We start from the raw sequence: 60,948 nt of genomic DNA on the forward strand, positions 1-60,948 counted from the left end.
TAGTCCTAGAAACAATGTCATCAGGAGCGGCATGCAGGTTTTTGCACCCGCGGGGGGGGGGGGGGGAGGGAGGCGATATGATTTTAGTTTCCCTGTGTACTTTTCGAAAAATGGCGGCCCTTCTCTCCGGTAACATAGGTGCCTTAAAAGCATGTGGAATCATCTTATTTCATAATCACATGAAAAAAGGCAATTGAAAACCACTTTTTAATGATATATTCATGAAAAGAATATCCATAAATATAATGTGACGAGCGCGAAGCGCGAACGATTTTATGTTTTCTTTACCTAACGAGCAAAAAGCATAGAATTTTAAGCACTTTGGGGTTTCAATTTCGTTTAAATTCTCATCAGAGTACGTAGGACCTACTACAATAATGTGAGCGGGAGCTATATTTTATTCACTAGTCGTTTTATAATATTCTTCAGGAATATTATTGATAACCTCTTAAAAATGATGATATTCCGAAGGCATTCGACTCATTCTCCTTATCAGCGGCGTGGCTAGGATTTATTTATCAGGGGGGGGGGGACACGGGGGGGGGGGGGGCTTGAAATTTTGTATGGGGCACCAAGACAAATTTCCTTTGGGGGTAGTATTAACATTATTTTCCGACTATCAAACTTGAATTTTTTTGCACTTTTTGTAAACATGAACAGAATTGTATTGTGTTTTATTTATTTATTTATTTAATCACGGTTAAAAAGCCTGCTTTCGACTTTCAGCAAGGCCGTGAACAACTGAATTCAAATAATACAACAATGAAAATGAGTTTACGAAAAATAATAACGAAAACATAATACAACAAAACGTGAAAATAATACAATTAGCAATAGCAAAATTGAAGTAAAGAAATGAAATAATATACAAAGTAATATCAAATTCAAAATGAGGGTAAGTTCATTAATACAATACGTATCTACGGGTGGGGGGGGGGTAATTGGTTTTAGAAGGTGATATAAGACGTGCAAAACGGGGCTGGTTTTTTTTTTTTAGATAATCAGATTTAGGCTTTGGTAATCGAATTTGTTGGTCTATGTTTCTTAGAAGATATTCTCGTGAATTTAGTGTGATTCGAATACAAAGTATACACTGCAAAAACTCCGGTGTTGATTTAACACCAGCCCGGAATCTATATGTCCACACCAGAAAAGTATTGAAACAACACCAGTTTGGATCAAACCGATGCTGTTTTGATACTAATTGGTGTTGTATAAACACCTTTCTGGTGTTAGACCAAAACGAAACTGTTGTTGTTTAACACTTCTCTGGTGTGGACATATATAAATTCCGGGCTGGTGTTAAATCAACACCGGAGTTATTTGCAGTAGATTATTGACAGATTAAAAAAAAAATTGACTGATTATCCCATCTTTTAATTGTTGAGTTGACAGTGGCTGTACTAATTCGACTGTTTACTTCTATTACAGATTTCAGTGCCCTGTTTTGTAGAATTTGGAGACGATTAAGTGGATGGAATTTGATGATGGAATTTGATCCATGCCAGTGGCATTATTACTTGCAATTTCATTGATGGTTTTTAACATCTCGACTTGAAATCGGCTTAAAACTAAAAGTGGTCGATACTTTGTTTAAGTATGGATCCATGTTGTCGTCAAAGGTAAACCTTTATTTGCGTTTAGCTGCCAGGTCAACAAAGTGATCATTTAAGCGTGTGCCAATTTCCTTAAATTAACTTCGTTTGATTTTTATAAGGAAGCGTACATCGTAAAGATTTCTGCATAGCAGAACAATTAACTTTGTTGTTCAAGATGATCTCTTAAATATAATGCTTTTTTGCATTTCGTATCATATCGTTAACAGTATTTCTAAGTTTTCTGTATGATATCCAGTCTGTCAGATTTCGAAAATTTAGCACGGTTTTTGTCTCACCTGCATAGCAGAGTGAGACTATAGGCGCCGCTTTTCCGACGGCGGCGCACAATGGGCCGGGGCGAAACAAAAGTGCGCCAAAAGTCATTTTGGGCAATTTCAGATTTTTGATTTTTGTCATGCCCAGCTGAAAGACAACACTTTGAAGAATACTTCAGCAAAATATTTCATTCGGGAATTTGCATAAAGAATGTTAATTTCATACCTCAAAACGTAAAATGTGACATTTTGCGAAATGCCGCGTATATGACAACTTAGTTGAAAAACAAGCCATTTCACATGAGGTTTTTCGTGTAGGAATCTGAAATGGCACCCACATAATCCTGATATATTCTTTTTTAAGTGAAAGGGTTCAAAGTAGATACAAGACACATTTCAGGATGTTTATAGGATAATAATTCCTCGAAATATGCTGGTAATCCATTTTATTCGATTTTTACATTAGAAACGTTTCGATTTCCGTGGATTTCCGTTTAAATTCGATCATCATCATTTTGCCAGATGTCTAAGCTTTAAGTCGATACCAAATTTAGCTGCCCGTTTTTATGTTAGAGCCGATTTTACTTGACACAACACCCCCAAAACCTGTTAAAAACGGTCATTTTTATACCGCGCAGTCATCGCAGCGCAGCGTCTGGGGTGTACATTGCCGTTCATTTTTGCACGGCGAGGACGATTCTCCTTCAATTCCATGAAAATGACATGAATTCCGGGCATAATGCAAACAAAATAAAGGTTGATAACGCATATAAGGGCTACCCACCCCCTCTTCCAGAGATAAAAATTACTTGTAGAATAATGTCAGCCAAAAGCCCTCCTCATAGTAAAACATTCGTGGTGTTATATACTCTGCGTTTTACCCAAGTCTACACCGCTTGATTAAGCATGGTTAATATTTTTCAGATTTTTAAGTATTTTTTTTTAGATCTAATGATCATTTTGATGCCATACAATTATTTTCAGGATCTCATACACACTTTTTAGGCATGTGAGAAGCATAAATCAACATTCACTTTGGTCAATCTTAAAGTAACACATAACACAAAGTTTATATACTGCACATTGTTTAGCGTAATTTGTCTTTTCACAGATAGGTTTTAAGTAGCCAATCAAAATTTGGTATCAAAGTGACGTCATATCGGCTTTAAATTATGTCCAGTCAATTCTACGCCCAAAATTACCCTTAATCAACATGTTAAAGTAAAAATACAATACGGAATATAATTTTGGCGCACTTTCAACTCATTCTGGCCCGCTGTGCGGCGGCGGCGGCGGCGTCAACACCAAATCTTAACCGAAGGTTAAGTTTTTGAAATGACAGCATAACTTTAAAAGTATATAGACCTAGTTCATGAAAATTTTCCATAAGGTTAATCAAGTATTACTAAACATCCTGCCTGAGTTTCATGTCACATGACCAAGGTCAGAGGTCATTTAGGGTCAATGAACTTAGACCATGTGGGGGAATCAACATCAAAATCTTAACCTAAGGTTAAGTTTTTGAAATGTCATCATAATCAAAAAAATATATGGACCTAGTTCATGAAACTTGAACATAAGGTTAATCAAGTATAACTAAGCATCCTGCATGAGTTTCACGTCACATGACCAAGGTCAAAGGTCATTTAGGGTCAATGAACTTTAGCCATAATGGGGGTATCTGTTGAATTACTATCATAACTTTGAATGTTCATGGATCTGACTCATAAAACTTAAACATAAGAGTATTCAAGTATCACTGAACATCCTGTGCGAGTTTCAGGTCACATGATTAAGGTTAAAGGTCATGTAAGGTCAATGAACTTTGGCCATTTTAGAGGTAATTATTAGATTGCTGTCATAACTTTCAAAGTTTAGTGTATAAAATGTGGATATAGGTGTAATCAAGTATCACTGACAAGTTTTAGGTCACATGATCAAGGTCAAATATCAATGAACGTAGTATTGTATCATATGAATGGTGTTTTTGTGAATAATTATTTTTAGTAGTTTTCAAAGTCAGCACTGCTGCTATATTGAATCGCGTGATGCAGGTGAGACCACCAGAGGCATTCCACTTTTTTTTAATTTTTTTATTCCTTTCCCTATCTTGGTCAATATGTCACTTTTTATCCATGGTGTTTCTTTATGTCGCACCCTTTTTTTCTAAGAGGTGCGCGCTTATCAATACTAAACAGAATTTGCTGAACCATATTTCTTATATTAGCGTCTGTGTCTGAAAGAACATCTTGCCAACACATATCGCTCAAAAAGCTCTTAAAAGCACTTTTATTTATTTTCCTTTAGATTTCCTTGAATAAACATATTTATGACACACATGTGGAGATTTGTGCTTTTTAATGAGCAGATCACCATACATGATTGCTTATTACATGTAAATGATCCAAATATTGCCAAAAGTTGTATTCGCTGACCGTTAAAACGTAAACATATGCAATGAATACGGCTCTTATATCCAAAAATAAAGTCCAAACATTGTTCCACATCTTTAATTTTTCTTTACTTTTGATAAAATATTGTGTGATCTAAATACTGTCCATGAATGAATTCTTTGACCCTCAGAACATAGGTTTGAAGGTTGGAAATATGTTTTAATTGATATTTTAGATCAGAAAATGCAGTCCTTTCTCTTTCCATTTCCTTTTGAGGCCTTTATCAATTTCAAGCTCTAAGCTTAAGATGGAGGTCTCCCACATTTCCAAATGTATTATGTCGATATATGTATATATATATTTTTTTCCTGCTATTTGTTTTAGTAATTGAAAAAAGAAATTTATCAGGTATAAATATATTTCAATTAGATTGTTAGAATGTATATATGCATATGTTATTCATTATGTCATTTGCTTATTGTTATGTTATGCTAAGAAAAATTATTACACTTGTATATACTTTTGTTATTGGAGTGTGAAAATAAATAAATCAAATCAAATCAAAATGCAGTCAAAACAATGCCAAATGGCGGCCATTTTTCTTAGACATTGTCTCACAGCTTCGATTTTTCTTTACTTTTGATATATATATTGTGTGATCTAAACGCTATCCATGATTGAATTCTTTGACCCTCAGAACATAGATTTATAGGTTGGAAATATGTTTTTATGGATATTAAATCAGAAAATAGTCTAAACACTGCCAAATTACGGTCATTTTTAATTTATGCAAATAACACATTGTTCAACAGCTAAATAAGTTGTTGCCAAAATATGACCTCGGGGAAAAAGTTTTGGGGAAAAAACATACCCTTAACACGTTTGGCTAGTCTTAAAAAAAGTTTTTGGGGAAAACATACCCTAAATACGTTTGACCCCGCGATTGACCATTGACCAGTCTTTCAAAACCACCCTTTTTCTTGAAAATCTGTGTTTTTGATACCCTTAACGAGTCCACGCGCGGATCGCGTCCAAAACTGAAAAAAAAAAACCTTTAGACGCGTTTTTTTTTTTGGTAAGGCGTGTGTACAGTTATACAGTGCGTCCCACAAAAAACGGAACCGAGATTTAGCGATGATTTATCACAACTTAATCATAAATGCAATAGACAAATGACCTACCATTGTAAAGCTTAGAATCTCCTCTTTCATCTGAAATTACTCAGAATATTCCTCATTTATGCATGAGTGAGCAAAAACAATTTGAAGAAAGGATACCAAAAACTAATTTGGCGAGGGGTATCTGAATTTCAAAAAGAAAATCACATACCTAAAAAGTTCAATATCTGCTCTTTCATTTGATACCTTAATCACAGAAAATGGTCAAGAATAAAAAAGTTCTGTTCCCTCGAAACGATGCTTGTATTTCCATAATTTCATTAAATAAACGTGTTTCCCACAAGTTTCCCATCGAAGCTATCGCACGGTTAACAAAAGACTTAATGCATGGCTGATCGTCAACAAAACGGAGTCTTGAGTGAGTCTGGACGATAGCCTGTAAAACCTCTTCATTTTATGAAATCGTTGAAATTCAAGCCTTATTTCAAATAACCAGAACTTTGTTATTTCTTGACCATTTTCTGTAATTGAGGTATCAAATTAAAGAGCAGATATTGAACTTTTAAAATATGTGGTTTTCTTTTTGAAACCCAGATACAGCCCGCCAAGTGACTTTTTGGTATCCCCTCTTCAAATTCTTTTTGCTCACTCATGCGTGAAGGAGAAATAATCTAAGTAAGCTTTACAATGGTAGGTCATTTGTTTATTGTATTTGTGATTAAGTTATGATAAATCATCGATAAATCTTGGTTTCTTTTTTGTGGGACGCACTGTATATTTGACTGCCCCCCCCCCCCCCCCCCGGGACTTCTGGAGAGAGATGCTCCGACCTTCCTCCGACCAAGGTACACCTATTGCTTTTCAGGTGTATCTTGGTCGGATTAACTCTGTCCAGACGGGCACGACTTCGACCTGTCCTCCAACTGGGCTTCCTCCGACCCTTCGTCCCACCAAAATAGCCTTTTTCTTGTTCGTGATAACATAAATCTTGGAATTCAAATCGATGCATAACTAGGATCTCATCATGACCGTCTGATCACGGCTAGTGTCTGCTGAAAATCACTTTTCACGTCACGGTACTTTGTTTAATGAGGCCTTGCGGTATTGAAGGACCTTATAATCATGTTTATATATATCAACACCACTGTAATCGCTTTAAATTATTATGTTTGTATTACTTATGCTTACATAGTAACACACATTTTCTTTAAAACTTCGTTTTATATGGCGGAATGTTTTGAATTGAAATTTAGCCTTTTCTCTTAACACTGTATGTTAGGTAAACTACTAGTTTTATACCGGTTTCTTGTGAGAGTGATTGCAAAAAGCGCTCATTTTTTGAGAAAGTCTGAAAACAAGGTAAATTGTCACTTATTGAATCTAGATAAATGGTAAAATGGTTAAGTGGTAGTTATTTTTTACCTGACTGCTAAGAAAGTATGAATGCTTGTAAGCAAGCAACCAGAGGACTGACGGCTTAGGATTATCATTATCAATCGCCAGGTCGCAGCACCTATTTACATCTTTAAACCCTATTTTAACGAAATTACCTTTCTTCTTTAATTTCCCAGAATCCTTTAGAATGACGCTTCAGGGAATTGGAACTGCCTTTAAAGTCGTCCTAGTCTTCTGTCTATGCCAAGTGGCGGCGCTCGTGGCAGTACTTTCACTAGCTACCGTCTCGACGAGATTAGTGCCCTTTAAGTCAACTGGTAAGTTGTAAAGGCCAAAGGGATGGTTGGTAAAGCTGTTGATACAAGGGGGGGGGGGGAAGGAGCACCATAGGGACGTGAATAGGTTCCGTGACATTTGCTCCGGCGACAATTGCTCCGCTCGAAATTCCACACACTAATCGAATGACCTACTTTAGCCCTGGGTTTAACACTATACCCTACCCTAGAGTTGACCCTAAACATAAAACCCCAATGCAACCCTAACCCTACACATCAGACGAAATTTAGCCCGGAGCAATTGTCGCAGGAGAAAATGTCGTGTCTACCGTAAGGGGTGACAGCGCCCCCTATTTTGCAAGTAGTGAAAGAGGAGAGAGGAGAAAGTGGGGGAAAGAGGGAGATAAGGAAGGAGGAAGGAAAGAATTATAGCAAGAAAGATGTCTGGGTCGTTTAGCTCTAAGATCTCAGGTCAAAATTGTTTGTAAACAGAGACGGTATCATGGGGGGAGGGGGGGGGGCAGAGGGCAACCGCCCCTATGATTTTTACGAGGAATATGGAAAACGAAGGAGAGTATAAAAAGAGAGGTCCGGGTCTATAATAGGGAGTTTTCGCTCCGTGACGCACAGGAAAACAGAACATGTGTTGAAAATGCCTGCCGAGAGACTGCTGGGAGGTCTTTGTCGAATATGGGTACAAATGGAAGAGCAATTTCGACCCAAGTTTCGGAGCTGAAGAATAATTGCAAATACTAGTATGTCGATTTTCCAGAGTATAGGACGAAACTGCTGTTATGATTCACCAATTTTCGACAAAAACTTCTTTGTTTGTGTGTGAGTGTGTGTATGTCATTAAAGGGGAACCCAACCCAAATAAAAACCCGTTTTTATGAGAAAAAGGAAAATCAGACTAGTTGAAAGGTGAAGGTTTGAACAATATTGGACAAACAACAATAAAATTGTGAATTTTTAAAAGTTGTAAATATTGGTAATCACTACTACACCCATGGAGACTTCAAATTGGCCGCATATGGGATGCCATAGTGATGTAAGGCAAGGACTACTCTTCCATGTACTCCAATACATATAATGGCTAAAATGTCCTTTTCCCAAAAAGTTGTATTTCAAATTATATTTTTCGTTCATGAGGACATAAAACAATATACTACCTGGGTTATATTTAGATTACTGTCCCAGGGGCATGGGTACTTTAGAGAAAACCACAAATCCCTGATAATTAAGTACGTGGCCTATAGGAAAGTTGTCCTTGCCCCTTGTCATAATCTACTTACCCAGTTACCGATTCGAAATCTACATAGTCTTATTGATCTCTATGTTAAAGCAGCTATAACTTTCTTATTGCTTGTCCGATTTCTTTCAAACTTTTACCATTCTGTTTAATTTATTTTCTCCTACCCAACACAACATTAAAAGGCCAAGGCTGGATTCCCCTTTAAGTGCATTTAATGGTAAAACATTAGTGGTCTTGAATCCGTCGTGCATCGCGGTATGAAGTATCCCTACTGCTCCCTTACGATTCCATCGGGGGTGGGGGGATTACCTCAGTTGTATGTCATCTTGCCCCAAATCAAACAACGTGCTTACAACGCACGATCTCCGTACGATTGCCATGTTATCGTTCCGGGGCCGGGGGCCGTACTTACACGAGCGGCTCACGTACTGTGTTCTTGCTCACTCTCAAGTTACAAGTGCGATGAACGCACTCTGCTAACCGCACTCAGCGAAATTAAGTACCTCGTCCAGTGTTGAAGTGCTACATCGTGTCTGTGAGCCTGTTCAGACCGGCAGAGATAGCGCGATCTAGCGCGCGCTAGACCGCGCTATCTCTCGTGGACCACCCCCAAGAGGTGCTCCAGTGGCACGCCGTTTTGGCTCGCCGTGGCTCGCTGTTGGGCGGACCCCCGGGGGGGCCAGTTCCATTCACGAGTGGATACCATGCGCGACCATGGGGTCTCGAAAAGCACCCTAAACACGTAATTTCCATATTCTGAAAATGCACCCCTTAACAAGTATTGGCGTGTGAAACCCTACCCTTAACAAGTATTGGAAACAAAACGATACCCTTGGCAAATATTCCCTGAAATGAACCCCTAAACAAGTACATGAATGTTTTATTGTTACGGGTCTTTCGGTCGTCGGCTTTACCTAATTTGGTTTAGTACGACCGCATCTTCTACATCTCGCGAAAATTGGACTCTAAACACGAAGTGTTGGGGCAAAAAGGACATCCTTTATAAAACATTTTAATTTTGTTTTATCATCCCCGCAAATTCGACCCTAAACACGTAATTGTCCTAGCGAAATAGATACCCTTTTTTCATTATTTTTGTGTTTTTGACACCCTTATCACGTTACGTACGTAACGTGCCCTATCGTGAAAAGGACATCCTTTTTACGTGTTTTTTTGGTCGCGCATGGTATCCACTCGTCAATGTAAGTGGCCCCCCCGGGGGCGGACCGAAACTAGATCGCGCTATCTCTGCCGGTCTGAACAGGCTCTAATCTATACAGAGGCGGTACTTACCACGTACGTACGGATCCCCAAATTCTAGCCACTTTGTATGCAAGTAAACAGCACGTATTGCAAGTACGGCCAGTTGGGACCAAGCTTTGTTTTATCCATTTAATATTGTGATAATTCCTTCACATCAAATAATGTATTTTGGTACTGAAATCAAATAATTTACGTGCGTCCTTTACAAGAATATGTTCATGGATATTGTATCATTATCATTATTATTATTGGCATTATTTATCTATTTATTTATTTATTTATTTGACCAATATAAAAAGAATAAATGCGATATATCAAACACGTGCCAACCCCATACATAATTGATAAATCATAATGATAATAATGATGATATGACATTCTCCACACAACATATTGTAGGTAAGAAATGGAGAGGAAAAAAGACCGGTTGCGCGGGGGGGGGGGGGGTTGAACAAAATGTAAAACAAAATGAGATAGACTGGGATTAAATATTTGAAGAGATTTAAAATGCCAAACTGTAAATATGTAACTAATATCATTTTTTTATTCATCATCATTAATTTTATTTTATTTCTGGCAAAAGGAACATAAATACGGAGAAAATCAAGACCCATCAAACGATGGCCAGTGATAGCCGAAAGAACACTGGCTCGTATTAACGGTTCTCCCATCTCCGGTCGATGGTTCCAAACATATTGGCCCGTATTCTGAAGTCGGGTTTAACTTAAACTCAGGTTTAAAGTTGTGGTTTAAGTATGGAGAGCCAATGTTTACATAAATCACTAACAGTAGATATATCATAGTTCAGCTCATTTGGCTCTCAAATCATTCATAATTGTCTAGGAAGTATAAAAAGATTATTGTCTTCACCAGCGATGAATTAGGAAAGAGCACAGTAAACATAAGAAACAAACAACTTAATACAAGATTGTGATACTTTTGGCTTCCCATACTTTAACCACAACTTAAACCTGAGTTAATGTTAAACCCGACTTCAGAATACGGGCCATTAACATTACTCTCTAAATACATAAGAGCTAATCTGGTCCCTAATACCACTCCTCTCAGAATGAGACAAAGAACCTGTCCTTTTGGAGTGAGATTTGTGTCTTTGAGAGTGCATTATAGCTCCTTCTGGAGTGAACTTTGAAAATACATTTTCACTCCAGAAGGAGCTATAGTCCATTCTAAAAACATGCAAATCCCACTCCAAAATGATTTTTTTTTGCATTTGAAGTGTATATTATGATAAATACCGATACCTCAGGTGTAACGTGTATATATATATATATGGTGTTACGTTAACACCTTAAGGTATGGTTCTGTCGGGACCCCAGCAGTGTCGACTTTAACCCCCCAGTTTTTACCTGTGTACCATTATTACTTTCATCCCTCTATCCTCAGACTTTTTCAGAGGTTCTGTCCACTCAAGATTCAATTCTACCCTTGCACCACAAACCGAAAGCGGCAATCAAACCAATCCCGGAAGTTCGAATACAGCAACGGTAAAGAGTGATGAAGGTGGGCGGTTTGTCTTAATATATATTTTTTTTAAAGCAAATGTTTTGGTACTGGGGTCATTGCATTGTAAAAAAATAACAACAACAACTGAAGATATAACACATTTTTTACAGACTCTGTAAATTGTTTTATAAAAAGATTTCAAGGTTCATGGCTCATGGGACAAGTGCCCATCATGTCGCGCCCCTTTAAGCCGACACTGGGCATGCGCTGGCCGAAATGACTAGGGCCTCGTAACACAAAGATTAGCAATTAATTAGTTAAAGAATTGGCCTATCAAGGCCATCGTTACATGCGCATTTTGCTCAGTAGACTCGCTAGGAACCAATCAGAATTGTTCTTTCAGATTAGCAACTAATCACTAACCTTTGTGGTGTCACGCGCGTAAAACATTCCCCATAGACTTGTGTGTTAAAATGGCACTTTTGAAAAATTAATACAAAATAAATGTGAAATTAGAGGGTGGAATGTTTACTACCATTGGATAGGATATATATCTGACATTCCATATCTGACCAAGAAAGGGTACCGTAGCCAGCTCATTTTAAAAATAAATCGCCATTTATGAAGATAACTATGAATGGATCAAATTCATTTTTTTATCAATCAATCAATCAATATTTCGCACTAAACCAGGCAAGAAATGTTGGCTGCGGGTGACAATTTCTGATCTCCTGCGAGGTTACTGCTATATAATTTTAACTACTAGTATCTCTATCATGGCTAAATTAAGTTCCACCTTTCACTGTACTTGTACATTGGTATCTTGTACATATAGGTTTACTTGCTCTGGAGTGTGACAAATTATGATATATTTTGTATGAACAGCTAGATACGATAATTACTTGTAAAACAAAATTTTGAATTGTGCTCATGACTTTTGTCTATATGGCAACACATTGGTTTGGTAAGCCTTGAACATAAATTTTGGCGTTAATAGTCTTCACGACTTTATTCTTTCCATCTTATAGAGTGGAAACAAGATATATGATTTTTTCCCCCTTTTACATAAAATTCAACTTATTTTTAGTAATAATTCATTGTTTCTATTTTGATTATTTGGTATAGCATGATTCATTCATCTTCTGGGCTATTTTTATACTATATTGATCATTATAAAGTCTCGCTCACCAAAATTAATTCAATTTCTTTTTTAAATATTTTACTATCTCTTGGTGATTTTTGTCACCTATCTGCTTCATGCTTTGTTAGATAAATACAACAATGAAGGAAATTCCAATGCTGTGAGTCCTGAATGGCCCATATTTTGCACTAAACCAGGCCAGAAATTTTGGCTGCGGGTGACAATTTCTGATCTCCTTCGAGGTTAATGCTATACAGTGCGTCCCAGAAAAAACGAAACCGAGATTTAGCGATGATTTATCATAACTTAATCACAAATAAAATAGACAAATGACCTACCAATGTAAAGCTTAGAATCGCCTCTTTCATCTGATATTAATTAGATTATTTCTCCTTCACGCATGAGTGAGCAAAAACAATTTGAAGAGGGGATACCAAAAAGTCATTTGCTCTTTAATTTGATACCTCAATTACAGAAAATGGTCAAGAAATAACAAAGTTCTGGTTATTTGAAATAAGGCTTGAATTTCAATAATTTCATAAAATGAAGAGGTTTTACAGGCTAGCGTTCAAACTCACTCGACACTCCGTTTTGTTTACGATCAGCCATGCATTAAGTCTTTTGTTAACCATGCGATAGCTTCTGTGAGAAACCGGTGAAAACAGTTTATTTAATTTTCCTGCGCAAATTTCCCGCGCGAATTAGCCGATTTAATCTCCTTGCAGGCGTCAGTCTCCCGTCACGCTTGCACGGCCTGATTTAAAACAGTCACTGCATAATTCAGAAGTGTATTATTGTGTCAATAATGGTACCACCTTGCACCGATTAGTTACGATACAAATATTTTCTCGTAATTAACCTAAAATCTCGATCTTTTCCTTTCTTTTTATGCAAATACACTGTCCCGATATTCCTATGAAGAATTTGCTTCGATTCACGCCTCAAACTGGCGCCATTTGGTTCATTTGTCTACATGATAAAGGAGGGACTCTCTTCTATGAGGCGCCGAATGTACCAATATTATATAGAACAATTATTTGTTATATAATCATTATTTATTAAATAATAACTATTATTTATATATAATTTACATTTTATTTGTAAATAACTACTATTATATAAAATATCATTTCTAATTATTTATATATAATTCCAAGTAATACTTCATTATTTGTAAATAATAATAGTTCGACATTCCATTATTTATAAATAATGATTATTTGTTTTTCATTATTTATAAATAATGATTATTTGTTTTTCATTATTTATAAATAATGATTATTTGTTTTTCATTATTTACAAATAATGATTATTTGTTTTTCATTATTTATAAATAATGATTATTTGTTTTTCATTATTTATAAATAATGATTATTTGTTTTTCATTATTTACAAATAATGATTATTTGTTTTTCATTATTTATAAATAATGATTATTTGTTTTTCATTATTTATAAATAATGATTATTTGTTTTTCATTATTTATAAATAATGATTATTTGTTTTTCATTATTTACAAATAATGATTATTTGTTTTTCATTATTTATAAATAATGATTATTTGTTTTTCATTATTTATAAATAATTTGTTGAGTTTTCCATTATTTATAAATAATGATTATTTGTTAAATAATGAAAACGTCTACTTCATTATTTATAAATAATTTTTTCGAGTGCACCATTATTCTCATTATTTATAAATAATCATTATTTAATGTTCGAGTTTTCCATTATTTATAAATAAAGATTATTTGTTAAATAATGAAATATCTACTTCATTATTTATAAATAATAATTTTGTTTCAATATCCCATTATTTATAAATAATCATTATTTATAAACTATTTTTACAGTTTGCCATTATATACAAATAATCATTATTTATATACAAATAACCATTATTTATTAAATAATGCCATTATTTATTATATAATGCCATTATTTATTATATAATGCCATTATTTATTAAATAATGCCATTATTTATTAAATAATGGAAAACTCGCTATAACATGCAAATGTGGGACCGCCCATGATATGAATATTCATAATGCGATTTCCTTTTTCGTGATTTTCTTCACAAATTTTTGTCCATTTCCTCTTCATAATGACATTTCCTGAAGCAATTTTCTAGGGATATGGTCTGATTGTAATATTCTTCATTTTCTATATAACTTCGTCTTCGTAGAAATATCAAAAAGTGTAATTTTATACGATTTGTCCTACAGTTCACAATCCCCATAGGCGCGCGTGTATCGTACTCGTAGGGACAACCGGTGAATCGACGGGGTGCTCTTCATCGAAATACTACGTTGGTTGGTCCCCGGAAGTGGCGGGCGGAATTTAGCCCGAATCCTCGATGGAAGTCGATCAAGTGCATATGAGCTGAGAGAGTGAAATATCAGTGTACTTGTACAGGCCCTTCTACTTTTTATAAATATAAGTTTCAGTTCTAATAATGCACTTCAAATACATTTTGGAGTGTCTGTTTGAGGCGTTTGGGGCGATTTCACCCTGGCCCCAAAATGCTCGCAACGACAATACGGGGGCATGATGACCCCTAATTTTTTAAAAACTTATTTTTCTATTGAAAATTATCACAAAATTCACCAAAAGTGTGCACGAAAGCCTTCGTATTTCACTTTTAAAACTCCAAAAAGTGCCCAAATGACAAGCTTGGTCGCTTCGCTGTGTCGCTTTCAACTTGAGAACGTTTACGCGTCTGCTTCCCCCCCCCCCCCCCCCTCCTCCGAAAGAAATTCTGTATACGGCCATGCTCTAAAGAGCCTGGCACATTGATTTATGTATACTTTCATTTTCATTATTTTTATCTCATTATCAACATGGCCTTACGCAGAATTTTTTCCAGGGGGGCCGGGGCCGGAGCATATGACGCGCGTAAACTTTCTCAAAAAAATCTTGAAAGCGAGACAGCCACGGGACCAAGCCCAAATGACAAGCTTGGTCGCTTCGCTGTCTCGCTTTCAACTTGAGAACGTTTACACGCGTCTGCCCCCACCCCCCGAAAGAAATTCTGTGAACGGCCATGCTCAAAAGAGCATATGGCACATTGATTTATATGTACTTTTCATTTTCATTATTTTTATCACATCATCATCATGGCCTTACACAGAATTTTTAGGACGCGCGTAAAGTTTCTCAAAAAAATCTTGAAAGCGAGACAGCGACGCGACCAAGCTCAAATGACAAGCTTGGTCGCTTCGCTTTTTCAAGATTTTTATGAGAAAGTTTACGCGCGTCCTGCTCCCCCCACCCCCCCCCCGGAAAAAATTCTGCGTAAGGCCATGATGATAATGAGATAAAAATAATGAAAATGAAGTATACATAAATCAATGTGCCAGGCTCTTTAGAGCATGGCCGCGTATACAGAATTTCTTTCGGAGGAGGGGGGGGGGGGGGGGGGAAGCAGACGCGTAAACGTTCTCAAGTTGAAAGCGACACAGCGAAGCGACCAAGCTTGTCATTTGGGCAAAAAGTGAAATACGAAGGCTTTCGTGCACACTTTTGGTGAATTTTGTGATAATTTTCAATAGAAAAATAAGTTTTTAAAAAATTAGGGGTCATCATGCCCCCGTATTGTCGTTGCGAGCATTTTGGGGCCAGGGTGAAATCGCCCCAAACGCCTCAAACAGACACTCCAAAATGTATTTGAAGTGCATTATTAGAACTGAAACTTATATTTATAAAAAGTAGAAGGGCCTGTACAAGTACACTGATATTTCACTCTCTCAGCTCATATGCACTTGATCGACTTCCATCGAGGATTCGGGCTAAATTCCGCCCGCCACTTCCGGGGACCAACCAACGTAGTATTTCGATGAAGAGCACCCCGTCGATTCACCGGTTGTCCCTACGAGTACGATACACGCGCGCCTATGGGGATTGTGAACTGTAGGACAAATCGTATAAAATTACACTTTTTGATATTTCTACGAAGACGAAGTTATATAGAAAATGAAGAATATTACAATCAGACCATATCCCTAGAAAATTGCTTCAGGAAATGTCATTATGAAGAGGAAATGGACAAAAATTTGTGAAGAAAAATCACGAAAAAGGAAATCGCATTATGAATATTCATATCATGGGCGGTCCCACATTTGCATGTTATAGCGAGTTTTCCATTATTTAATAAATAATGGCATTATTTAATAAATAATGGCATTATATAATAAATAATGGCATTATATAATAAATAATGGCATTATTTAATAAATAATGGTTATTTGTATATAAATAATGATTATTTGTATATAATGGCAAACTGTAAAAATAGTTTATAAATAATGATTATTTATAAATAATGGGATATTGAAACAAAATTATTATTTATAAATAATGAAGTAGATATTTCATTATTTAACAAATAATCTTTATTTATAAATAATGGAAAACTCGAACATTAAATAATGATTATTTATAAATAATGAGAATAATGGTGCACTCGAAAAAATTATTTATAAATAATGAAGTAGACGTTTTCATTATTTAACAAATAATCATTATTTATAAATAATGGAAAACTCAACAAATTATTTATAAATAATGAAAAACAAATAATCATTATTTATAAATAATGAAAAACAAATAATCATTATTTGTAAATAATGAAAAACAAATAATCATTATTTATAAATAATGAAAAACAAATAATCATTATTTATAAATAATGAAAAACAAATAATCATTATTTATAAATAATGAAAAACAAATAATCATTATTTGTAAATAATGAAAAACAAATAATCATTATTTATAAATAATGAAAAACAAATAATCATTATTTATAAATAATGAAAAACAAATAATCATTATTTGTAAATAATGAAAAACAAATAATCATTATTTATAAATAATGAAAAACAAATAATCATTATTTATAAATAATGAAAAACAAATAATCATTATTTATAAATAATGGAATGTCGAACTATTATTATTTACAAATAATGAAGTATTACTTGGAATTATATATAAATAATTAGAAATGATATTTTATATAATAGTAGTTATTTACAAATAAAATGTAAATTATATATAAATAATAGTTATTATTTAATAAATAATGATTATATAACAAATAATTGTTCTATATAATATTGGTACATTCGGCGCCTCATACTCTTCCTCCCAAATAACTCAATTAACGCTAAATAGATCAGTGCGTTCATACCATGACCATTATGAACCAGGGTCTTCATGCAGTTAGTATTGTAACATGACCGTTTGTACACTCCAAAATCATAAACTCTTGCACTTCAGTCTCCTATGCTCTCCTGTAAATTGATAATCATAGAAATCAACCAATCAAATACAAGGAAATGGTATGAACTATAAAATGAACTAACCCTATTTATGGAGATACACACCTGAAAGTTGACCCTGAGTCAACCGACTTGAAGTCAATTTACTCAGAGTCATGTTCAGGACTTAGAATTTTTTCAAATCCACAAAGAGAGTCATAACAACTTGAGGTAAGATGAATACCACCATTATTTCCCTCAAGTCAACAAACTAAAACATATCATCACTTTGAGTCGATTTTAATGAGTGATATCTTACTTTAGATACTTTATATACTTTAGGTCAGTTTCACGCTAAAGTAAGATACCAACTGCTCCACCCCCCCCCCCCCAAAAAAAAATAAAAAATATTATATTATATTAAGATATGGACAGGATATGGGAAGAACGAAATGTTATCTATTTCTGAAAATCGACAAAGAGAGTCATAACAACTTCAGGTAAGATGAATACCACCATTATTGACCTCAAGTCAGCTAAGTAAAATATATAATCACTTTGAGTCGATTATATAAAGGGATATAAGGTAATGTTATCTATTCCTGAAAATCCACAAATAGAGTCATAACAACTTGAGGTAAGATGAATACCACCATTATTGACCTCAAGTCAGCAAACTAAAACATATATTCTCTTTGAGTCGATTTTAATGAGTGATATCTTACTTTAGATACTTTATATATTTTAGGTAAGTTTCACGCTAAAGTAAGATACCAACTGCTCCACCCCCCCAAAAAAAAACCACCATTATTGACCTCAAGTCAGCAAACTAAAACATATATTCTCTTTGAGTCGATTTTAATGAGTGATATCTTACTTTAGATACTTTATATATTTTAGGTAAGTTTCACGCTAAAGTAAGATACCAACTGCTCCACCCCCCCCCAAAAAAAAAAAAAAAAAAAAAAAAAACTATTATATTAAGATATGGACAGGATATGGGAAGAACGTAATGTTATCTATTCCTGAAAATCCACAAAGAGAGTCATAACAACTTCAGGTAAGATGAATACCACCATTATTGACCTCAAGTCAGCTAAGTAAAATATATCATCACTTTGAGTCGATTATATTAAGGGATATAAGGTAATGTTATCTATTCCTGAAAATCCACAAATAGAGTCATAACAACTTCAGGTAAGATAAATACCACCATTATTGACCTCAAGTCAGCAAACTAAAACATATATTCTCTTTGAGTTGATTATATTAAGGGATATAAGGTAATGTTATCTAGTCCTGAAAATCCACAAAGAGAGTCAGAACAACACACAGTCCCATTCGCACGAAATCGCGTGGGCATTGCTGCGTTAAGTCTCCATGCTGCAGAACTACTGACGAGGAATGTGCGTCTTTAAATATCAACCCCCCCCCCAAATAAAAAATAAATAAATAAATAAATGAATAAATGGGAAAAATAGTATGAGCAGGTATGATACGTGGATGTCGGACATGCCGGGATAAATTAAATGTCTCTAGACAATGTACACACATGAAAACCATAAAGTGACCCAAAACTTAAAGTAAAGTTAATACTACCCACAAAACCCTCAAGTCATCTAATAAAAAAACATGTCATCACTTTTAGTCAGTTACATGAAGGAATATAATCACACGACTGAGGTTGTTTTATTAACAGTTTTATGCAAAATCATGATATCAATTCCCCCCCCCCCCCCCCGCTGGAAAAAAAAGTCATAGACAGGGTATGGGATGAGGTAATGTTATCTAAACATGAAAATCCATCAAGTTAGCATTAAAAGCATGAAAATAAGTACATCTCACAGTCACCAAGCATATCACTTTTAGTCGATTATATGAATGAATATTATCACTGCTGTTTTATTTTTAGTTTCATGTTAAATTAACATATCAACTGCCCCCCCCCCAGAAATAAAAATTAAAAGACATGGTCAGGATATGGGATAAGATTATGTTATCTATTTCTATGGAAAACCATCAAGTGAACCAGAACACATTCAAGTAAACTAAACACCAGTAATACTAACCTCAAGTTATTAACAATAGCACGTCCTGACTGATAGTCAACCCACTTTGGTTTTCATTTTTAGGGTGAATTTAAATATCAACTGCCCCCACCCCCCCACCCCAAATGAATGAATAAATAAAGGGAGACAAAACAAATGACCTGAGGCCGTATGATACACGGATCTCCGATAATTTAACTATCTAGTATAAATGGAAACCCATTATAGCGAGCCATAACATCAAGTAAAGTCAATAAGTCATCTTACAAAACCATGTCATCACTTTCAGTCGATTATATGAAGGACACTTCTGGGGTTGTTTTATTTTCAGTTTTATGCAAAATCATTGACTGCCCCCCCCCCTGAAAAAAATATAATTAGACACAGACAGAGATATGGGATGAGGTAATGTTATCTCAACATGAAAATCCATGAAGTGAGGCATAACAACATCAAGTTAATTGAATACTACAGACAGTGACCTCCAGTCACCGTACAAAAACATTCCATCACTTTTAGTCCATTATATCAAGAAATATAATCATAATTCTGAGTATTATGCTATATTAATATATCAACTGCACCCCCCCATTTCATTTTTGTTGTTAATTCAAATATCAACTGCCCCCCCCCCCAACTGCAGCCCTGGAAACCCTACTAATCTAGGCCTCAGTACACTTAATTGGATGTAATCCAAATTGAATTGAATGAACAAATATTTTGGTGATTAATCTTGGAACCATATTATTCAACTACAAAAAAAAAATCAAAATTTTACTCTTTTTTTTTAAGTTATTTATTCGTTCCTGGAATAAGACTACACTATTTCACAAAATCAGCTCTCGCTCCGCAGAACACACAGCAGGTCTATGAATGTACGTAGTGGCTGTTCTAATAAGCGATCACACCCCCCAACTGTGTTTCCCATCGTGAAAGCACTCCATTGCCGCCCGTAGTACACTCTCCGAGCTCAAAAAAAATTTAAGTTCTGAACATGACTCTGAGTCAATTGACTTCAAGTCGGTTTATATATATATATATATATATATATATATATATATATATATATAGGCGAAAAAATTACAAGACGATTTGACGTTGCTTGGAAGACCACAATTTAATCAAGCTTTCGGCCTTAGGCCTTCTTCATGGGTTCTATAAACAAAAGCGAACGAAACATAATCAATACTACAAAGGGAGGAACAGATGGACATATGGACATATAATACTGATATAATAACATATGTAACATAATCAATGGTACAGAGGGAGGAACAGATGAACATATGGACATATAATGCAGGTGTAATAGCATATGTAACAATGACGTCGTACGTATACAATATATGCAAATACATACATGCACATAAACATCTACATATATATATACATACATATGTAAATATACACATACATACACATATGATGTACAAACATGACGAATCTAATGTGGGGTAATTTTACCTGGGTCTTTGGGGTCTTTCGGGCTGACTCGGAGGTGTGTAGTGTCGTGCGTTCGGTTTCTGGTGTGATATATAATTTGCGTGACTTATGTTCATTCAAGTGAAACGGTGAAGGTATAGGTCATTAAACGCTGCATTGTTATTACGCCGGTAAATTCGAGAGGTTACATTATAAAGACTTATAATTTATACAGGTAAAAGACCAGATACGATTATAGATGTTCACAAAAAATGTATATATATGTTCATAAAATATATATGTTCATAATATATATATATATATGTTCACAAAAAAGAAATATATATGTCGATGATAACAATCTCTTGTCATTATCGAATAACAAATAGGTTTGATATCAAAGTATAAATAAGTATCGTAAATAGTATGAGTCGTAAATTGGGACTGGACTTCTCTATTCCTCAACATTTATACCGTGCGGGTGAAGCGTTTTGAGTTTATGTATCCAGAATGATTCTCTATGGAGGATAGTGTTGTGTGATTCGTTGTTGATGAGTTCGATACCTGTTATCATTGCATTTTCTACTGAGTGGTTTGGGAGATTGAAATGTGTTGTGTACGGCAATGTTTTGTGTTGTGGGGTGTGGTAGTTTCTTATTTCTGATCGAGTGTTATTGAAGCGTGTGTATATTGTTGTTTCTGTTTTTCCTACATATTGTTTACCACACTGTGAACATGTGATTAGGTATATTGCCCAGCGGGATTTGCAGTTTATGTTGGATCTTATGGTATATTCTTGTCCTGTGACTGTGCTCCTGAATTGTTTTGTCTCTATGATATGTTTGTGGAGAACACATCTGGGCGATGGGCATTTGAAAAACCCGACAGTAGAGGTTTCATGGGCTTGTTGGGTGAGCTGGGATGGGTCTCGTGCCCGTACTAGTAAATCTTTAAGAGTGCGTCCTCGACGGAAGGATGTTGTAGGGGGTTGGGGGAATATATCTTTCATCTTGTTTGACTGGTGTAGAATGGGAAGGTGTTTGTGTAGATTTCGGGGGATGGAGGCAGTAGGTGGGGAGTATGTAATTGGGAAGAAGATCTTACAACTCTCTGATGCACAAATACACACCGAACTATTCACAAAACCCACTGACACCCACACATATCTGCTCCCATCATCATGCCACCCAAAACACACATTCAAAGGCATCACATACAGCCAGGCTTTACGCGTAAGAAGAATATGTTCGGACAACACAAGGACAGAACACCACATGCAACAACTGGAACATCACTTCATGGATAGAAATTATGATAAACACATGGTAAGACAACAAATTGAACGGGCCGCTGACAAACCCAGGTCGGATCTACTTCAATACAGACCCCCCAACACATCTGACCCAACCAAGATCTTCTTCCCAATTACATACTCCCCACCTACTGCCTCCATCCCCCGAAATCTACACAAACACCTTCCCATTCTACACCAGTCAAACAAGATGAAAGATATATTCCCCCAACCCCCTACAACATCCTTCCGTCGAGGACGCACTCTTAAAGATTTACTAGTACGGGCACGAGACCCATCCCAGCTCACCCAACAAGCCCATGAAACCTCTACTGTCGGGTTTTTCAAATGCCCATCGCCCAGATGTGTTCTCCACAAACATATCATAGAGACAAAACAATTCAGGAGCACAGTCACAGGACAAGAATATACCATAAGATCCAACATAAACTGCAAATCCCGCTGGGCAATATACCTAATCACATGTTCACAGTGTGGTAAACAATATGTAGGAAAAACAGAAACAACAATATACACACGCTTCAATAACACTCGATCAGAAATAAGAAACTACCACACCCCACAACACAAAACATTGCCGTACACAACACATTTCAATCTCCCAAACCACTCAGTAGAAAATGCAATGATAACAGGTATCGAACTCATCAACAACGAATCACACAACACTATCCTCCATAGAGAATCATTCTGGATACATAAACTCAAAACGCTTCACCCGCACGGTATAAATGTTGAGGAATAGAGAAGTCCAGTCCCAATTTACGACTCATACTATTTACGATACTTATTTATACTTTGATATCAAACCTATTTGTTATTCGATAATGACAAGAGATTGTTATCATCGACATATATATTTCTTTTTTGTGAACATATATATATATATATTATGAACATATATATTTTATGAACATATATATACATTTTTTGTGAACATCTATAATCGTATCTGGTCTTTTACCTGTATAAATTATAAGTCTTTATAATGTAACCTCTCGAATTTACCGGCGTAATAACAATGCAGCGTTTAATGACCTATACCTTCACCGTTTCACTTGAATGAACATAAGTCACGCAAATTATATATCACACCAGAAACCGAACGCACGACACTACACACCTCCGAGTCAGCCCGAAAGACCCCAAAGACCCAGGTAAAATTACCCCACATTAGATTCGTCATGTTTGTACATCATATGTGTATGTATGTGTATATTTACATATGTATGTATATATATATGTAGATGTTTATGTGCATGTATGTATTTGCATATATTGTATACGTACGACGTCATTGTTACATATGCTATTACACCTGCATTATATGTCCATATGTTCATCTGTTCCTCCCTCTGTACCATTGATTATGTTACATATGTTATTATATCAGTATTATATGTCCATATGTCCATCTGTTCCTCCCTTTGTAGTATTGATTATGTTTCGTTCGCTTTTGTTTATAGAACCCATGAAGAAGGCCTAAGGCCGAAAGCTTGATTAAATTGTGGTCTTCCAAGCAACGTCAAATCGTCTTGTAATTTTTTCGCCTAAGTATTTGGTACAAGACACAGTAGTCATGTTAAAGAGTGGATGCCTGCTTACATTTATATATATATATATATATATATATATATATAAATATGTGAAGTTATACATGTACAACAGCTTTGGCAACTCTTTTATTTTAAATATTGTAAAGAAATGAATGAAGAGAACAATGGTAGGCGTAGCTTAAATCAAGGTTCCCCAGAGCTATCTACCCTTTGGAAAAATTGGTGATGCCGAAAAAATGTCTCTGCCGGGAATCGAACCCGGGCCCCCAGCTTTGAACGCCGGTGCCTTAACCACTAGACCACAGAGACGGGTTAGTGGCTCGGGCGACCCCGATCCGATTGACCGTCAGATAGACAGATTTTCGACACTATACCAATTATAATTTCCTTTGTCGGGTGAAGGTGGGTTTTGAACAATGACAAGCCGCCATGCCTCAGCTGGATCAAAGCTATTGCTTTGATACAGTACACGTATGGGAAAGTATACAAATATGTGAAGTTATACATGTACAACAGCTTTGGCAACTCTTTTATTTTAAATATTGTAAAGAAATGAATGAAGAGAACAATGGTAGGCGTAGCTTAAATCAAGGTTCCCCAGAGCTATCTACCCTTTGGAAAAATTGGTGATGCCGAAAAAAATGTCTCTGCCGGGAATCGAACCCGGGCCCCCAGCTTTGAACGCCGGTGCCTTAACCACTAGACCACAGAGACGGGTTAGTGGCTCGGGCGACCCCGATCCGATTGACCGTCAGATAGACAGATTTTCGACACTATACCAATTATAATTTCCTTTGTCGGGTGAAGGTGGGTTTTGAACAATGACAAGCCGCCATTTTTTCGGCATCACCAATTTTTCCAAAGGGTAGATAGCTCTGGGGAACCTTGATTTAAGCTACGCCTACCATTGTTCTCTTCATTCATTTCTTTACTATATATATATATATATATATATATATATATGACGGTCAATCGGATCGGGGTCGCCCTAGCCACTAACCCGTTTATGTGGTCTAGTGGTTAAGGCACCGGCGTTCAAAGCTGGGGGCCCGGGTTCGATTCCCGGCAGAGACATTTTTTCGGCATCACCAATTTTTCCAAAGGGTAGATAGCTCTGGGGAACCTCGATTTAAGCTACGCCTACCATTGTTCTCTTCATCCATTTCTTTACAATATTTAAATAAAAGAGTTGCCAAAGCTGTTGTACATGTATAACTTTACACATGTGTAAACTTTCTCCCATACGTGTACTGTATCAAAGCAATAGCTTTGATCCAGCTGAAGCATGGCGGCTTGTCATTGTTCGAAACCCACCTTCACCCGACAAAGGAAATAATAATTGGTATAGTGTCGAAAATCTGTCTATCTGACGGTCAATCGGATCGGGGTCACCCTAGCCACTAACCAGTCTCTGTGGTCTAGTGGTTAAGGCACCGGCGTTCAAAGCTGGGGGCCTGGGTTCGATTCCCGGCAGAGACATTTTTTTCGGCATCACCAATTTTTCCAAAGGGTAGATAGCTCTGGGGAACCTCGATTTAAGCTACGCCTACCATTGTTCTCTTCATCCATTTCTTTACAATATTTAAATAAAAGAGTTGCCAAAGCTGTTGTACATGTATAACTTTACACACATATATATATATATATGTATATATATAAACCCTTTGAATTAATTCTGACTAATTGTATGTATTTTGTGTATTTGCATTTAGGAAACCAAAGTGATATATTCAATTCAATCTTTTATGTCTTATAGGTATTCAAAATCCAATAAAGCCAAAAAACGCTTTCCGTCAACCTTCATACGCACAGGTGTTGACTCCATGTCCAAGTGAAGATGACCTCCCAAGTAAGTCATTTATTGTTCATAGATTAATAAATCAGATTTCAAGACCAGGGGGGGGGGGGGTCACAAAGATTTAAATGTGACTGTAGAGTCATACTTAAATGTCAAGTTCACCCCAGAAAAAATGTTGATTTGAATAGATAGAGAAAAATCAAACTAGCATAAGGCTGAAAATTTCATCAAAATCGGATGTAAAATAAGAAAGTTATGACATTTTAAAGTTTCCCTTATTTTTCACAAAACAGTGATATGCACAACTCGGTGACATGCAAATGAGACAGTCGATGATGTCCCTCAGTCACTTTTTCTTTGGTTTTTTTATTGTTTGAATTATACAATATTTCATTTTCTACAGATTTGACAATAAGGACCAACTTGACTAAACCATAGTATTAAACAATACTAATTCCACATCTTCAGCATGTTCAGGGAGGAAGTAATCATTGTTTCACTTGACAATGAGGAGAAAATGAGAATATCTCATATTTCATATAATAAAATACAAAAGAAATAGTGAGTGGATGATGTCACCAGTCTCCTCATTTGCATACAGACCAGGATGTGCATATAACTGTTTTGTGAAATTAAGCAAAACTTTAAAATATCATAACTTTTGATTTTTTACATCCGATTTTGATGAATTTTTCACTGTTATGCTTGTCGGATTTTATCTTTTTATTCAAATAAACTTTTTGTTGGATTGGACTTGTCCTTTCAAGGTGTACACCAGGCTAAAAATTACATTAATTGAAAAGATAAAGAAAAATCATACAAACAAAACACTGAAAATTGGCTCGATCTTGTGCAAGGAAACACAAAGTGTTGATGAGGATACAAGCACAAAAATCTAAGAAGCATCAAAATCGGATGTAAAATAAGAAAATTATGACATTTTTTGTAAAACGAACCAAATTCATAGAGTGATCAATGTATAACAAGTTTGTGAAAACTTTGTACTGTTTAGACGAGTGCCTTTCACGTGTTTCAGGGACAGCGGGACGGTTTTGATAGGGCTTATTATATTCACTCGCGTTCGTAATCACTCGCGTCGGGTTGGTAATCACACGCGTTTTTTATTTTTGGCGATTTTTTTTTTTTCGGTGCGATTTTTTTTCTAACGGTGTCTTCAATGGGACAAACGTACTGGAAAAATAAAATGAAATTGAAATTCGAGTTTCGTTTTATTTTAAGCTGGTAAGTGCCTTAAATAAAACGTTCTCGACCACTGTTTTAAGATAACAAGCAAATTTTGACTACTGTTTTAACATAATCACATTCCACATCATAAATCTTAGAGCCATAGGCGGCGGAAGCGGGGGGGGGGCTCCCCCTAAAAAAAGAGAGAGGGGGAGAAAGGAAGGGAAAGAGGGAGAAAAGAGAAAGAAAAAAAAAGACAGACAGAAAGAAAGAAGCAAGGAAAAAAGGAGAAAGAAAGGAGAAAAGGAATAAAGAAGAAAAAGGAGGAAAGGCTACTCTCGATTTAGCTTTGCCTTTGGAGGATTTTCCTGAAGTCTGTGGTATTCTTTATAAAGCATAGCGAGGTGCTACAATTTCATAATATCACTATTTATTTGCTTCTCCCTTTCTTTGTGAATTATTCTACACTAACGTAAAAATCAGGGAGGAAAAAAGTGCTGAAAAAGAAAAGCAAGAAGGAAGGAGGAGGAGAAGTAGAAGAAGAAAAAAGAAGATGGAGGACATAAGGGGGTAAAAATGAAACTAAAAAGAGAAAATTGAGGGGAGGATGTAGAAGAAGAGAAAGAGAAGATAAAATAAGGGGAAGACTGAGAAGAGAAAAGGAAGAAGTGAGAAGGGAGATGAACAATAAGGAGAAAGGGAAGAAATTGAGAAGTAGAAGAACAGGGAGAAGAATAAGATGACATAATAATGGGAATAAAAAGAAGACTGAGAAGAAAGAGAAGTAGGAGGGGGAGTAAAGTGCACTCTGGTTATAAAGAAGTCCGAGGGACCAACAAAATTGTTCCTTTATACAAATAATTGTGTGTGTGTGTGATATAAGTTTTTTTAATATAATGATGGTGCACTGAACAAAATTTAAAAATGGTAAAATGGATTTTCATTAATCTTGCAGGACGTTGCAGGGTGAAAAATATGAAAAAATTTGGGGGTTATCAAGGACAAGAAATCTACACCGTATTGTAATTTGTATTGTAATGTATTTACAAGTGTATATTTGTTGTTGATCACAATGTTTTATTTATGTTTATGTATCCAGCCTACTGTGACTCCCTGAAGCCATGTCTTCTGTTTTCCAATCCATTATTTCTGACTCAATCTGAGTTACCTCGTGCTTGGAGTTGTTTAAGGGGCCTGGATAAATGACGTAGCCGACAACTTCTGTTTTCAGGAAGGCACCGGGACGGTACGGTACCTTGGCTTTGATCGTCGCGCGAATTTTTACCGTGAGAGCGCGCACAGCCACAGGGGCGGATCTTGACCAAAAGCTTCGGTCTTTGTGTCTATTAATTATTATGTTGGTTGTTCCGCTGAACTCCGTTGGCTCCACTCACCAAATACAGAGAAATTTAAAAAAAAAAAATGTTTGAAAAAAACTCCTCGAAACAGACTGCTGCCAGCTGTCTGGGGCGGATCAAGCTTGTTTTCTATTCTTTAATTGCCGGCTTAAAACGAAACTCAAATTTCCCTGCATGTCTGTCCCATTGAAGACACCGTTAAAAAAAAATCGCACCGAAATAAAAAAAATCGCCAAAAATTCAAAACGCGAGTGATTACGAACCAGAACGCGACGCGAGTGATTATAAACTGCCGTTTTGATAGTGGGGGTGGTGGGGAGGGGGGGGGGGGCTTGATGAAAACAAAATGGGGGCTGACCCCACAATCAGATGGATTTTTTTTAAACGATTTTGTACACATTTATCAAAAGAAGTGGGAATTGAAGCCCCCATTCCCTGCCGCGGTACATGACCCCTGCATTTCAAATAGTTACATACATGTTTCTCCCTTTCAAATGAACGGGCCAGGAGTTAAGAGATATATTCTGAGGGCTATTTTCTTATGCCATGAACACAATGAATGAACAAAATGTATATTAAGTAAAAGAGTTGTCAGGGGACAACCCATAAAATTGGTCTAAACTCACGGCTGTTTCAGACTAGAAATTACGTTACCATAAATCATTTTTGTATCTTTTTGGAAAGTTGTTAAGTCCACGTGACGGGCTATGTTAAAGTGTCTGTGTATTTAAAAAGGATTTGGTACATTACATGAATTGAATTGAATTGAATTTATTAGAACTTCACTGGCAATTGCCAGTATTTTGTTCATAACAAGAAGTACAAAATGATACAAGACAAATATACAATGCAAGGAATATAAGCAAATAAACAAAAACAAAATAGTATTTCGTCAAAAAGAAAAAAGAAAGAAAAAAGAAACAACTTGTAAATTATATACAAATATACACAATAAACATAGGAATCATTCGGATAGATACTTTGACAATGAATATAGAGACTGATATCCAAGAAAAGATAAAGAAAACATAAAGAAAGTGAGAGAGGAAAGGGATATAAAGAGGGAAGAAGTTCGAAAATGGAGAGAGCGGGAAAGAGAGGAAGAATGAGAAGAATGGCATTACATGTAAATTCATTGTGTAAAAATATTGGGAATATATTACTTCAAAATGTTTACCGGTTGACATTTTTAGTACTTAGAAATCACCCCTAATAGCAATTAAGTTTTGGATAAAAGAACAAAACTATTTAATCAAGGCTTCAGTTTCCAATTTCATGATGTAGATAAATTTTTCCTGGCACTCCATTTCAGTAAACCTAATATTGAAGGTAATTATCTTTTCAAAAAAATCTTTACGCAAATCTTTATATTTGTTACATTTCATTATAATGTGGAACTCATCCCCGACAAAATTCAAATTACAATCTTCACAAAATCTCAGGTTAGGTGGTATCTTCTCCGGTCTTTTGTACCTTCCTGTTTCTATTGGTAGATTATGGGCGCTCAGTCGGAGCTTGGTTATATTTTTTCTCAAATTGACATTGTGTATTGAATATAAATAATTTTCTTGTCTTATATTGAATTTGAATTGCCTAAAAGTTCTTAGTTTATTTCCTTCCCTAGTGTCCCTGTCGTTAAATAAATCCAATTCAAATTGTTCGTCAAATCTTCTTTCCAGTGATGTTTTGCATATTGTAATAAATTCTTTTTGGGAAATTGGTATATTTTCTGGATCAAGTATGGGGGTGTCATTTTTCCGACAAATATCTAGTATGTTAAAAATATCCTGAATTGTCTTAAGCCAGCAATTGTTTCCGTTATTCAATAGACTTAGATTTTCTACAAAAGCTTTGTAAACCAAACTATCTTCGTCCATATTACGTATTCGAATCCAATATTTCAGTATATTTATGGCAATTTGAATGACTTTTGGATATCTACCGATTTCAGCTGTCGCTGCTAAATTACTGCATTTGCGGTTTACCCCAAGAATATATTTACAAAATTGAATGTGCACCTTTTCAGATTCGTGTTTAAAATAAAGCCCTGTTTTCCCATCCATTAATTGTAGATTTTTTTCCATGTCTATAACATTAGTACCCCAAATTTCAGATCCATAAAGTAATATCGGTTGTATCGTTGCATCGAAAAGATGCAACAAGGTTTTAGTGCTAGGAGTATAGGAACCAAAAGATTTGTACAATTTGAACAATGCTCTTCTCGCTTTATCAGCTAAATCCCTTGCGGCCACTTTAAGTGATCCATTATTTGCGAAAACAATACCAAGATATTTCATTTCCCTAACAGTGCATAGTGTTTCTCCATTAATTTCAAATGAAACCCCTTCGTTCGATCTCCCTGATTTTTAGCACACCATAATCTTAGTTTTAGATACATTTATGTTTAACATCCAGGATTTACAGTATGCGGTGAATTTATCTAAACAGTGTTGCATACCTTTAGGGGATTTCGATACAATAACAAGATCATCAGCATACATTATACAATTTAGTTCTTTATCAAAAAGTGTTACTGGATCGCTTACTGATGTATCAAATATATTAGTTATGTCATTTACAAATAAATTAAATAAAGTTGGACTAATTACGCAACCCTGTTTTACTCCAATATTAGTATGAAAATATGGGGTAACACCTTCGTCTAATTTGATCGATACATTACATTTTGAATACATGTCACGGATGACTCCTAAGAAATTTCCACCAATTCCATGTTCTAGTAGTTTGTACCAGAGACCATCCCTCCAAACGTTGTCGAAAGCCTTTCTTAAGTCTACAAAGCATACATATAAATTATTATAGTTATCATTTATTTTACATCTTATATATTTATCAAGAATAGTTTTTAGAACGAACATGTGGTCTGACGTTCTATAACCTGCTCTAAAGGCAATCTGATTGGCTGTATTGAGACTATATTCTTCTAGAAATGATACCAAGCGACGGTTTAGAACTGAGCAAAAAACCTTTCCAAGACAACTTGAGAGGGATATCCCTCGATAATTTGAGGGATCGCAAACTGACCCACTTTTATAAAGAGGCTTTATGAGGCTTACTGACCAATTATCGGGAAAATGACCACTGATAAGGATTAAATTAAATACCTTTGACAAAACTGGTGACAACATAAATTTTCCAGCTTTCAACATTTCGTTCAAAATAGCATCATTACCTGGGGCTTTCTCCCCCTTAAAGTTTGAATACACTCTAACACTTCATTGGGAGTGATCTTAAAATCAAGAGATGAAAACGTGTCCTGCAGTTTTGGGTTATTTACATGATTCTTAATTTCATTTTGATCTTTTGAAAGTAGGGGTTTGTGATTCATGAGTTCTTTAAAATACTCAAACCACCGTTTTGGTTGTATGTTATTTACTGGACTTTTTCTATCAGTGTGCAGTTTTTCTAGGTCGTTAATCAGATCCCAATAAAGTTTAGGGTTCTCACTTTGAAGATTGTCTAGCTTGTCAATTATATGATTTCTCTTATTACGTACAATTTCTTTTAATCTTCTTTTCAACCTTTTCTTCATGGTGTAATATTGTTGCCTGAGGCCTCTATCAAATGGATTGTTACACACTTGTCTGCACAATAGTTTTACGCGACGCCGAAGAGCAAGGCATTCCGCATTAAACATTTTCTTTCTGTTCTTTTTCTTTGTGCTTTTTACCCGAGGTATTTTTACTTTTATTTTCGCTTTATCTGCGATAGTTAAGATACAGTTTGTTACATCATTAACTGCGTTTTCAATACCAATGTCATCTATACAATATACCTTTTCCTTTATTTCTTTTATTATGGTCAATATCTCAGGTGTTTGTAGCGTTTTTGCAAAGGCTGCATCACTTATATGCGGTTCCCATATATAAGCTTTAGGATGGGGGTTCAAAACTTGTTTTTCTATTTCACACGGTCTTTGCTGTTCAAGTGTGGATGACATTAGAGATAAGATAATGGGACAATGATCAGAAAAGATATTGAGGTCATCAACATAGAAGTATAATATATCATCAAAAGCACCATTTTCAACAAGTGCATAATCTAATACACTGGGAATTCTGGCATTCGCCTCATAACAAGTAAATTTCCCAGTCAAATCTCCAAGTTTACGTCCATTTACTATTCTTAGATCACATGATTTACAGAGTTCAATCACATCTTTGCCTCTTTTGTTCACGGGCCTTGTGTCTTGATTTACCCTTGTATAGGCCTCTGAGCAGTCGAGAGTGAAAGGCACTGGTAATACCCTACCATCACGTTCTGAATCGTATTCAATTCCGTCTGGTAAGGTATTAGTATGAGCATTTAGATCACCCATTATCATACATTTACCTCGGTTCTTATAAATTGCGATATCTTTCATGATAGCATCGATTAAATCTACTTTTGACGAAAAGGTGGATTTTTCTGGGCTTAAGTAAACAAAACAGATATACTGCTCCTCAAATGAGTCATGGATACTATTACCTATCTTTATCCAACAAAATTCGCTTGAAGTATTGTTGATAATTGTAACCTGGTGCTTAACAGATTCTTTGATGTACAAGGCCAAGCCCCCCGAGTCAGCTTTAGCATTTTTATGTCTCTTCCTGCATATTATTTTATTGACATATCCTTGCAAAGACATATTTTCCTTCGGCCCTATTTTTATTTCTGCCAGACAAACAATATCATACAAATTAAAAACGTTGACAAAATCTTCTTCTTCTAATTTTGAGGAAGATTTAACCCCGTCCCATCTCTTATGTATCCCATTTACATTCCAATAACAAATTTGAATATTTTTTCTTTCAGTCATAAGGTGTATTCAAGTTTCTCGGTCCTCAGATAGACTTTAAACAAGAAGTCTATCGTTTATTTCGTGAAGAGCTCCTTTCAATTGACCATCGGAGATTTCCTGCTAATACTCTAGTTCCATTCTTGCTAAGGTGATAACGATCATCACTATACAGATTAGTGTTAATTGTTCCACGGTAGAGCAGGTTTCTGTGATGAACAGTTTTAACTCTTCTGTCATATAATGCATCAGCCATCAACATACTATTGGCCATGTCCACACGCTGCTGATACAATTGGTTATCATCTCGGGGCGTGCCGAGAGATATAACTATCTTAATTGATTTGAAGGACACTTTGATCAAACCAATGAGATTGTTCATTTTACAAGCACAATCAAGTGCACTAGAACGTTTAACGTCATTCGTTAATTCATGGATTATCACGGTTTCTGCATCGCTTAGAGTTTGCTTTGCCTCACTAGATTTCAACCAAGACTCAACATCATCCATTGTGTATTTAATTACTTTATAACATTTCGGGAAAACCTATCCGGATCAATGCCACTTATCTGTGAATTTCCAACTATAACAACTTTTCTCATTTTCTTTTCGGTTCTGTCATTCATTTGCCCTCTGCTTCCATCATACTTGTTATGTTGCTCTCTACTCATATCACACTCGTGATTGTTTCTTTCATCATGTATTGCGTTCATCCCCTCAGTCGTTCGCTCATTTCCTTCATTTCGTGCATTCCTCTGTGGTGATATCTCTCGAGGTTGACCATTCCTCGGTCGGTCACGTGATTGAACGTCACGATATGGGGCAGCAACTTCGCTGTATAGGCTGTATCTTTTCTGTTCTACTCCTCCTCCTTCTTTATAGGTGGGGCTTCTGTATTTTCCTTCTTCTCTTCTATCATAAATGAATCTCTTATGTTCTCTCCATTGCCCCTCTCCTCTATGATACATTCCTCTATATTCATTCCAGTTTCCATCATCTCTTCCTTCTTTCCTTCCTCTAGTATGAGTGTATCTTTTTTGTTCCCTCCATTCACCATCACTTTCACTGGCTTGCCTTTGTCGTTTGATATTGATCTTTTCTTCATTTACTTTGTCGATTTCTTTCTTCGCCATCTTGAGTTGCTCAACTGTTTGATCCAACTCACTTTGGAGCTTGTTTGATTTCTTTTCCTCATTTTCATTGTATTTTTTATGCATATTCAGTTCTTGTTCTTTGCTTTTGACGACTAGTCTTTGTTCTTTGAGCAATAGCTCATATTCGTTCGCACGAATATTGATTTCTGATTTCAGTTGATTAATACATTCTTTCAGAGAGATTATTTCATCCCGCTGTTTGTCCATCGTTGTTTTTAGTTCATTTTCATCAGCACAGGTACATCTACCTTCATTTTGTGTTTGGAATTTGATATCTCTAATCCACTTGATTACTTCCTTTTCCATATTTTCTATGGCTCCTTTTAGTTGATTGATATCGTTTACATCCTGTTCATGTTTTTCATTGTTCCGTTTAGGTTCATTTTGCTCACATAATTCGCGGATAATATCTGCATCAGCAATTTCACATTCATCACAAATATATTTGGCCCCATGAACACGCCTAATATAGGTAAGCATGTGAGCGGGCATCCCCGTGCAAGCAAAGTGGAAATAAGCTTTGCACTTCTTGGTACTGCATCTGGTCATTGTTTTAGTATCACCTGGCGATTTACACTTTTTGCAGTAATACTGACTATTTCTGTCTCCATCTTGAGACTGTAATTCAGATTGTGTGTCAGGTGGAGTCTGAAACAGACCATCATCAGTTTCGTCATCATCAGGATTCATCTTGCTTATCTAGCGTGTATTGCAAATACCTGGGTTAACGTGGTCCGCTTCGGTGATTCGGAATATAGCGGCGTTGAAGGGTTCAATGCCGGTCTGATGCGGCGTACAGGCCTATAGGCCTACGAAGTATATAGTACGTAGTATATATGCGTAGGTATGTCCCGTATATACTCACAGTGTTTATTAGCCAAATTGAGAGTTCAAAACTTCCTCCTTGAGTCTTTCAAAATGTTGAGGTGTCATTCCATTAGCCTTCCCGAGGGTATATACTCTTAAAACAAACACTAGATTTCCCAAGATTTCCTAAGAAAATATTGTATCCAGGACATGTACCAGGACACGTACCGTCACCGTCACCGTCCACCGTACATCCTGAAAATATCCATGTATGTTTTTTCATGGTTGCACTTCTTGTGATTAAGGAGACAGTTTTGGGGAGACCGGGGAGATATGGGATTTTTTTATGGGGAAAGAATCACTGCATGTTTTTAAATATTTTGTCAAGCCAGGTCATAATCATAAAGATGATATAGATGCTGAAGTTTATAATGTAGTATTTGGTGATACCCTTACAATACCTCGGGGTGAAAGGGGACTTCATGAAATCAGGAAATTTGAATTGCACAAGTAGAACTTAAACGTGTTGGGGAGAAATTGGACAACATGAGGATAAATATGTCCCATTTCTACTCCTTGGCAACGAAAATAAAATGGCGGCCACGACGTATGACCTGTTATCATGCAATTTTTTCAGAAGTAGGCACGCTACTATATTACCGGCTAACAAAATTGAGGATCTACCAGAGCTACATGTATGTAGTAAACTTGATATTTTACTTACAAAAAACGACGAAACACTATAAAAAAAATGGTATAGAAATAAGTTTTAACTTATCTGTTGAGCTGTGTAATGGCGGATATGTCTGTCGTGATCTGAGCTGTGCCAAACACACTTTTTTTTTACTGTTGCAACCGGTATGCCGATTGGCCGAGTATTCCTCAAGTTATAAGAGCGTCCTATTTCTCCTCGGAGTAAGCCGAGTTATACTTTGGTCACATTTGCTCTACGGCTGCCGTACGGCGAGTCGACAACAGCCAATTTATTCATTTTTATTCAAACCACCTATGTATAGCTGGTACAAAAAATGTTAAAACGGCTGTTTTCTACTCGCCGTACGGCCGCCGTAGAGCAAATGTGACCGGGGTATAACGATTAGTAGATCGCTGATGGGGTTTCATTGAGGTTCAGAGTCCACTGCGAAACCACCAGTGTTTGATTTTACACCAGATCGGTATCTCCATTAGAAAACGCCAGGCAAGTGAGACAACACCGGGATAAAATCATAACACCTACTGACCATTGTTGTTTTTGCGCCTATATGGTGTAAGCTCAAAACCAAACTTGTGGTCTTTCAACATTTTCTCGACGTTTTCCTCTACATTGATATGCAATATAGACACCGGGATGGTATTAGCTTAACACCGTTGGGCAATTTGGCAGTAGAAATATGGTGTCACTGTTATTTCCCCTTTAAGAAAATACGGTAGTTTTTTTAGTGTTCTATGCAGAATTCCCAATCTCTTCCTATATTGATTTATATTTATTAAGATGAGAGGCTTACACCCGACAAAGAAGCATCGACCGTTCAAAAGGTCAATGAAGGCTTGTTCGGTAAATTCTTGCCGCGGACCCAAACTTTGGTTGATATGGCCAATAGAACTCTCCCAAGCATCATCTTGAAGCGCAAGTCGATCAGGGAAGCAGCGGATGAGATTGACAAGACGATTACAGAGCTGAACCTCGCTGTCGACATCGACGACTACCGGCTTCTTCCTGGGGGTCATTGGATCCCGTTGTCGTGCAACCCCCGTTGGAAGGTGAATATCCTATATTGATTTATCAGAGCAGAATTTCGATGTCATAAAGGGGAGTTGATAATAATTTCGCTGACTCCAGGATTGTGAAGGTAACCGTAAATAGTGACTACAAATACTTACACCGTAAGCGCAGCTAACATAATTACTCCCATCATGAGAGGCCAACGTTCTACAAAATAAAACGCTACTTAGAATTTAAGAACGTTGTTGAGGCCCGTCACCGAAACACATATTGTTTTTTTTTTAAACAAATTGTTTAAGAGCTTTAAACATTTTTTTTTTCGTTTAAACAATAAGGTCTAAACAACTGGTTAAACAGGTTAAACAGCATGCTGTAACATTGCGAAATCGCCGGTGTAATAACACGAGCCTGGTATCTATATCGATCCACACCAGAGAGATGTTGAAGTAACACCAGCTTGGCGTTAGGCTAACACCAATTTGGCATTTTAAGCAACATCAATCAGTGTTAAACCAAATATCGGTTTGATTCTTTACTGGTGTTGTTTCAGGGCTTTTCTGGTGTTTTCCGATATACGTAAATTCCGGGCTGGTGTTAAATCAACACTGGTGTTTTTGCAGTGTAGAGTAATGGGCTTGAACAACGTGCTATCTTTTATTTCAATGTGATAAAAAACAGCTTTAGTGTAGAGCTTATGCAATGACGTCATCACGCCACCATATTAGCAACAACCGTTAGCCGAATTAGCTTTCAACGGCAAACCTAAACGGAACGCTTAAAAAAAATTATCTTGTTATATAAAATATTGTTTAATTCTCATTTTCTCTTTTTTGGGGTCACAGGTTGCGATTGTCGTACCGTTTAGAAATCGCTTTCACCACCTCCCGATATTTCTCCGCCACATTGTGCCATTGCTGAAGAGACAAAAACTTGAATTCTCCATCTTTATAGCCGAGCAGGTAATGACTTTTGTATTCCAATTGATCACCACATACACTCCGCACTGCTGCCACTTTACTGGTTGAGCGAGCACACTTGTAAAGTATTATACTTTCAGTTATTAATTATTAATTGCAATTCATACAATTTCCTACAGATTTGCCTGTCAAAGTCAATAAAAATTGATTAAGCTATTTGGTAAATATACATTCTTTGATTTAATTTCCCACCTTTTAATTAAGTGTATTTATTTATATTTGATTACAATGATTTTATGTTTTAGATTCCGAGCAATTTATCATTGTTTTCATATATTTTTATGTCACATTAAAATACTATCGTGGATTCACTTGTATGGGGTGTGGGTTAGAGCGGCCCGTGGACAAAAAAAATATATAGAAAATAAATAATAACAATAAAACTTGAGAATGAATACTGTTCTGATGGCACAAATGTATTCTTTTCTACAATTTCTCAGTATCACCTGACTTTATGTACAAATCGATGGTGGATCCAGAATTCGAAAATTGATGGGGTGACTTTTTGGCATCCTCTTTTCACATTGTTTTTACTCTCTCATGCGTTAATAAGCAATCATATACGTTATATCATGCGAAAGAGGAGATTATAAGTTTTACGGTAATATGCCATTCGTCTTTAGTAATTGTGATTATAAGATAAACAATCGACAATCGGTTCGTGTTTTTTTTTTTGTGGACGCACTGTATAATGGTGGATGGAAAAGTCCAATAGACTTTTCCGTCAAGCTGAAATAAATGGATAAATAAGTTATATTATATTAAAACGGTATATAGGGGAGGGGGTCAATTGACAGGAAAATCTATCTCTTCAGATTAATGCCTAATAATAAAAAAACATCTTTAAGGCAACGTAGGCTTTTTAGTATATTTTCTTTTCAATACAGAGAAATGACGAACGTTTTAATCGAGCGATGTTAATGAACGTCGGCTTCGTCGAGGCCCTAAATTTTACGAACTACGACTGCGTGGTCTTCCACGACATCGATCAACTTGCCATCAACGTTAAAAATTATTTCGGCTGTGATAACATGCCCAGACATTTTATATCTGGTGAAGCAATATGGGAATGGAAGTAAGTGGATCTCTTAACACTATAGTCTCGAAGTGTGGGGTCATCAATTTCCCCGTTGGCCCACTTTCCCCTCATATACACAGAAACCCACACTCACTCCTCGTTGGCCAACTCTTCTTCATACACACAGACACCCACACTCACTCCTCGTTGGTCCAATCTCCCTCATACACTCACACACACACACATCGTTGGCCCACTCTTCCTGATACACACAGACACACACACACTCCTCGTTGGCCCACTCCCCCTCTTAAGGCGACCGCACACCTTACGACTGGTCTGCGAACCGATTTCAAAATAAAATGTTGTAGTATTTGATGCTAATATTAAGACTTGGAATATCTTACTGTGTAATATTCTAAATCATCGTACGAATACCTATGATCAAATTTGTGACTATGCTATCATCCTTCTTAGAATAAAAGCGAATTTGATATATAGTCGTAATGACGTCATAGCAGTCGTACGATTGGCTACGATTTGAAACTAATTTGGACTTTACTCCAAAATAAGGGCTTGCAATCTTTCAAAATGGTTATAATATTATTATTTCAATTAATTTTAACCTCAAATAAAATGATATGTTCCATTCACATCTTTAAAAAATGAGCAAAATGCGATTTGTTCCAAAATCGGGTCGCAGACCAGTCGTAAGGTGTGCGGTCGCCTTTTATACACACAGACACTCACACTCACTCCTCGTTGGTCCACTCTCCCTCATACACTCACACACACACTCCTCGTTGGCCCACTCTCCCTCATACACTCACACACACACTCCTCGTTGGCCCAATTTACCTCATACACACAGACACCCACACTCACTCCTCATTGGCCAATTCTTCTTCATACAAACGGTCATAAACACTCACTCCTCGTTGGTCCAATTTCCCTCATACACACAAACATACACACTCACTCCTCGTTGGCCCACTCTCCCTCGTACACTCACACACACACTCCTCGTTGGCTCACTCTCCCTCATACACACATACGCTCACAATCACTCCTCGTTGGCCCCCTCCCCCTCCCACACACAGACACCCACACTCATTCCTCGTTGGTCCAATGTCCCTCATACACACAAGCATACACACTCACTCCTCGTTGGCCCACTTCCCCTCACACACACACACACACACACCCTCACACCCCTCGTTGGTCCAATCTCCCTGGACACACAAACATACACACCCACTCCTCGTTGGCCCACTCTCCCTCTTACACACATATACATACATACACCCTCCTCGTTGGCCCGCTCTCCCTCATAAACCCAGACACCAACAGTCACTATTGTTGTCGACTTGTCTATATGTTTAACCGTTTCTAATAAATATATGAATGCTGAATAATTAATTAAAAAATTAAAACAATCATTAAAGGGCAAGTCAACCCCATCATAATTGTTTAGATAAAAAGAGAAAAACCCAACGGGCATTTTACTGACAATTTTATCAAAATCGGAAGTAAAATAAGAAAGTTATGGCATTTTAAAGTTTCCCTTAATTTCACAAAACAGTTATATGCAAATCCTGGTAGGTATGCAATGAGACTGATGACGTCATCCATTTTCTTTTGTATTTTATTATATGAAAAATGAAATAGCCTAATTTTCTTCTCATTGTCAAGTGAAACCATGATTAATTCCTCCCTAAATATGTGGAAATAGGGTTATTTTAATACTATATGTTTCAGTAAAGCTGGCCCTTGTTGTCCGATCTGTAGAAAATGAAATATTGTATAATCCAAACAATAAAAATAAACAAATAGTGAGTGAGGGACATCATCGACTGTCTCACTTACATGTCACTTATAGTTCAGCACACAACTTGAAAATGTCAATACTTTCTTATTTTACTTTCGATTTTGATTAAATTTTCAGTATTATGCTCGTTGGATTTTTCTCGTTTTATTCAAATAAACTTTTTGGTAGGGTGGCCTTGTCCTTTAATGGATAAAAAGTAAATAAAATTTAATGAAAGAATAAATAAAGATGAATGGAGAACCAACCAAATAGGCCTTATTTGCAACCGGTTAATATTAATCAGTTATTGATTAATAATTCTAACGTATTAATAATTGAATTTTAAAAATACATTCACGATAAAGGAAAACCTTGCACTCGATTCTATTTCCTACAGTTTATTATACAAGAATCGTGTTGGTGGTGTGACGGGGTTGACCAGACAACAGTTCTATGACTCAACCAGTATAGGCTTAATTGATTAATATCAATCAGTTATTAATGAATAAATTATAACTTAATTTAATTAAATTGCATAATATACACATTTCCGGTAAACATATTATTACTCACCATTCGTTTCTATTTTCCAACAGGCTATATTACGAAGATCTCTTTGGCGGAGTGACGGGGCTTACCAAACAACAGTTCTATGACATCAACGGTCTGCCCAATATCTACTGGGGGTGGGGCGGTGAAGACGATGAATTCGCAAACAGGGTAAAGGCTAAGGATCTTAAACGATCGCGGCCCAAAGGGGAGATCGGGTACTTCGATTCCATCGTCCACGAAAGAAATGAGTCAAGCCCGTTTAACGAAGCAAGGTATTGTTAATATTTTTTTAATATGTTACATAAATATATTTTAAATATAATTAAGTTTTTCACTGAAATAATAACGCGTATCAATGAATGCAATCACCAAGAAATTAAGAGAATCGTAACTTCAACTACCAATAGCAATAATAACAACACAGTATTGAAAACGAATATAATAAAAAATGAAATTAAACCTCTATTTACGATATAGCAAAAAGTTTTCCTTTCCTTCGACAGAATGTGTACTCTATTTGTTAAACCCAGGTTTTATTTTAATTCATTGCTTGATTGTTTTATTGATCTTTAAACGCAGTTAAATACGCAATAATTGGGGCTGGGGTCGAGAGAAACACTTGAAATGAAAATAAGAGTAAACATTAAAAAGTTTACACCTCCCCCTCCCCTAAAACCGACAATAAGATTTTCTCATGTTTCTTTTAAACAGGTTTTGCCTTCTTGGAAACATAGGTCAAAGGCGAACCACTGACGGTGTATCAAACTTGAGATATGAACAACCGACAATAGAACTGCATCCTCTTTACACCAACATCTCTGTCAACATCCAAAAGTTACCTTGGAATCCTCGTTGGAAAAGGTGTTAAGGACAGAAGCATATTTAGGTGGTTTGTCTGTGATAAATCACCTATTAATTTCGTCAGGATTTTCTTTGTTATCTTTTTTTAACCGATATTTTTCTCTTTTTTAATTAGGCCATGTCAACTTTGTCTTATTTCATGTCATGTATAAAGTCTATCATAGACACGCCAGAATAAGCTTTTCAACGTAATCAGGTGATGATGACGACATTAAGCCGCCATTTTGAAAAATTATTTTTATTAAAAATTTCATTTTTATTGAATTCATTCGGTACATCAATACAATATCAAAATTAATGTAACATAATGCACATAAAATATATGTAGTTGTTTCAACATTTATTTTACTTGATCAAAAAGAAATATCTGCCAGAATTCATACATAATTATAATTGAAACAAGATCACTTTTCAGGTAACCGATTGAGTTTCGACTCGTTCTCACAATTGATATATTATGTTCGATTATGGTATATATTACAGTTGAGATCTACCTGACAATATAAGATGTTTAGATCAGAAAGATGAATGTACGACTTTAAATAAAATCCCAGACAGCTGATTATGTTTTGGAAATACAATGTTAGATATGATTTTTTTTGTGTGTGAAATAGAGTTATAGGTGCTTAGCGAATTACCCATATTAATCATGTTAAATGGCGGTTTGATGTTGATATTTTGTAGGTGATAAATGATACAGTGTAAAAATAATGACATGTCCATTTATATAGCGCTGTGATTATGTGCATATACTCCACTGCGCTTTGATGCATGGTGTCTTATCATTACACTGTAAAAAAAAATGAAGTGCTATGTTAGCACTTCCAGTGCTTGTATAGTGAATGCACTACCAGTGCTGATTTTCTAGTTCAAATTTAAACTAGAAAACCAGCACTCGAAGTGCAGTCAATATACAAGCACTGTAAGTGCTAAATTAGCACTTCATTTTTTACAGTGTACCCCGACCGTAGCTGAGCCGCCATAGCCATGACAAATAAAGGTTGTGTATTCTACATGCGAGAATATTCTCTCTGGTATGTGACACTTTGAGTTGATTATTTCATCAAGATATAAGGAAACATGATGATTGATCGAGATGTTTTTATGGTAGATGACATGTGTAGATTCGTTATATTTTTTCAAAATAGTTTTGTTCCATTACTCCGAAAAAAAAGGTTTACCCAATATTGGGTCAAATGGGAAAAAGCATGTTGGTTGTGTAAAAAGAAATCAAATATTTTGTAAATTTTAGCAAACATCCATGTTCCATTTTTACCCAATATTGATTAAAATCTTACTCAGTGATTTTTTGTTTGGGGTAACATAATTGGTGTGGAAAGAATGTACGGGAATGGAGTGGTGAATTTGTGTTTTATCATTCAAGTGGGCCTGTATTACTAGACTACCCAGCTCAGAATGTCGAATTATGCTGGCCAGATATGAGCAGTTGGGAACTGGAGATGGCGCTATTATAAAGGCTGCTGGTTCGTTTTGATTTTAAAGTCAAGGTGTTAACGTCGTCGGTGTTTTGAGTTTCCATGCATGGCGAATGAATGTAGAGGATATTACACCTTTGTACGCTTTAAAATCCACGGTGTTATCATCGGTTCTTTGAGCTTTCATGAATAGTAAATTATATTAATGTCAAGAGCAATACACTGTAAAAATGAAGTGCTAATTTAGCACTTACGGTGCTTGTATAGCGACTGCACTAGGAGTGTTGATTTTCTAGTTTAAATTTGAACTAGAAAATCAGCACTCGTAGTGCAGACACTATACAAGCACCTTAAGTGCTAAATTAGCACTTCATTTTTACAGTGTAACACCCTTACACAATTGATCAAAAGCTGCGGAGTTAATATCAACGCTTTGCGTTTTCCCGAAAAGTGATTGAACGTAAGGGATATTAACACATTTGTACATTTCAAAAGCCACGGTGTTACAATATCAATTCCTTGCAGTTTCCTGAATAGTAAATGAATGTAAACTATTTACACCTTTGTATATTTAAAAAGCCACGGTGTTAACATCAGTATCTCAGTCTTCCATAAATTGTGAATGAATCCCATGTAAAAGAAACGCCAATATCTTTACTATGCGTTATATACAAAGCAAATGTGTTAACTGAAACTCTAGTGTTAAAAAATCAGTTTTATTAAAATCATATCACAGGTATCAATTGGGGAAATTGATTTCTTCGAAATAATTTTCATACCATGTCATATTGATTCGTAATGTCTCTAATTTATATCTATGGCGACCCTTGAAAGGCACTTACAGGTCGAGTCCTCCCCAACAAAAAAAAATGATTTGAATAAAAAGAGAAAAATAAAAAAAACACTGAAAATTTCATCAAAATTGGATGTAAAATAAGAAAGTTATGACATTTTTAAGTTTCGCTTAATTTCACAAAACAGTTATATGCACATCCTGGTCGGTATGCAAATAAGGGAACTGATGACATCACTCACTCACTATTTCTTTTGTATTTTATTATATGAAATATGAAATATTCTAACTTTCTCCTCATTGTCCTGTGAAACAAAATGTTTATTTCTCCCTGAACCTGTGGAATTAATATTGTTTAACATTTTATGGTTCAGTCAAGTCGATCCTTATTGTCAAGTCTGTAAAAATTGAAATATTGTATAATTCAAATTAAAAAAATAGTGAGTAAGGTTCATCATCGACCTTCTCATTTGCATGTCACTGAGATGTGCATACAACTGTTTGGTGCAATATAAGTAAAACTTTAAAATGTCATAGCTGTCTTATTTTACATCCGATTTTGATGAAATATTCAGTGTTATGCTTGTCGGATTTTTCTCCTTTTATTTCAGTCAACTTTTTTTCTGGGGTGGACTTTGTTGTAAACAATTTAAGAAAATTTTCTTTTGTTAGGGTGTTTGCAGGGAAATACAAAAATACTATGTGGAACATGTACGTCGAAGGCTTTGAAGACGATTTTTATTGAACTCATGGGCCTGTATTCTGAAGTCAGGTTTAACTTAAACTCAGGTTTAAAGGTGTGGTTTAAGTATGTTACATAAATCACTAACAGTAGAGATATCATATTTCAGCTCATTTGGCACCCAAATCATTCATAATTGTATAGGAAATATGAAAAGATTATTGTCTTCACCATCGATGAATCAGGGAAGAGCACAGAAAACATAAAAAACAAACAACTTAATAAAAAATTGATAATTTTGGCTTCCCATACTTAAACCACAACTTTAAACCTGAGTTTAAGTTAAACCCGACTTCAGAATACGGGCTATTGAAAACTTTTTCATGGTATGTTATACGTGGCTCAGTGGTTGAGCGCCCACCTCATTGAACGGGAGAGGTCATGGTTCGATCCCTGGCCGAGTCATACCAAAGATTTACAAAGATGGGACATTCTGCCTTCTTGCTAGGCGCTCAGCATATTTAGATTGGGGAAGGGTGATAATAAAATTATGTAGTATGCAGGGCCCGCTGGCAGAGCAGTTTCAAAGTGAAGTAGCTACCGTAGCTAAATAAAACATTATTATAATTACCATCATTATTATTATTATCGTTATCATATTGAAGGCTTAAAATCTCAGATATTCATCCAAACGTCTATGTTTTTAATAAATGGTTCTGCTCATTTTCACAATACTTGGGCAAAAAAAACCAGTATTCCAAAGTTAAAACACAAATTCTCCTCAATTCAGTGAGGTGTACTGGCAGTTGTTTTTGGAGCAATCACTCTAATGAAGTCAAGTATTGAACAAACTTTGTTTAAAACCAAGCGTATTAAATAATACGAATCATTATACGATTTGTAATTCTAATTTGTATTTTTCCATTGTAATAACCTAAAATTTCTATTCATGTTACTAAGCATTGCCAAGATAATAACTCAGAATTTGACCTTATTTGCATGTAAGATAGTGATGTTATTTGTTGTAATCGTAATTCTGTTGTCATCAGGCCATCGATGAAAAACAACTTTCTGCTGAACTTTTGTGTTTATATGTTGTAATAAATAAACAAATAAATAAATAAAGGTATCCTTAGTGAATACTAAAGGTTTACTGCCTAATGTTATATTTACATCCCCCGTACTCCTATGTATGTTGGTGTTCATTGATTCTCTGTGTTTCCTCTAATGTCATTATTTTTTTACCGTAATTTACTGGTTCATGTAACTACAATTCACAATACTTTGTTTGTAAACTTTTCAGTGCTTTCTGTTTTTCTCTTTTACATGCCTTTTTTCATTCCTATACTTATTTTTATATCTTCTTATGCAGAGAAATATAAAGAAATTGAACTTAAAATATATCTATTTTTCTCATGCTACTCTTCAGTGCACTCAGATTAAAACAGTAATGAGATAAGGATACTGAAAATGAAGAACGGAGAAAGGCAATGTGAGAGAGATAGATTATGATTACACAGAATTCATAAGGTAAGATAATAACTGATCTGAAAGGGAGATAAAGAGCAGGCGTGAATAAGAGACTTTGGTGAAATACAAAAATAGATAAACTTTATTTCCACACCGTAAAGAAAAACAACAACCCCAAAAGAACAAACAGATATCAAGTCTGATTTGCATTGGGACCTACTATAAAGTCATTATTCACAAAACTAGTTATCGTCAGGGCCTCGTAACACAGAAGTTAGCGATTGATCGTATCCTTGATTCTTACGATTAACTGTACATTGTAGTCAGTGCAATCAATAATTTAAAAAAATAAAAAAAGATTGTTGCCAAGCTTTGTGCTATGGGCCCCATATTGTACTTCATAAACATAGTGTTTATGTGATACAAGCAGTGGTGTATCTAAGGGGTCAGGGGGGTGCGGGCACGTGCCCCAAGTGCCACTTTCAGGGGGGCGCAAGAAAGAAAAGGGCACAGGGAAAACGGCTCAGATAATGAAAAGGGACAGATAAAAACATTAGTAAAATGAATATTCATCTGCCTAAATGTCTTGTAGTTTGAGATTGGATTTGCATCCTTTCAATTCAGTTCTGCATGCACATCTGCTACTTTGCCTACTTGCAGAACTCGAATTGCAAGAAAAACGATTTTATCAACTGTATGCTGCTGCAAACTTTCATGATTCGTTCTCAAAAGGGCGCTCGCGATTTTATTGCGTGATTATTGAATCTTGAGTAAAATTAAAAGACTTATTGGTTGGTGGAAGCACAGAGATCTTACGATGTATGGTAAAATAAAACTTTTGAAAATGTATGCATTTTCAAAATTTAATTATGTTTCTTCCCTGATGACAGTCCCAAAAGACGTTTTTAAGGAAATCGAAAAATTATCTTTAAATTTTATTTGGGGAGGAAGAGATAGAATAAAACGCAAGGTTCTATATCAAGACTATTCTGCTGGAGGACTGAGAGCTCCAAATTTTGAGGTCTTTGTTAAGACCCAACGATTAATGTGGATTAAAGGTTTGTTAGACGGAGGGAAAAGTTTGGGTTGGAAAGCAACCTTAGAATATTTTTTTAGCTCTTTAGGTGGTCGAATCATATTTCTGTGTGATTATGATCAAGTAAAATGAATTTGAAAGGTATACCATTATTTTGCATAGATATGCTGAAGGCATGGCACGAATTGGATAAGTGTAGAGATTTTGGAGGGAAAGTAATCCCATTATTTTTAATAACAAGCGTATATGCCTCAATAATAAGACCTTTTTTATATTGAATTATTTCAAAAAGGTATAGTTAAGGTCTCGGATATAACAGTTGGAGGTCAATTAAGACCAGTTTCATACTGGTATAATCTGAAATTTTCATCTGAAAACTTGCTCAGAATTCGAAAGATATTTTCAGTAATAACAGAAGAGTGGATACAAGGTAATTTTATGGAAATGGATACAGACAACTTTGAAATTCAATTGATGATATGTGGGCATGTTCAGAAACTATGTGATATAAAATCTAGACGAATATATGACCACTTCATTGCAAATTTTCAAATTGATTATGTATTTCATGTTACAGATGGGCAATCCGAATATGATCTGGGAATGGGGGAACTGAAAGAAGTATTTCTGAGACTGAAATGTGCAATGCTATGCAATAAACACAGATAATTTCAATACGAACAATTACAAGGGGTTGTGTACACGAAAAGGGAACTTTTTAAATTTGGTTTTGAGACAGATAATAAGGAACACAAATTGAGTCTTACCAACATTTATTTTTTCATTGTCCTGAAGTTAAGCGATTATGGGAAGAGATGAGTAAAATATTTCAACTGAATGAACTTGGCAGTGACAGTTGGAAAACAATTTTCATGAGGGTATCTGGAAATACTACAAGAGTAACTTTAATAAACAGTATTATATTCTTAATTAAGTATATTATTTTTAGTTCAAGAAAACAGGGAATATTGCCAACCGTACAGAAAGTGACACATTTGGTTAAAGAGTATAGAGATACGGAATATCAAATAGCGTTTAAAAAGGGGAAACTGGGGTACACTTAAGGAAATGGGAACAAATCAATGCATACCTTTCTTAATACTATGGATGTATTGGTTGCTTCATTTTGTTTCTGTTTTGTTTTGTTTATTTGTTTCAAATACAGATAGTTATACCAGAGCAGGATGCATCGTGTATGGAAGTGAGCTTGTGTGAGTGCATGGGGAGAGAGATGAGGGGGTATGGGGTTAAGGTGAGTGTATATGGACGTTTTAGGATAATAAACTTCCTCTAATTAACCTTTAAAATTATCTTTTATCCTTTTTTTATTCTTGTACAATTAAAATGTGCAAAAGAGAATATTTTTATTCTATTCAGGGAAAAAGTCATCTTTTACAAAGTGTTTTTTTTTTTCTTTTCGATCGATATTGTTTTTTCCCCTCTGCTTTCACATTGTTATAGAAGAGAAATTTGGCAGTTTAACTTCATTTGTAATCATTCTAAAAATATTTGTAATCTCATTGATATTGATATATGTATTTGTTTGATTGTTTATTTATTGTATACATGCACAGAATCTTTATTTATATGAATTGTGATTGTAAACTTATTGATTTGAAAGAGAAAGAAAATAAAATATTATTCAAAAAAAAAAAAATTGACGACTATCAACAATCAACTAATTGTGTGGAACTTACACCGCCATACTGGAGAACTTCATATCTAATGAAGACGAACAAGATTTTGATTTAATACGTTGACCTGATTGTTTGACATAAACAAATAATACATACATTTTGCGTGCTTTATTCCAACTCAATAATTATTGATTCATCTGTAAGAAAAAAAAACCCGACTAGAACAAATTAAGATAACTCTTGGAAAATGCCAAAGATCCACACAAAAAACAACAATGCGTCCACTAGCGCAAAGTTGGCCAAGTACATTGTTATAAAACTTGTTAATGCATTCAACGTAAAAATGCAACAAATACTTTCATAGAGTGTTCATTGATGTGCTATTTTAGTCACCTGGCCTATACAATTTCTGCATCCTGGTATGTAAGGCATGCTTACGCAATATCTTGCTTTGAAATCTGCCTATCATAATGTAATAAATGAAAAGTCATTTTGACCAAAGTTGCCCATGAGGTCTATTCGTCTAACAAGCCTATGAGGTAAAATCAATTTCACATATGCTTTCTTCTGACGTTGTCATAATACGGTTATGATAAGAGATAAAGAGGCTAAAATGACATGAAAAAATTGCAGAAGTCGTTATTTTTAATTTTTATATTAGAACACTTACATGGATTTAGGGCCTTATGTATAACTTCTTATATACAGATCATAACTATCACGATGACAGACAAGCGTATACTGAGCATGGTGGCTCAGTGGTAGAGCGTCCGCCTCATGAACGGAAGGTCGTGGGTTCGATCCCCGGCCGAGTCATACCAAAGGCTTATAAAAATGTGTCCTTCTGCCTTCTTGCTTGGCGCTCAACATTTAGACTGGAGAAGGGTAAGTCATGAGTTCTAGACTAAAAGAAAATATTCAAAAAAATAAGAGATAAGAGCAAGAACAAATTCAACAGATACAGAATCACAACCTAGCAAGATTTGGTTTCAAATAAAGCTTTTGCTCTGATAAGAAAGTTGAACACTTTTAGAAAAAAAAATGATTCAGAAACATGAACATGGAACACAAAAATGTTGTGACGTTTCAAATCACACCGCAGAAGTGCATTACAAATGCTATTAAAAGAATGCTTTAGCAATTATTAGCAATATGCAACCTAATTTGTTTTTAATCAGTGCTTAAAAAACAGAATGCTGCGAAAGATTGCACACACTTAACGGCTAATTAATCAAATTAGAAATTTTAGATGATGGAAAAAAAAACATATACATGTAGCACGAGAGGCATATTGAACAGATTTGGTTACTGTGGGCATACATGTATATGTGATACGACTGAAGATGGCAATAATGATAGAAACATTATTTTCCCTCATCTACTGACAGTCACGTAACATGGGGAAAATGATTAGTCTATCTAGCCTTAAAGACAAAAATTAAAATTAAAGTGGGGGAAAAAGCCCCACTCAAAGTGGACACTTTATATATCGAGGCATGCACTACTCTACTTTGAATATGGTGATCTACGGTGCTATATAACCCCAGAAAGGGGGGTCAAATACAGGTGCGTATACCTTGCTCAGGTGTCTGCTGTGGTGGCGATTCTTCGTCTGTCGTCCTATCGTTGGAATCTACGGGATTAAAATAAACATTCTCATTTTTTCCTGTTGTTAGATGCAATCTAAGGGATTAGAATAGACATTCTTATTTTTTGCTGTTGGTTGTCAGTATTGGACTAGTATCGGTGAGTCAGCTGAGATGTTTTGACGTCATATGATATGTGTGTTATATCATCTTCTCTCGATTTTGTAGTCATTTCGTACCCAAAAAATTTGACAAGCAAAAAAAAAGGGTTTTTAAAAATAAGAAGGGGGGGGGGTGAACCCCTGTACCCCCCGCGTACGCTACTCTTATGTATCATGTGATCGTAAATGAATGACCCCCCCCCCCTGTTTTAAGTGATTAGAAGTGCAGATAAAAAGAAATTGGGCGCATGTTTCCATCTGCATGTATGTGCCGTCTGGCCCGTTCATTTACAAATCCATAAGTGCAGAAACCCAGAAATTGAACCCTTCACGGATTCTTCAACATCGCTTGGCATCCACAAGCAGCCGTCCGCTACGTGATTGGTTCACTGTTAGCGGAAAGCATCAAACATGGTGTGTTTACAGGACTCCCTTCACAATAGTATCAACATTTTAGAGGTAAACAATAGTGCCGACTCCAAGAGTGATGAGCCATAAAAGATACATGGAGCTCGCCTGTTAATACCGGTAGTGGAAAGGATGGAAAGGGGTCAAATTTGCCCCCCATCTTAAACTTTTAAGAATTTCCTTCAGAGCAGTAACAACATTTTAATACAAATCTTGAATAATTTTCTTCACAACAGTACATCAACATTTAAGAGACATCTAGTGCTGACTAACACCAAGAGTGATGAGATACATGGAGCTCACCTCTTTCATGTATACTGGTACTGGAATTAGGATGGAAGGGTGTCAAATTTGCCCCCCCCTTTAAACTTTTAAGAATTTCCTTCAGAACAGTAACAACATTTTAGAGGTAAACAATTAATAGTGCTAAATGACTCCAAGAGTGATGAGCCCAAGATACATGGAGCTCGCCTGTTTATCTCGGTAGTTGGAAGGATAGAAGGGGGTCAAATTTGCCCCCTTTATGAAAACTTTCAAAGTTTCTGTCAATTACCCCCTCTATGTAGGGTATATCTATGGAAGAATTTCAAAGGTCATTTATTGAACAATTTAATGAAAAAGACTTGGTCTACTACTTATTCTATACATCAACCTCATTTGATGGCAAATTATCAAACACCTTTGTCTTGTACATGTTGTATATATAGTTTGTTTATAATTAGTATTGAAACTAAGTTTAGGGGCTTGCCTTCTCTACAAGCTTTTGCTTTTCTTGGCAAGTCCCTCCGTTCATTTCTTGTTTCTTTTCATTGATAATATTACTGCAACAAATTGTAGTTTTGTTTAATTGATATTCAACATTTGTTACGAAATTTCATTGATTTGTCTGTATTATCGATTATATTGAATATGTATTGTTACTTTGATTATATTTTGAAAAAATTGTGGAACGGAAATAAAATCTAAATCTAAATCTAAATCTAAATCTACTCGATTGAGCAGCGCCTCTGGGAGAATGATAAAATGTTAATGTGTCATTGAATTTTTCATCGCTGACAGAATGACAAATCTATGAATTTATGTTGGCATGGCTCGTCATAACAAAACAAAACATTTCTTTTGTTTGCCAGCAGAAATGTTGTTCCCTGTGTGGTTAAACCGTTACTGGAATATCATGATAGTGATTGTGTTGAGATATAGTTGTAGTGGAGATTTGCATATGTTTATTTTGTTGCCGTACTAGGTAATTGCTCCAGTGGTTTATATTTTGAGAGATTCAAAGCTAGTCATTTTCATTTTTCATTCTTTGTACTGTTGTTTTTTAAAAGTGCATTACACCCTGGAAAGCAAAGAGACCAAATAGAAAATGTAAGATAGATAGTGATGAAAATGATGAGAATGATGATGATATTGATGATGATGGTGATGATAATGATCAATGATGATGATAATGATGATGATGATATTGATGATGATGGTGATGATAATGATGATAATGATCTATGATGAAGATGATGATGATGATGATGATGATAATGATGATGGTGATGAAGATGTTGATGACAACAATAATAATAATAATAACAATGACAATAACAATAATAATAATAATAATAAATAAAATAATAATAATAATAGAATAATAATAATAATCAATAATAATGATGATAATCATAATTGAATAAGTACGGTATAACATATTTTGGGAATTTGTGATTATTTGAAGAAGAGAGGTTTGGACAACAAAACTGATCTAAAACTATTATACAAACTGATATCATTATACAGTGCGTATCAAAAAAAGTTTACACTTCGAAAAAATCCTGTAAATTTATACATTTGTAATATCCTGAACATTTTTCCACATTTTAACATTGGTACAGTTCCATGTAAGCAAATGACGATATAACTGTCGAAAAATATTTCCGCTTGAGTGAGCACCACTTACCTTTGAAAAATTAGTGAAAAATTATTTGCGCAGAACTTTGAAATAGTTATGCGAATGAAAGTAGACCTTAATCATGAAGAATACGTTGAATTTAGAAAATAAAATTGATTTGAAGATATCTTTTACCTTTTTTAAACTTGTTTCCTTGCCCAAAACACTTCGAAAAGTGCATTGCGCCCCACCCCACTCCCCCACACACCGATGCCATCGTGATGATATTTGCTTTACACTGAGCTGTGATTTACATGAAATGGCTTAGGCTTGACTTTCCTTTTGTTAATCATTGCCAAGCTTGGGAAAAGTGTGGAGGAACAAGTATCAATGAAAAATGAAATGTAAACCCACTTTAAATGATAAAAAACTTAGTGAAAAAAATGCTGGAGATGTCTGATATAAACTTTTGTTCAGATTCAGTTACGTCCTCAAATCCAGCTGGCACAAAAAGTGTAAAGATTTAGCTTACTAAGTGTTGAAATTTCAATTTGGGTGGCAAAATTGTAACAAAATGGTTGAATGTATCCGTTTTATTTAAATTGACCAAAAGTGCAAGGAAAATGTATGAGAAATGTTTCGCAGGGTAAGTTTGATTTTGCCCTTTCCCCGTGACACAGCGTGAAAACGAGCATTAATTTCTGCGCAAACAGATTTCTGCGAGCTTACCAAAATTGGCAGTGCTCACTCAAGTGTAAACATTCTGTCAAAACTTTTACTTTCATTGGATAGATGAGACCCAAACCCAAGATTATATGTGAAAAAATTACCCACATGTTGTATATTTTCTAATTCCCAGGGCTTTTTCAAAGTGTAAACTTTTTTTGATACGCACTGTATATATATCAATCCGTTAACTTTCATTCGTTCTGTAAACTACATAGAAATTCCCTTTTTACCCTTTATTAAAGGAATAATATCTCTTGCATGACATAGAAACAATCGCTGTATACATTGTCTCCATATAAATATAATTTTGATCGATAGTAATCATTATCAATCAATAAATTGACTCATTTCGCATCAACTTCCTGACTACCTGACAACAGCCAGAGTATTCCGGTAAAATTAACAGGAGAAACTCTTCCTTGAAAAGTTCTTACTTTTAAAGACAAACATTTATAATTTTACCTTTTTTTTAAATCTAATTTTAAAAAGTTCTTACTTCTGAAGAAAATCGTTTATAATTTTACTTCTTTTTAATTCTTGGAGAGTATATGAAGTAAAACTGTAATTTTGGTACAAAGAACGTTTATTTTTGTTGTTTCCTGGAAGGAATATACTGATTTAAAGACTTAAACAAATTGGATCATATTCTTAAGTTGGGTTTGATTTAAACTCTGTTTTAAAGTTGTGGTTGGACTATGGATAGCCAATAGTGGCATATTTCTCTAACAGTAGAATGTCAACGTATCAGCCCTTTTTTCTATCAAAACATTTTTAACTGTTTTGGAAGGATAAAAAAAGATAGCTTTCTTAATTCGTGAGTTAGAAAAGAGCACAGTAAACATAAGAAACATACTTTCTAATGTAATTATAAGGAAATTTAGACTTGTTGGCTTTCCATAATTTTAGCACAGATTTAGAGTATGGTCTAAGTTAAACCTGACTTCAGAATACGGGCCATTGTGTCAATATTAATGATTAAACCATAGTGATAGTGGGTTATCATTTACGGTAAGATCAAAGCGTAGTGATGGCAACAAGTATCGAGAGTAGACCTTTAGTTTATATTCATTACGTATCAGAGAATCATCTATATTTTTCAAACGAGTTTCAAGTTTATTTGAAATGTACGCATGAACGTCAGAAGAGGCGAGGTTTTTGGTTATTACAGACCCGAAAAATTTGTGAATGTCATTGCCAATCGAAGACACTTGCTCTCCCCCAACCATGAACTCCAGTTCGTTGAACTTTCCAGATGTAAGAGAAAGAGAGCGACATTTTGAGGGTTTTAAAGAAAGTCCCATTGATTTAATGTGCTTGTCTATCTGATTTGATAACCTTTGATGTGTTCTTTTATTATTAGATATCACGCAAAAATCACCGTTTTCCACTCAAATCGTAACCATAAGCCGAGTTAACCTTCAAAAATTGAATTATTGGATCGAAACACATGATGAAAATTATTGGGGAGAGTGGGTCCCCCTGAAAAATACCCTTCCGAAACTTAAGCTCGTTTGAAATCCAATATTTAGTCATTACTGTTACGATATCAGTATTGATATCTAAGCACTTCATACACCTCCCACAACATGGATACCATTGCCTGTTGATTGACCTGCCTGGCCTGTATAATAAAACTGTATATACGTTCACTACCAAAGTCTCCACCAGAGTCCTTTGTATTGGATCACGGTGGCAGCGGAAACTAGTGATCGCCGTCGAAATGACAAGGATCAAGGAACCAGCTAATATTGGGAAGTAAACTGCATGTCTTTTTACCGAAATTTGCATGCTTCATAACCTACTAAAACCCAGCTGGCAACCACGGGTACTGAATACCGTACTGTGCATACCCTATGCACTGTCACAGCAAACCAAACCGTGTTGTGTGAAAGAGCGAGATGCCAACGGTGACTGTAAACAATCAAATATAGCCTGAATAAGTTATAACTGTGTTCAATCACTGACACAGAGGTCTGCATCAGGACATCAACATACACTAAAAGTTGATAAAACCTAAATTACTTAATTTTCTAGACTGGAGTGTGAACAATGAATTGACATTTTCCTAATATTAATTGTAAATCTGGAGTGTGAGAAGTGATTGGGAGTGACCAGCATTTTCACTGCACGAAACACCTAATGACATTCACACAGGGCTGTGAGTGCGTTACAGGTATCATCACCAGTCCACCTGTGACTGTAAGGAGCGTTCACACGTGGATATAATCAGACATTAATATCTACACTCATTCGTTTAAATTTATAATACGTACAGCGAACGTACACAATGAGTAGTGGAAAATATCCAGAAATGAACTGGGAGGCAACAGACCTACCCGAACAGCTTTTCAGACAAAGAATGGAGCTGATTCTAGCAGACCAAGACATAACTGATCAGAGAAAAGTGGCTATAAAAATCATGATTGCTGTAGGCAATGAAGGCTTGCGTCGAATCAATGCATCGGGGCTATCAGAGACCGATAAAGAAAAACCGCAAGAGCTATGGAGACTTTTAGAGGCACAGTTAAAGGTCAATATCAATTTTCGCATACACCGCTTAGAGTTAATGCGGTACAGGCAAAATCCAGATGAAACGATCGATGAATTCGTAACCAGGTGTAGGGACAAAGCCAAAAATTGTGATTTCGAGGAAGCTGAGTTAAATGAGCGAATCATGGAGCTAGTGATTGCGTCAACTCCAAGTCTCGAATTCCAAAACTCATTGCTAGATCAACCGAAAGGTTACAAGGTCGAACAAATTTTGGTAGAAGGTCGTAAATACGAGGCAGTCGCTGCGAGCCGACAATGTCTTGAGACACTAGACCCTGAACATAATATCGATTCGTTCAAGCGTAACCAGGAACGAAAAGCGTGTGGTAACTGCGGACGTTTCCACAAACCTCGTCAGTGCCCTGCGTATGACGATGAGTGCCGTGCCTGTGGTACCAAGGGCCATTGGGCCAAATTCTGTCGTAAATCGAAAAAATGATCGTAGTCGTAAACAGAATCGTAGATCAGATGACCGCAGATCCGACACGGTATCTGATGATCGTAAACCAAAACAAAACAAATCACGATCAAAGTCGAAAAGTCGAGAGAGTAAACCGATAAGCGAACTGGACATAACACATGATACGACCATAGATCATGATCATTATCAATCTACAACGTAGCACAATTCGACACCATACACACTAATGGACCACACACCGTTGTAAATCCAGAAGGAACTGTAGCATTTGCTAATATTGACATAATATGCCCACAGAGAGAAGGTCAACATAAGCTTTACCTAAAAGTGGACTCGGGCACAAGTGCTAACACTATCACCGTACGTACCGCCAAAGCAATATACGATCCAAAGTGGGAATCAGTAGTGAAACAAACAACAGTAAAACTTATAGCTTACGGAGAGACACCAATTCCATGTAAGGGTACACTAGAAATAAAGTGTAGATACAAGAGTACAAAATGGTCAACACAGACATTCTATGTAGCAGATGTCAAGGGTCCAGCGATCCTAGGGTTGTTAGGTTGCACTGATCTTGGAATTATCACAATTCACTCAAAGCACAACAAAACACCTACACCCAATCCTAAACCTAAACAAACACCTATAACAAGTGTAAGGGATCTCAAACAAGCATATCCGAATCAGTTTGACGCTATTGGTAGTTTCCGGGGGAAGGCGATGCTTCATGTCAAGGACGACGCTAAACCTACCATAGACGCACCCCGCAAGTGCAGCGTACACTTGAAAGACAAAATCAAGGCGGAACTGGACAATATGGAGCAGCAAGGAGTCATCAGAAAAATCGAGTACCACACCGATTGGTGCAGCTCCATGACCACTGTTGTGAAGAAAGATGGATCCATCAGGATTTGTCTTGACCCCAGCAGGTTAAATGATGCCTTGAAGAGATGCCCGCGCAAGGTACCAACCTTGGAAGAGGTCCAACCTGTCTTCGCAGGAGCCCAGTACTTCTCTAAGTTAGACGCGAAGGCTGGTTACTGGTCGGTTCACCTATTAGAGGAGTACCAGGATCTCACCACATTCCGTACACCATTTGGAAGGTACTGCTTCCAAAGACTACCGTTTGGGTTATGTACTAGTCAGGATATCTTCCAGCAGCATATGGATAGGATCGTCCAAAATGTGCCAGGCTGCATATGCATCGCAGATGACATAGCGATCGTAGGAAGAACGGAGGAGGAACACGATATGAATCTCTACTTACTCATGGAGACAGCAAAGCAAGAAGGCTTAGTTTTCAACAGCTCCAAGTGTACTATCAAGAAGGAAGCCATCAACTTCTTTGGTTCCAAGTACACTAGATCAGGTATCTACCCAGATCCGAGCAAGGTAGAAGCTATCACATCAATGCCATCACCCAAGGACAAGGAATATGTTCAGAGATGCCTAGGACTATTCACATACCTAGCAGCATACATTCCTAACTTCTCAGAGAAGTCAGCGCCACTTCGAGAACTTCTACACAAGGAGGTACCATTCATCTGGGACGATAATCATGAACATTCCTTGAACAGCCTGAAACGTGCAGTATCATCAGGTGCATGTCTACAATTCTATGACCCAAAGAGAAAGACAACACTTGAGGTAGATGCACCGATGAAAGGGCTAGGAGCATGCCTGCTCCAGGAAGGCAAACCAGTTACATTTGCATCCAAAAGTCTTTCCACTGCACAGTCCAACTATTCCAACATAGAAAGAAACCTTAGCCCTAGTGTTTGGTATCAACCGCTTCCATACGTATCTGTTCGGGAAGGAATTCACCGTCATAAAAGATCACAGACCATTGGAGATGATATGGAAGAAACCTCTTAGAAGTGCACCACCCGTCTACAGAGATTGCTTATTAAAGTCCAAGGATACCGATGTCAAGTCAAGTATCGACCAGGAAAAGACATGATTCTTTCCGATACCTTGAGCAGACTTCCTAATCCCAAGGAAGCACGCGATGTTCCGTTAGATGTCAGAGTGGAATCCATCTGCTCTGAAGCCGAAGATTCCCACCAGATTGACTTGATATTCTTCGGACAACACAAGAGAACAGAGCTTCAGAGAGAAACGGCTAATGATCCCGTTCTCAGATCACTATGGCAAATAGTCACTCAGGGATGGCCTGAGACCATCCAAGAATTGCGGACATCCCTTCGTCAATTTTGGTCTTACAGAGATGAATTCGGAGAATCACACGGAGTACTCTTCAAGGGAAGTCAAGTTATCATACGGAAGGCACTAAGGAATGACATCTTTAGACAGCTTCACCTAGGACACATGGGAATCGAAAGCACGAGGCGACTTGCTCGTGAGACAGTGTTCTGGCCAAACATCAACAAGGACATTGATCAGTTGATAAAGCAGTGTGAAACATGCCAGAAACACCAAACAAGATAGCAGAAAGAGCCACTGCATCCCCATGATGTGCCACCAGCACCATGGACCAGACTGGGAAACGACTTGTTCATGCTCAATAGACAAGAGTATCTACTCGTCACTGATTACTATTCCAAGTATCCGATCATTGCTAAGCTAACCGATACATCCAGTGCAGCTATAGCAAGAGAGATGACGGGAATCTTCAGTCTATTTGGTCCACCAGAAGATATTGTGTCCGACAACAGTCCACAATTTGTCGGGAAACCATTCCAAGACATGTGCAAGAAGTGGAATATCAAGCACATCACTTCTTCACCGCACTATCCAAGATCCAACGGATTAGCTGAGAGAATGGTTCGTACAATCAGGAATCTGTTGACGAAGTGTTCTCAAACTGGCCAAGACAGTCAACTAGCCATGATGCACCTGAGAGCAACACCAGTTGAGAACAACTTGAGATCACCAGCAGAGATGTTGTTTGGAAGACCCATCAGAAGTCACTATCTTTCGAGAGATTCTGCTGCCACCGAGTTTCTCTTGAATAGGCAAGACAAAATGAAGGAAGTGCATGATCGACATGCAAGTTCTGATCTGCCACCACTGCATGTAGGACAACCAGTGAGGGTTCTGCATCCAAGAGACAACACTTGGATACCAGCAAAGGTATCCAAGGTCTGTGAAGAACCTCGATCCTACGAAGTTTCAACGCCGAACGGAGGAATCTTGAGGAGAAATAGATCTCACTTGAGGGAAATTCCATCCACCAACCCAACTCCGAAGCGTGTGAGGTTCGACGAAAACCACACCACAGAAACTCAACCAGAGGAAGACAACGTCCAACGAACACCAATGTCCAACTCTAACGCTAATCAATCTCAACAGACATACTCACAAACTACGAGATCTGGATGCTCTATTCGCAAAGCAGAGAGATTCATGTTTGAAGATTGAACATTATGAACACTCTAAACTCTCAAACAAAGAAGAGAAGGAGAAGAAAGAAGAACAACACTGAAGACATAAGTGTAGTTTAAAAGTTTATTATATGCATGTATAATCATTGTATATTATTTTTGGTATGTCAAGATAGTGTTTACGAAATTATCAAAAAGACACTCTCTAGCCAAAACTTATTGTTTCGAAAAATTGAATTCAGGATCAATCCGGTTATCCAAATTATCTTCAGTTTTGCACAAGATTGAAGTTATGTAAAATTGAAGATACATACAGTTTATCACAAATTGATATTATCCTCACAAACCAAACAATTTCTATATAATTATCTGATATATCATAACTAAGCCAAATTACCAAAATTTGCAGACTAGCAAAAGTATTGTTTGAAAATAATATCATTGAAATTTGAAATTCTCAATCTTATCAGAAGAAGGGGGATGTTACGATATCAGAATTGATATCTAAGCACTTCATACAACTCCCGCAACATGGATACCATGCCTGTTGATTGACCTGCCTGGCCTGTATAATAAAACTGTATAATTATACGTTCACTACCAAAGTCTCCACCAGAGTCCTTTGTATTGGATCAATTACTCTTCCAGAAAGTGAGCTGTACACATTTTTCATGTATAACTGAACAGAATTAGGAAATTTAAGTCTTTGTAACATGTAATGAATAAGATCGTGACTAACCGATCCAAAAGCATCGGCCAGATCGAACCATGTCACATGTACTGTCCTAGATTTACTTTTCGCATGGGATAGTACTTTATGCATCACTAAATTATGTTCAGTACACCAATTTATACCTTTCAGAAAAGCCTTTTGTAAGTTACAATCAATTAGATTATTGTCTATCATGAAATTTTCAAATCTTTCGGCTAATATCTGGTGATAGATTTTTCCTACAACATTTGACAGTGAAATCATCCGAAAGTTGCCTGGCTGAGAAGTAT

At 36.1% G+C, this 60,948-nt stretch overlaps 2 protein-coding genes, 1 long non-coding RNA gene and 1 pseudogene across 3 annotated transcripts in view; 3 read left to right on the plus strand and 1 right to left on the minus strand.

The window, feature by feature from the left end:
* Positions 1–11,115, plus strand: part of LOC135155404 (uncharacterized) — an 11,704-nt gene extending 589 nt beyond the window's left edge. The window contains exons 2-3 of the long non-coding RNA XR_010294598.1: positions 6,956–7,096; positions 10,974–11,115. This is a non-coding gene — a long non-coding RNA (uncharacterized LOC135155404). The remainder of the gene's footprint in view (positions 1–6,955; positions 7,097–10,973) is intronic.
* A 14,414-nt stretch (positions 11,116–25,529) lies between these two features.
* On the plus strand, positions 25,530–45,908 carry LOC129268268 (beta-1,4-galactosyltransferase 5-like). Its single transcript, XM_054905840.2, has 7 exons — positions 25,530–25,624; positions 32,346–32,421; positions 36,369–36,637; positions 37,442–37,558; positions 38,464–38,651; positions 40,998–41,225; positions 41,665–45,908. The coding sequence occupies exons 1-7, from the start codon at positions 25,613–25,615 to the stop codon at positions 41,819–41,821; spliced, it is 1,047 nt and encodes a 348-aa protein (XP_054761815.2). The 5' UTR covers positions 25,530–25,612; the 3' UTR covers positions 41,822–45,908.
* LOC129278853 (golgin subfamily A member 6-like protein 24) lies at positions 32,887–34,838 on the minus strand (annotated as a pseudogene).
* A 13,211-nt stretch (positions 45,909–59,119) lies between the features above and the next one.
* On the plus strand, positions 59,120–59,983 carry LOC129267670 (uncharacterized). The gene has a single exon (XM_054905311.2). The coding sequence runs from the start codon at positions 59,120–59,122 to the stop codon at positions 59,981–59,983; it is 864 nt and encodes a 287-aa protein (XP_054761286.2).
* Positions 59,984–60,948: the final 965 nt, after the last annotated feature.

This window comes from Lytechinus pictus, chromosome 9, assembly GCF_037042905.1.
Source record: "Lytechinus pictus isolate F3 Inbred chromosome 9, Lp3.0, whole genome shotgun sequence".
Classification (NCBI taxonomy): Eukaryota; Metazoa; Echinodermata; class Echinoidea; order Temnopleuroida; family Toxopneustidae; genus Lytechinus; species Lytechinus pictus.

Bases quoted from the DNA above. Each gene is read 5' to 3' on its own strand.
- LOC129268268 (XM_054905840.2), top strand. The intron at 32,422-36,368 runs GTAAGGTATTAG...ATATTTATTAAG, and splicing joins ATCGTATTCAATTCCGTCTG to ATGAGAGGCTTACACCCGAC. The intron at 41,226-41,664 runs GTATTGTTAATA...TCTTTTAAACAG, and splicing joins AGCCCGTTTAACGAAGCAAG to GTTTTGCCTTCTTGGAAACA.
- LOC129267670 (XM_054905311.2), top strand. From the start codon at position 59,120: ATGCTCAATAGACAAGAGTATCTACTCGTCACTGATTACTATTCCAAG.